The sequence below is a fragment of the Vanessa cardui genome, chromosome 20 (assembly GCF_905220365.1).
Source record: "Vanessa cardui chromosome 20, ilVanCard2.1, whole genome shotgun sequence".
NCBI lineage: Eukaryota > Metazoa > Arthropoda > Insecta > Lepidoptera > Nymphalidae > Vanessa > Vanessa cardui.
The window spans coordinates 12448122-12509069 of record NC_061142.1 but is presented as its reverse complement, the minus strand read 5'-3'; the positions used below and the strand labels follow the sequence as shown (position 1 = coordinate 12509069).

The 60948-nt window shown below is 36.4% G+C and overlaps 4 protein-coding genes across 4 annotated transcripts; 3 read left to right on the top strand and 1 right to left on the bottom strand.

The window, feature by feature from the left end:
* Positions 1-2487: 2487 nt before the first annotated feature.
* On the bottom strand, positions 2488-13024 carry LOC124538565 (nuclear pore complex protein Nup133). Its single transcript, XM_047115655.1, has 22 exons — positions 12810-13024; positions 12613-12731; positions 12171-12367; positions 11706-11895; positions 10815-10930; positions 10496-10679; positions 9756-9872; positions 9536-9679; positions 8887-9043; positions 8726-8813; positions 8184-8374; positions 7608-7762; positions 7330-7457; positions 6726-6953; positions 6527-6651; positions 6218-6381; positions 5822-5955; positions 5094-5327; positions 4474-4662; positions 3920-4030; positions 3735-3846; positions 2488-3315 (listed from the first exon to the last, which is right to left on the bottom strand). Exons 1-22 carry the CDS (start codon positions 12914-12916, stop codon positions 3158-3160), a joined length of 3348 nt encoding a protein of 1115 aa, XP_046971611.1. The 5' UTR covers positions 12917-13024; the 3' UTR covers positions 2488-3157.
* A 966-nt stretch (positions 13025-13990) lies between these two features.
* On the top strand, positions 13991-25265 carry LOC124538497 (structural maintenance of chromosomes protein 2). Its single transcript, XM_047115575.1, has 21 exons — positions 13991-14290; positions 14467-14616; positions 14722-14883; positions 15894-16004; positions 16250-16371; positions 16571-16727; positions 17446-17637; positions 18250-18385; positions 18856-19031; positions 19251-19434; positions 19615-19688; positions 19801-19947; positions 20021-20385; positions 20461-20560; positions 20704-20816; positions 21118-21346; positions 21925-22119; positions 22321-22521; positions 22597-22812; positions 23993-24202; positions 24849-25265. The coding sequence occupies exons 1-21, from the start codon at positions 14123-14125 to the stop codon at positions 24960-24962; spliced, it is 3522 nt and encodes a 1173-aa protein (XP_046971531.1). The 5' UTR covers positions 13991-14122; the 3' UTR covers positions 24963-25265.
* Positions 25266-46750: 21485 nt separating this feature from the next.
* On the top strand, positions 46751-50077 carry LOC124538564. The gene is made up of 4 exons (XM_047115654.1): positions 46751-46776; positions 47064-47234; positions 48564-48658; positions 49441-50077. The coding sequence occupies exons 1-4, from the start codon at positions 46751-46753 to the stop codon at positions 49581-49583; spliced, it is 435 nt and encodes a 144-aa protein (XP_046971610.1). The 3' UTR covers positions 49584-50077.
* A 92-nt stretch (positions 50078-50169) lies between these two features.
* Positions 50170-56300, top strand: LOC124538650. The gene is made up of 5 exons (XM_047115782.1): positions 50170-50266; positions 50743-50803; positions 53550-53738; positions 54938-55110; positions 56120-56300. Exons 1-5 carry the CDS (start codon positions 50233-50235, stop codon positions 56275-56277), a joined length of 615 nt encoding a protein of 204 aa, XP_046971738.1. The 5' UTR covers positions 50170-50232; the 3' UTR covers positions 56278-56300.
* Positions 56301-60948: the final 4648 nt, after the last annotated feature.

Below are 60948 nucleotides of genomic sequence, written 5' to 3'. Positions count from 1 at the left end.
AGAAATTGTATTATTAGATATGAATATGAATGTTATTACTTAAGAAAATTCTTTTTTTGCATTTTAGCAAAATAAAATTTTAAAATATGAAGAAAGAGAAATAAAGGGATTTTATTATTTAATATGCAACTTTCTGTAATAATCTTTAATGTGATACTATAGAATAAGAATTCTGTGGAATACACAGGCATTTTAAGTTCAAGATATCTAGATGATCTTCAATCTCTACTATGCAATTCACATGAGAACTTATGTGCTTTTTAAAGTAATTGGAGGAACACAAACAGTAAAGAAATTAATTACTATAATTTAAATAAACACATGCTTCGTTTTAACTTTAATTTACATACCTGAGTCCTTTTTCCTCATTTCATAAAAGGACTTAACATGTAAAGGAAACTCAATCAAGTTATCATCAGATATAGGTGGTCTAGTAAGCTTCTCAGTTGGCACTGCAGTTTTAAGTAAACGATTTCCTTTGGTATTGAAAAACTCAGGCACAAAATGAGAACCACATAAATACTTTAGCTCATGCAACTTCTCAATCGGCAAATGAATTAAATCTTCATCACCAGTTGCTTTCACCCATAATCGGCATCTGAAAGCAGCATTTATACGTTAAAGTAAGGGTAGCATGCTTCTAAGTTTACTTTTCATAAGTCGGTTCGATTCAAATATACGACAAGATACTTAAGTTCTTCTGTTATAAACTTGTAATATTATAAACATTAAAATGTTAGATGTTTTGATAAATTTAATAATGTGAATAATTAAAATAAATATGGTATTCAACTTACCGATCTGGGTCTAAAGGAAAACTTGAAAAGAGCGTGTTAGACTTGGGTAACTTTCGCACACCACAAATCGCACACTTCCTATAATTGTAATGTCGTATATTCTCCATTACAATACAATTAGTAATCAAATAACACTGTTATTATCAATGAAAATAAAATTTTCAAAATACACCGAACTTCACAAACACGTTGTAAGTTTCGAAATGTCGTATACAAATATGGCTGTTCTTTATTTGTACGAACTACCAACATTCCGATTCCGAATGATTTTTATTTTTGGGTTGGCTAAGGTTACATGCTGTTTTTGATTCCGTTTTTCAACTAAATTTAAACTTTATTACGTATGTAGTAATAAGGTTAAGATTACGTTGCTTCGTAACGTTTTCGATAATTTCTTAGAAAGTGTCGCCGCACTGATGTCTTTAAACAAACTGATGTGACGCGTCGTGGCCGGCGACTACGGTGGCGCTCGGAAAAATGGCGCCAAAGAAAATTTATTATATTATTATTACATTAGTAATATCGAACTATACTATAAATATCTCCAGAAAATTCTACTGGATAACTGGCTATGCTTTGATCAATATATTATAAATTATGTACATAATTAAGAGTAAAATAAAGAAGAAATGAATACAAGCTTAAATGTACCCCGTAATTATTATTGAATAGCTAATTATTATAATTTATTATTAGTTTAGTATTACAAAATTATAGTATGTAACGAATTTTATGTATATAAGATAGCATTTGTTTTTTCTATAAATAGGACTTTAGGAAAATTTTAAGAAATACTTATACTTATCAATGGGTACGAAAAATTGGCTATATCAATAAACGACTATATTTAAACATCGTTTTAATTTAAGGATGTGTATAACATTAAATGTTATAAATTTTACGAAGTCAAACAGTTTTGCCTGCATTTAAAATATATTATATAAAATAGAGTAAGCGTTCTGAATCGACCTGTACCAAGAAAAAGTACCCTTCCAGTCGACCACAATAATTGATTTGCAGTCATTATTTAATCAACGTTAATTAAACTGAAGTCCTGAATTTTCAACGATAATTACAAATTTCTTTAGTTTCTTTCAAAGTTTCACACACGGAAAGTACTTTTTAGATATTTACAATAAAACTTTGAAAAAACATAATTCATTTAAATAATAAACTGCCTGCCTATTTTATTAATATCGTATTATTCAGAATTTTACGCAACATAATAAAATCAAACAAAAAAATTTTAATTAATAATAAGGAAAGAGGAGGCGGGAAACTTACTCGCGTTCGAGTGTGACATTCCATTAGTATAAAAGCGAAAATCAATTTATTTTAAAATATCTTTTTTGATAATTGCAATAAAAAACTATTATACAGTATTGATGATGAATTGCTTTAAGCAAGACCATCTTATCACGGGTAAGTGCCGTAATAAGTACCACTCACAAGCACCAAACAGCAATTTTTGCCCATTCCAGCCAGCCACATGCATTAATGTTTGACGCAATGAATGATATTTCTTACACTGCCAATGTTTACGAGCAGTGGTACGAATACGCCACTTACGAATAGGACCATTTAAGTACTTATACTTATGTTTTGATCTGTAAGAGATAATTGGGGTCATTATTAATATATTTAAATGCTATATAATTCATTAAAAGGATAACTGAAATGAAACAACATGTTACTTTTAATATTTAATAAAACTTACTTAGATAAATGTAACCTTAGTATTAATCACAGTTATTAACAAACTTAAAGCTACATCAGTCTGACTGAACTTATCGAATGGTGAGAAATTATTACCTTAAACTTACACAAGCGATCACACTCGGCGTCGCCTGGCCTTTTCCTGAGCTTACTTTACTTGATTTGTCTTTACAAATTGCATTATACGATCCATTTAAATACCATGCTCTACAGTTGCTTCAATATAAATATACCAATTCACCAATGATAACAAAACGTAAATCTGTACTTTGGGAGATTTTGCACAACATTCAATATGTAAAAATATAACCCTTTATTCGTATTCAAAACCTTATAAAATTTTACGTATAACATTGTCTGGTCGTATAAGGAATATAAAACGTTGTTTGTACTTCTTTATTTAATACAAAAATATATTTTTTTACATGATGATAGATGCTACACTTAATTTTTAGTTACCATTAATAATTCACTGTTATAGTGGAACTGTTTATAGTTGATTTTAATGAGCGTTACTACTGTTTTTATAAATGAGGTTAAGAATGGACATGCCTCCTTGTGTATTATAATTTGAATTGGTTGTTAGATAAAATGCACATGGCTAAATTAGAGTCTGTAATAATGCTGACAACTCGTGTATAAGTCTAGGAGGCGTCAACCACGTCGCCGTTGCGCATGCCCTCGACACACTCGTAGCCGTACTTGATGATGAACTGAATCCGAGGGTCAGACACCAGCTCGGCTAGCTCCGGCGCCGTTAGAATGTCGTCTAGGGGTGGCAGCAAGAGTTCGAGATCACCACCTGAAATATATCGTAGCTATCATTTTTTGAGATCACAAAATATAGAAGCGCTAAGGTAGAGTCGAGATGGCCCAGTGGTTAGAACGCGTGCATCTTAACCGATGATTGCGGGTTCAAACCCAGGCAAGCACCGCTGATTCATGTGCTTAATTTGCCTTTATAATTCATCTCGTGCTCAGCGGTGAAGGAAAACATCGTGAGGAAACCTGCATGTGACAAATTTCATAGAAATTCTGTCGCATGTGTATTCCACCAACCCGCATTGGAACAGCGTGGTGGAATATGTTCCAAACCTTCTTCAAAGGGAGAGGAGGCCTTTAGCCCGGCAGTGGGAATTTACAGGCTGTTACTGTAAGGTAGCGATATGTCATGTTGTGGGTGAAATCTCGCACGAGTTGTCCCGCGTGTGTGTGTCTCACCCATGACGTGCACGAGGTCGACGAGACGGAAAAACATCTTGGAGTGTAGCTCGTCCGTGGCGTCCTCGCGGGCCGCGCTCCAGTCGTCGCGCCGCAGGCACGCGCACCAGATCTGCGGACGACTGACTTTAGAGAGGCGCTACACGACACGCATATTATGTATATTATTCACTTCAAACTCGTACCCTCAGCCGGAGTTCATCTCTGCGCTCCATGTCCTGCACGAAGTCTGTGAGGTCCAGCGCTTTTTTAAAGTCATACTCATTTAAACACTTGCTTTCCGAATCTATATATATCTGTGGAACAATATTGTATAGTTTTATACTTTGAAGGGGTAAAAATATATACAAATGTCTTTAACAATCAGAAAAGACATTGCTGTTAATAAAATTTTCCTTACAAATTCTATTAGTATAGGTACCTAAGCTGAGATGGCCCAGTGGTTAGAACGCGTGCATCTTAACCGATGATTGCGGGTTCAAACCCAGGCAAGCACCACTATATATATGTGCTTAATTGTGTTTATAATTCATCTCATGCTCGGCGGTGAAGGAAAACATCGTGAGGAAACCTGCATGTTTCTAATTTCATCGAAATTCTGCCACATGTGCATTCCACCAACCCGCATTGGAACAGCGTGGTGGAATACGTTCCAAACCCTCTCCTTAATGGAAGAGGAGGCCTTATCTCAGCAGTGGGAAATTTACAGGCTGTTACTTTACTTTACTTTTTTAGGTACCTGCAAAAGTTCCTCGGGGTCGAGCAGCCTGCTGTTCTCGTCGAGTCCGTGGTGCAAGCTCAACACTCGCGGCAGTGCTCTCTGCTGCTCCGCCAGCGCCAGCGTGCTCTCTGCTCTTCGCATCGTGTCACCGGATTGCGCGTCCGGCTCGCTCGCCAGCAGGCACAGTTTCGCTATCGATGCGAAAGTCTGAAATCACAGGCGATTGTTTTATTTCGAGACTAGCATATATATTTCACATCGGCATTGCAAAATTGTACCATTATGAACACCGACAATGCCCGAACACTGTGATCTAAGATGATTTTGTTTCTCTACCGGCTTATAGAATAGGGAAGTGGCGCCCCAGTATAGTTACGAATAAAGCATTTAGTGAGTGTTGTCTTAAATTTTCGCGATTATTACACATTTAAATAAAACTAATTATAACGGATGAATCGCGTATATTAATTATTTTCAAATTATTAAACGGGTTGTCTACCCGTGACCACGAACACTGCAAAGTGCTCGAAACGTCGGGATGTTTAAAAATAATTAATATACGCGATCCAGCGTTATAATTTGTTTTATTTAAATGCATTTAGTGAGTGTTAGCTGTCGGTACAAGTGGGGCGACGCACCGTGGCGCGCTCCAGCGTGGGCGCGGCGGGCGCCAGGTCGGCGTAGAGCGGCGCGGCGCGCGCGGCGGGCTCGGCGCACAGGCGGCGCAGCGCCCGCAGCTGCGCGCGCGCCGGCGCCGCCGCCAGCCACGCGTCGGCGCGCGCGCCGTGCCGCGCGCACACGCCGCGCAGCAGCTGCGCGCGCGCCGCGCCGTCGCGCGACCACAGCCACGCGAACGCCTTCTCCGCTATCCCCTGCGCACGAGAAACTCTTTATCGGGTTTAAGAAATTTATTTAAAGAATTTACATTCACTTAAAACAATAATACAATTATAAAAATTTTGTTGGGTACTTCGACAATTCGTACAGTACACTCGATGCATCGAAACATAGAACTGTTGCAACTGGAAGTGTTAACACACCGAAGTTAAGTTTTATATAATGTTAAAAAATATTTGATATGTAATATATTGTACAGTAATTTATTAACATACTTTCTGTAAATATCTATATTAATTTAAGGTTCCTAAATATAATTTTGGATATATATTTTTATTTATTAAATAATTTAACTTAGAATGTTATGATTACTAGTAATCTTTATTGTACACGTGTCTATTTTATTATTGATGACGTAAGATAAAAGATTACGGAAGTTCCTTGCCTACAAAATATTTATTAATCGTGAGTATATCATGCACTGCGGGGTCAGATTTTTGTTGAGAGAATATATAATCAAGAACCGTACCTCCTCCTTGTACTTGTCGATGTATCCGTAGAGCCGCTCCATATCACCGCGCATCACGCACAGTTCCACCAGCAGATCGAAGTCTTTAAATTTCTCCGCTAAAACGGCGGCGCGCTCTGTCTGGCCCTCGTCGACTGTTTTGAATTAGACATTACTGAATATGGTACAGTGATATAATCTTATATATTGTAATTAAACCTAGTACGATAGTTTAATAAAATAATTTGACATTTTAATAGTATATCGTAAATTAATTTATATAAACATTGTAAAGGTTATTTAAACTGGAATAGGTTAATATTTTTTGTTTAAATTTTAAAAGATGATGGGTTCAGAAATATGTAAGCGATTACAACATTCAGACGCATACCAAATAACTAGGGCAAGAGTACTAACTGTATGGCTGTATGGTGTCGTGGCGGAGCTTCTCGTAGAGATGGTCCGTGCTGGCCGAGTGCGCGAGCGGCGCCGCCTCCGTCAGCAGCAGGTCGGCCAGCGCGCCCGTCGCCTCCAGCAGCTGCGCGCGCAGCGACGCGTCCGGGCACTTGTGGGCGCATTGTCTACGGGCACGAGACAAGTGGCGGGTTATAGTTTAGTTAAGATTAACATATCGAGTTAAAATCGGTCACATTAATTTGTTTGTCCTTAATCCAAACACATATATAATAATAAATATTTAAATTATTAGCGAAACACTGTACTCACGATACAGCGCGGGAGTGTGCGGCGGCGAGCGCGGAAAGCGTGGAGCGCGGGCCGAGCGGCGGAGCGGGGCGCGGGGCCGTGGACATCCACTGAGCGCGGCACGCGTGCATCTCGCCCAGCACCGTCTGCGGGGAGCGGGGCGCGTGAGAGCTGGGCGGCGTGCGGGCGCGGGGCGGGGGGGCGCGGGGTGCGGGCTCACCGTGAGCGTGGTGACGACGCTGAGCGCGTGGTGCGCGGCGGCGCGCGCGTCGTGCGCGGGCGGCGCCAGCGCGCACAGCGCGCGCAGCACGCGCTCGATGCGCGTGACGCGGCGGAACACGACGTCGGCCGGCGACAGCGCGCCGCTGCGCAGCGCCTCCAGCACCTCCGGCTCCTCGCCCTCGTCTCCCTCGCTGCCCTCGCCTCCCTCGTCGGTGTTCGCGGTCACCTGTATCGACGTATATTTTATATATTGGTATAGGTACCTTTGATTAATGTTTTATAAATGTTTATTTCATTTATAAGTATAGTGACCTTTTACTATAAAATATTTTCAAAGACCTTACCTTTCCTGATTAGAATAGAATAAGTATTACTCTAAATGTGTTGATGTCTCTCACATTTTACTCCTATGATTAAATTTGAAATGCCCTCTAAAAGTACTAATACGTTGCTCGTCTAACATTATTAATTTGATAATTTTTTTTTAGAATTTGAATATTTATATGATTGGAGAGTACATTGTACTAAAACAAATACATTAAATAAGTAGATTAGCCAATACATAAGGGAGGCCACTTGTGGCGTAACTCTGAGCGCGCTACCTGGTGCAGCGCGGCGTCGAGCAGCGGCGCGCCGGCGCGGTGCAGGCGCTGCAGCGCGCGCGCGCCCGCCAGCCGCGCCGCCAGCGCGCACAGCTCCCACTGCGTGCTCACACGCGTCTCCGAGCGCCCTGCGCACCGTTAATACTAGCTCTTAACAATGACACTATTCATATTTATTTTTGTTCGAGATACTAATTGATTATTATCACATTAAAAATTGCTGCAATTTAGTATTATCTATAATGGCAAAGTATGGCGGAAGCGCAAGTAACAAGAACCTTTGGTGAGGGTGCTGAGGCGGCGCCACAGTCTGTGCGCGCGCAAGAAGTCCAGGAAGAGCGAGAAGGCGCGCTGCTTGTCCCGCAGCTGCGCCGCGCCGTGCAGCGCGCACGAGCTGCCCAGCGACACGCGCGACGCGCCGCGCAGCTTCCATCTGTACACAGAGGATAAATGTCCTTGGAGTCGGAGTTAGAAGAGATTTTATTAATCTTATAACTCATTTAAATTAATACATTTTTATTCGACTCCTACTTATTTTAATAGATTAGACATATATGTAGTTAACGGCGTTCAGCTTATAAGGGTTTCCAATTATAGACCGGGAGATGATAATGACAAAATATTTGATCATTTGTACCAGTATGGCGGTTCTTCAGGGGTCTAATTACGTAAAGGCAAAAAGGAAAATTATGGTCATACCGCTCGCACCTGCGGCCCAATCGCGTGGAAAAATAAAATTTAATCGAACGCGTCGGAAAAATAACGAGTGTCGAACGAAATATTTTGTCATTATCATCTCCCGGTCTATTAAGGAGTTAGTTTAAATGAATTCGAAATGAGCAAAGAAGCCGCACCTGGGGTCCCCGGCGGGCGCGTCGTCCAGCATGTCGGCGGCCAGCGCCAGCGCCGTGCGGTCGAGCGCGTCGGCGTGCTCGCGCGGGAACAGCTCGGCCAGCGCGCGCGCCGCCGCCGCCGCGTCGCCGCGCACGTGGAACAGGAACGCGCTCTTCAGCTTGCCCACCGCGTCCGTGCTCAGCGCGCTCACCTGCGCAGCCCACGACATGTCCGAAAATCCACAGCAGCGCGATTTCTTAGACATTTTCTGCCTCGCACAACCACTCTGTGGAACCAGCTTTCGCCGGCGGTTTTTCCGAACCGATACGACATGGGAACCTTCAAGAAAAGAGCCTACTCCTTTCTCAAAGGCCGGCAACGCACCTGCAAGCCCCCTGGTGATGCAGATGTCCATGGGCGGTGGTAGTCACTTTCCATCAGGTGAGCCTCCTGCTCGTTTGCCACCTATTCCATATAAAAAAAAAAAAAAAAAAAAAAAAAAAACGCTACAGCCCCGCGCACCGCGCACCACACCGGCTAACGACACAAGCGTCATGCTCACCTCGTGCGGGTCGATCTCGTACAGCGACAGGTTGCCCTCGTACATGTCGGACGGGCACGGCGATCCCATCGGGCTGTCGCATATCGATCTAGAATACAATTCAATATTAATTTAAAGTCTCAATATAAAGGCAAGTGCAGGCAGTATAGTGCGGCACAGACGGCGGGCGGTGCGGCAGCGCGGGGTCGGCGAGGCGCAGCAGCAGCACGCCGTGCTTGCGGCTGAACAGCAGCGGCGCGCCGCCGCACAGCGCCGCGCCCAGCACGCGGTCGCCCTCGCCGGCCAGGTCCACGTACTCGCTCTTGTCGCTCGCCGACGCTGACGAATTTTATTACAAATCAAGATATTCGTTCAATTTGCCGTATGTTAGTCCTTCCCATAATTCGACCCTTATTAACTCAATAATATAGTACTAATAGAGTTGTATATGTATTTTTTCTAAAAAAAAAAAAATCTTAAATTAATGACTTCGTTAAAATATGTTTTGTCAAAAATCCATTTTTTCAGTCTTTTCCAAAATCAAGCCCAAGATTCATCTGAGTGATTCCACATAGATTCAAATTTGAGCATCTACACTCAGATGAAAAATTCATACTCTATATATAGTTTTGTATCTAGATACATAAAAAATCTAACTTTTATCACGAGTCCGACGTCACCTATGTTTCATAAAAATACTGTGTGTTTTTTGATGATATAATTTTTTTCAATGTTTACTCATGTTTTTAATTTCGCTAAGGCAGTTAAAGCCTTAGGAATCAGTATTAATCTCGAACATCAGGTCCGCGCGGGCATGGAGCGGGTACTCACGCGAGACGGCGGCGACGTAGGCGGGCGCGTAGAGCAGCGGGCGCGCCGGCAGCGGCAGACAGCGCGGCGCCTCGTCGTCGCGCGGCACGCGCAGCGCGCACAGCGACACCACGCGCGCGCCGCCGCCCTCCAGCGACACGTGCGCTGCGGACACCGACACACTGTTACTGATAAACTCATGCAAACGTTAAACGCAAGTCTCTCGTGCGCGTGCGCGTACCGAGGGCGTAGCGCACGTCGGGCGAGCGCGCCACGTTGGCGGCGGCCAGCAGCAGCAGCACGCCGCGCCCGTGCGCGTGCACGTCCAGCGCCATGATCTCCAAGCTATTCAGGTCGCCTGCGGGCCACAAGTGCTATGTTATTAACAACGCTCATGCTACTTCCATTTATTTAATGTTATTTCCCTTCGTATCAAACTCAAACTCAAATATCTTTATTCAATATAGAAGCATTACACTTTCTTATTGATGGTCAATTGAAACATTACCACCGGTTCGGAAAGAAAATACCCTGACCTGAGAAGAACCGGCGAAAGAAACTCAGCGGGGTTTTTTTTTTTTTTTTGTTTGTCTTATGTATTATATAAATAAACAATCTAATATGAGATGAAATAGCCAGGAGGCGATCGTTTCATTCCCAAGGTGTGCTATCGATCATAAAATATATCTATACAAACCAGTTTCAGTAAAGTTAATGAAAGAAAATCGAATTTTCTTAAATTTCTAATAGAAATATAGTATTTGTTATTCTCTATTTATAATTTCTATAGTAAATATAAATGATTTTAGAAAAAAAATAATGTTATTAATAAATCATCTTCAATTTCTAATAGAAATATAGAATTTGTTATTCTATATTTATAATTTCTATAATAAATATAAATATTAAAAAAAAAAATAATGTTATTAATAAATCATGCTGTTTTTTGTTTCTCTTTAATAATTTGTATGGTATGTGTACCCTGTGGAGCGAGGTGCGCTCTGGCGAAGGCTTCCGACAGGGGCCGGCGCAAGTGGTGCTCATGGACCTCGGCGCCGCACCACAGCTGCAGCAGCGGCCCGCCCGCCACCAGCACCACACACTCCGAGTTCTCCGTGCCCTCCACACTCTCCCAGCCCGGTAACACCACCACGCCCACTAGTTTCTAGGACCAATGGAAGTGGCACGATTAAACATGAGAAAATATAAACCATTCGTGAAAAAATAAATAACAGCATTTCATTTTCTTGAAAGTTTTTGGTGCACAAAGAAATAAAATAATTTTATCCGCAAAATTTACCGTATCAGCGTGTGCAGGCATGGAACCAAAGAAAAGCAGGGAAACACGCCGCCCAATACCACCCAGCCAGCCACTGGGCGGGCGCATTGTTTGACACACTACACCTGGACGACCCTCTATGAACATATTTATTATTTTACACAAATTACACATTTTTAGACTGTCTATATTATCTCTAATTTCCTAATATAACATATACATATACATATAACATATTAGATATATGTTATATTAGGAAATTAGAGATTGAAATCAAAAGAGACTTCACTCAAAAAGAGTCTAAGATAACTTTTTAATTGTTGTTTTATTAACCTAGTACAGAAGATGAACTTGAATCATACTATAGGGATATAATCGACAATTATTTCGAAAGTCACTTTGGATGTTGGTTAATAAAAGTATGTTAATGATGATAATAAGAGAATTTGGCAAATTAAAAATATTTAGTGATATATGACCTTGATTTTATTTCATTATGTACATGTTTGTGTTCAATATAACAATCCTACATGTGCCCCAAATATTGCACTTTCTAAAGTTTTTATAAAGACCTGTACTGAATAGTCTTAAAATGATAATTCAAACATGCTTGTGCACATTTAACAGATATTTGGATTTTATAAAATCTTAATTTTAAAATTTTGTAATATTCCTACCTAGTATTTAAGTTAATTGAAGATTTATATTACTTTAAGTTATATTAAAAGAGAGATAGAACTTACAGTCTCACAGACTGAGGGATGGTATACAAACATATACAAAAAGGTATTATTAAAAAAAATCGAAATTATAGTGGTCTCAGTCAAACTTTTAAGTATAAATTGTGTAGTTCAATTAGCAGAGCAATTTTATTTTCATATGGAAAATATAAATTGTGTTCACTGTTTTTACCTTTGCAAGTAGTTATCTTAACCAGTGTGCAAGTTGTGGTAGCCAATAGTAGTCCATCTTTGGCTTCAGTAAGGCGGTCGCACTCCTGCCCAGCCAACTCACAGGAAACATCAGAGTATGCGCCTTCCGTACCTACTGATGACCAGTACCTCACTACACCTTCAGGGGAGACACCGATGCATGAAGGCATCTAAAATTTAAAAGCAGTACATGGAAGGAGTAATTTTATAAATGTATGAATTAATATTACTCTCTATGGTCAGTTATCAATAGCTAAATATGGAGCTAGCCACAAATTTGAAGGAAACGTAGCATAATATTTATACACTACTTTGTCTTAAATACTTGTGTAAGCCAAACATAACATGGTTTGACAATGGTATGCTTGGAATGGAATGGAACTGTGCACATTACAATTAAGTGAATTATTTATTTTGGGAATTCTTTGAAGTTAATGTTAGTCACCTGTGCATCTTCCTCGTAGAACAGCATAACTAAGTCAGCCTTATGTGCTAAATCTGTTTGGGGCAATGTTAACTCTCTGGCAGCTGTAGGAGCTGAAGGTGCAGCTGCCGCTTCCCTTGGCCAGGCTAGCACTTTGCGACCAGCCACCACCCAGCACCATCCACAAGGAGCCATGCGAACACTGACATCTCCACTTGCTTTAAAAAAAGTTAAAAATCTTATGATTATTGTGTATGCAATTTAAATATTACAGCTTGAAACTGTTATCGTTCTAATTGCCATTTTATTTAGATTCATATTTTTTAATACTTTGACCTGCATCAAGATCTGATCAATAAATACTGCTTGCTCAACTTTTAAAACGTGTACATAAGTTTACTTCAGATAAACTCTATTATGTTCAAAAACTTCTATAATAAATTACTAAAAATAAAATACTGACCAAATGTGAGTGTTTCTGTCACCATAACAGGTAAAGGCATGCCAAAAGTTTCAATAGTAATAAGAGGTGTTTTGTAAATGACATCGCCGGCTGGTTGTTCGACTGATTGCATAAAATTGCTGTAATTCAAATTAAAATAAATTAAAACACTTAGATTATTCAATTTTAAAGAAAGGTAGGTTATGTTTATAACATACTTTTGGTTCTTTTTAGACGAAGCTAGTCCTATTGGCCTTCTTCCTGCAATAGATTTTACACGAGGAGAGAAAGGACTTCTCATTCCACCAGTGCTACTAAACTCCATATTTAAATAAAATTATTGTATTAATTTATGAAATTTAATTAACCGTCGCCGCTATATTTTGGCCACTTCAAACCTGACAGTTTAACGCTTTGCAGCCGTCATGATAAAACTGACATACTAGTGATAGTCATAGATAATATTGGGCGCCAATTTCTAACCAAAATACTAAATAACAAAATAAAGTTGTCTTATGTTGGTGGTGATAACTGTTAATATTTTATTGTATTATTTAAATTAAAAAGAAAATGAACAATATTTTAATAATAGTATATTTAGAAGACTTCTTTATCGTACACCTGGCTATAACAAATAAAAAAAAAACCACATTAGTGCACGAAACAATAATGTTGTAGTAAACAGATATGTTATTAACGCGCAAAAAGTAAAGACTAGAAAACGTCCTAATTTGGACGTTTGCCTTTAGTTGTTTTACGTAGTAATACGTCATAATACATCATAATTACGTAGTAATAAGTTTTGCGTAATTAAAACATCTAGTTATCCCTTTTACTTATTGTTTTTATCAAGCTATCTTTTTTACTTTTAACAAAATGTAAAAATAAACTAAAACGAACGGTCCCCGGCGCGGCACACTTTTTTCTGTTGTTTAGTATGGTTATAACATATCTGTTTATTAGAATATCATTGGCACGAAAGGTCGATATAGGCGCGATTTGTAATTTGTTGAAAAAAATTCTTTGTATTCTATTTCGGACTCAGTTTATTTTAATATGTATAATTGGTGATTAATTTATGTAAAGATCAATTCGAAGTTAAACCTACTTTTGGTTTGTTAAGTATTTTAAAATATATGTATTTTACTTCTGTACGCTAAATATAAAAAATGACTACAAAAAAATTATAATTAAAATCTATATCTATTTACTATTTTCTTTTTTTTTTAAACTTGTATTAAGAAATCTATAATAGGTCACTTTTCACTGTAATACTTAAACTTTTAAAATAATTTTATCCCTGAGTCATTAAAATTATTCATTAAATTTACAATATTTTATAAGGTCTGTAACTTCGCCGGATATTATTTGACATTTGATTGTTGACAAATTGTCAAACTTTAAACAAAATATCGCAACGGTTCCCGCTTACATGAAGGCAAATTACAAGTCTTCAGTTATATTATTAACTATCACAACTTTCATTTGTGATTAGTAGATTCTTAAGATTAATGCGTTCACTAATATCAAAATGTTTATTAAGTCAATAGTGTTAGATGGGTTCAAATCATACGGAAACAGAGTTGAAATTACGGGTTTCGACCCAGAATTCAACGCTATCACAGGTCTAAACGGGACTGGAAAGTCAAATATTTTGGATTCGATATGTTTTGTCCTAGGAATTACCAATCTTTCCAACGTGAGTATTATTTTATTACATACCCAAGAGGTTTCCCGCCAATTTCAGGAGAATGAATATGTGAATGGAAACTTCTTGTTATTTTTGCAATCATCTATTTTTTTGAGTCAAACATAATAAGAAGTATTTATAATCATCTGTTTGAAAAATACAAATCAGTAATATTATTTTTATAGGTAAGAGCTGGAAGTCTTCAGGAGCTTATTTACAAACATGGCCAAGCTGGAATCACTAAAGCAACAGTGAGCATCACATTTGACAACCGTGACAAAAGGCAATGTCCTATTGGTTATGAGAACCATGATGAAATCACCGTTACCAGACAGGTTAGAAATTATTTAAAATATATGTACATATGTATTGTAAGAAGATAATAAAAATATAATAGAAATTTAAATAAATAAGTGAAATGAGATGAATGATGATTGCAGGTAGTGATGGGCGGTAAGAACAAGTACCTAATCAATGGAATTAATGTACAAAACAAGCGAGTGAGTGATTTGTTTTGCTCGGTTCAGCTCAATGTGAACAATCCCCATTTCCTTATCATGCAAGGACGTATCACCAAAGTGCTGAATATGAAGCCGCCTGAGGTATGCATTTTTTATTTATACTGATAAAATAATTTAGATTTTAAAATGTTACTAAAAAAATTTATGAATGGTCATTGTCTCCCTTTTATGATGAATATTAAAATATTTGAAAATGATATCTGCGACCATGCTAAGTTTAAAGTTTGTATTAGTGATAGCATTAAAAATATATATACATATAATGAAGAAGTATTTTTAATGATCTCAATTGCTTCAACAGATAAATCATCTTTCTTTTTTGATCAATTAGTTATATATTCAGAGATGCCAAAATTTTATTTCAAAAATAATCTCACAAATCTTTGAATATTTAATTTGTTTTTGTTTCCTTTCCCTTTGTGTAGAGTGCAAACCTTTGAGTAAATCTGTTTTTTTAACGGATGAATGATATATTGAAGGTGATCAATACATAATATATCCACTAAAAATATACCCATACAATGATGTGAATATATAAATATACCTATACAAAAGATGTAAATTTTCACAAATTCTGTAAAATTTTCATCTTTAAGATTTTTTTTGTTCATGTTAAAGTTGTATTAGCCAAAGCAAGGTGAGGTTAATCTATTTAGATATGAATACCTACTTAAAAAGTATTGTAATATGTATATAAATATTATTTTTAAGTTTTTATTTTTATGATATATTTTCATATATATTTTTATGCTATGTATGATATGTCTGTAAAATATGTTCAATAGAATCCTTAATATTTTCAATACCTAAAACAAATAATTAAAATACTTTCAATAGTTTTTTCTCTCTTTCTTTAGGTTAAGAACTAGGCCCTACGAAGGTTATGTGGCATGTTTTGTTAATGTAATATATAACTTGGGTTGCCAACTTCAATATTTAAATATGTGTAACTATTGATATCATAAAGTTATAAAATATTTAGTACTGAAAAAGTTTGTTGAAAGTTTATTGAATATTATTTTAATATACATAATTTAAATTCATAACACATCAAATTGTTTATAAATAGTCGCTATATTTCTTTGCTATAGATCCTATCAATGGTGGAAGAAGCAGCGGGGACAAGAATGTATGAAGCTAAAAAGCAAGCCGCCCAGAAGACTATTGAAAAGAAAGATGCTAAGTTACGGGAATTAAATGATGTAAGAAATTTCACTTTATTATATACAAAACATTGACTTAAGGATATTTATCAATCATTCATATTTGTTGTAGTGGAGGTTGTTGACAACACATCAACAGTGTTGCCAGCTGTTTTTTATGTCAGATTAAATTTGTTATATATATTTTTGATACTTTAGTTTTAGTAAAATATAGAATAAATAAATTTTAAGTTAAATAATAAAAAAAAATTATGCATATTTTTTAATTATTATAATGTTTACAGATAATCAGAGAAGACATAGCTCCTAAGCTTCAGAAGTTACAGGATGAAAGAGCACAGTTCCAAGAATACCAGAAGGTTGTCAGAGAGCTGGAAAACCTTACGAGGCTTTATGTGGCTTGGAAGTTAGTTTTGATTTATATTGCACTGTTTAATAATTATACATTAAACAATAAGGTTTTCCAGTAAATAAAACACTTGATTATGTACAATCATTTTTGTTTATAGATGCACTTCATAAGTTATTATATATATTTCGGAGATTACAGGAGTATTTACTTACAATTAATTTAATTATTCAACCATTATTTACTATTAATACAGATATGTAAAAGCTGAAGAGAGTGCGAAGGAGGCCGTGGACAAAGTCACAGAAGTGCAAGATGAGATCAAGGCTAAGAAAGAGAACATTAAGAACAACGAGAAGCAAGCAAAGGAACTGGAGAAGCAAGTCTCTGAACTTAATAAAAAATTAGACGAGGTATCTCATTTCGGAATATTTGTTACTGCCTTTTAATTTTATATAACTTTGTATATATCCAATGATATTTGCGGGTACATTTTTTTGACGTTCTCTGTGGTCGAGTGGTGTGTACACCGGTTTTCATAAGTACGCCACTCCGAGGTTCCGGGTTCGACTCCCGGCCGAGTCGGTGTAGATTATCAATTAGATTTTTTGTTGTCTTGGGTCTGGGTGTTTGTGGTACCGTCGTTACTCCTGATTTTCCATAACACAAGTGCTTTAGTTACTTACATTGGATCAGAGTAATGTATGTGATGGGGTCTCATATTTATTAAAAAAAAAAAAATATCCCTGGGAACTAAGGAGTTGTGTTCATTGAGCACACATATATTCCAAAAGGGCAACACTTGTATTGCTGTTGGTCGGTATAATATTTCCCTGGTGGCCCCTTCTTCGAGTGGCCCACTCATCAGTTATTCTACCGCCAAATAACAGTAGTCAGTATTGTTGTGTTCCGGTTTGAAGGGTGAGTGAGCCAGTGTAACTACAGGCACAAGGGACATAACATCTTAGTTCCCAAGGTTAGTGGCGCAGTGACGATGTAAGGAATAGTTAATATTTCTCACAGCGTCATTGTCTATGGGTGATGGTGGCCACTTACCATCAGGTGGCCCATATGCTCGTCCGCCAACCTATACCATAAAAAAAAAAAATCTAATATATGGGGCTTCGGCAGGAGAGCGGCAGCGCGCTGGCGGCGCTGGAGGCGGAGGCGCGCGCGGCGGAGCGCGAGGAGGCGGCGCGCGGCGCGGCGCTGCGGGCCGCCGCCGACGCGCTGCGCTCGCACGCCGCCAAGGCGCGCCTGCTGCAGCGCGCCGCCGCAGACGACGCCGCCGCGCTGCAGCACAGGCGCGCCGAGCGCGACCAGGTGCCCCGCCCCTGCCTTACACCATACACCTCGCACTACTCTACAGTACAAGCTGTTTGTTTGTACTGTGGTTTTTGTTCATGAGTTAGTCGACGGAGCTAAAAAGTACTGTTTTAATTAATTATTTTATTGTGAAGAATTTCTTGAAGAAAAATTAAGATCTACAAATTCATTAAAAAAAAATTATAACTTATTTTTACTATATGCTACTCCACTTGATTTCCTAAATAATATTTTTAGAACCGGAAGTAGGTTAACCTCTAAAAACAATTATCTTTAATTTATAATAACAATCAATCTACCACAAAAGAAAAACATTTAGTCTACAACACAAATAACCATCAATAATCACATTACACTGTATTAATTATAATTGCAATTCTCAATGTGTCAACTACAAATCTCCCGCCTTTTTTTTTTTTAAATAGGGATGTTGTATGACTTGACGCTGATGTCGCTTGTTTATTCCAACAATATATTTTATTTTAGTTCGAAGCCAGTTTTTTTGCAACTCCATAATAAATCTCATAGATTTTAGATTTGGACTGAGACGTACGACATTCGAATTAGTAGTGTAGAATATAATGTGTGTGTGTGTGTGCGTGTCGGCAGACGTCGAGCGCGTTCGAGGCGCTGCGCGGCGCCAGCGAGGCGAGCGCGGCGCGGCTGGCGGCGGCGCAGCAGCGCTTCCTGTCCGTGAGCTCGGGCCGCGAGGGCGCCGCAGACTCGCTGCAGGACCAGCTCATGGGTACGAGGCGCGAGGACACTCTCGGTTTATTCGCATCATTTTGAATTAAATTAGTTTAGTCGCTGCTAGTCGCTATTGGAGTCGAGATGGCCCAGTGGTTAGAACGCGTGCATCTTAACCGATGATTGCGGGTTCAAACCCAGGCAAGCACCGCTGATTCATCTGCTTAATTTGTCTTTATAATTGATCACGTGCTCAGCGGTGAAGGAAAACATCGTGAGGAAACCTGCATGTGACAAATTTCACAGAAATTCTGTCGCATGTGTATTCCACCAACCCACATTGGAACAGCGTGGTGGAATATGTTCCAAACCTTCTCCTCAAAGGGAAAGGAGGCCTTTAGCCCAGCAGTGGGAATTTACAGGCTTTTGTTATTGTTGTATTCACTATTTGCATTGATGTGAAAAAAATTAAGCCAAAAAAAAATTGGGAACCCCCTCAATTGTACTCAAAAACTGTCTGCCTCCCAGCGGCCAAACAGGCGGCGTCTGAGGCGTCGACTCGTATATCGCAGAGTATGATGGAGAAGAAGCACGCAGAGGAAAGACTGAAGGCCCTTGAGAAGGAGTTCCAGTCCAGCAGCTCGCAGTACCAAAAAGACCGAGAAAGTATTGATAAGCATCAGGCGGAAGTTAATAAGTTGGAAGTAAGTTAGTCAATTATTGTATTAATTTTAATGAATAGTTTACGTTTAATGAAGACTTCTCTTAATTTAATCTACTATGTTTCAAATACATGTGCTTTGTGTGGAATATTTGATTTTTATATAGCTCGTTTTGAAACTTGCTGTGTAAAAACCTGTGTTCTAAGATATGTACCGTGTAATTGGCGAGTTATACTATAATCTTACATTTGTACTCCGCAGGCCGAATTGTCGGGTATGAATTTCAGCGAAGACCGAAGCAGGGAGCTAAAGGAGTCCATCCGCTCGCTGCAGGCCGGCGTGCGCGGCCGCCGCGACCGCGCCGACCAGCTGGCCGCCACGCTGCAGCGCTGCGACTTCCACTACACGCCGCCGCAGCGGGACTTCGACCGCGCGCGCGTCTGCGGTGAGTGACGCACGCACCCGTCCGTATTGATTAGTTTATTGTTTCACACACCTGTTCTCGATATACATGTGAGACTAATGACACATGTGCACGCACTCAAGCACACGCGTGCGTATTAGAAGTTATAAGAACAATCCCAAATGTCGGAGAAGTTTGGTGACAGTAGCGCGCACCTTGCAGGCACGGTGTGCCGGCTCATCCGCGTGCGCGACGCGCTGCACTGCACGGCGCTCGAGACCACGGCCGGCGGGAGGGTGAGTGATTTTTTTATTTATAATAAAACATAGATAAGTAATGGTAAGCGAGTATGTAATTTCGACAAATTACCTAATAATACAAGTTTACAAGCGACACCCATTCCCGCAGCTGTACAATGTGGTGGTGGACACGGAGCAGACGAGCAAGCTGCTGCTGCAGCGCGGGCAGCTGCGCACGCGCACCACCATCATACCGCTCAACAAGATCTCCGCCAGCGTCGTGCCGCCCGACGTCGTGGCGCTCGCGCAGGACATCGTGAGTGCCGCGGGGCGGGAGTGCGTGCGGTTGGCTAGAGTGGCTAGTGACGCGAGCGTCGGCGTGTGCGCAGGGCGGCGGCGCGGACGCCGTGCAGCTGGCGCTGGCGCTGGTGGCGTTCGACGAGGCGGTGCGGCCGGCCGTGGCGTGGGTGTTCGGCTCCACGCTGGTGTGCGGCGCGCTGGCGGCGGCGCGCCAGGTCACGTTCCACCCGCGCGTGCGCCGCCGCTGCGTCACGCTGGACGGCGACGTGTTCGACCCCGCCGGCACGCTGTCGGGCGGCGCGCGCCACCAGGGCGGCTCCGTGCTCGTGCAGCTGGCGCAGCTGCGGGAGCTGGAGGACGAGCTGCGCGCCGCCGAGGCGCAGCTGGCGCAGAGCTCCAAGGAGTACAGCGCGCTGCAGCACGCCGCCGAAAAGTACACGGCCCTGCAGCAGAGGTGAGCGGTCGCTTCGAAACTTAGCAGTCGACGACAGTGAAGTTTCGGATCCATACAGTGACGGTCGTGCCGCAGGCTGGAGATGTCGCGGCACGCGCTGCGCGTGGCCAGCGAGCGCGTGGCGGGCACGGCGCACGCGCAGCTGCACGAGGAGATCCAGGCGCTGCGGCAGCGGGTGAGAGCACCTTCCATTTGTATTTTGTGATTGTTTTAAGGAAGACGAATTAGTCTCGTCAAAATTGGTCAATTTTGTCCAAAGATAATAAGACTGTTGTGATTTGCAAGACTCAAACTATTAGAGTTTTGTTTAATTTATAGGTCGCAGAATTGACGGCAGCCGTGGAACAAGACAAACGGACGCAAAATGAAACTGCAGCAAAAGCGAGAGAGCTGGAAGCCAAAGTGAAGGATATCAAGGGACACAGGGAAAGGTTGGTGGTTTTAGGATTGATGTAACATTACCAACACAATTTAACTGTTTATTTCAATAACAAAAATAATAACAACACAATTAGACTAACCTTAAATAAAAATATACTAGTTTCCCACTTTTCTTTTGCTCCTGCATTTTTCTCCCAAATATATTTTATTAAACGTACAAATATTTTATCAACGTCCGCTGATCGCTTCATGGAAAGAGCATACTCTACTGGCTCCTAGTATATTAATAAATGAACACCAAAGACGTCTCTTTTATGATGTAGCACCGTACGATCTAATATATAAATGTAGGGAGTTCAAGAAAGCGGAGGAGGAACTAAATAAGGCCAAGAAGGAGGCGGAGGAGAGCAGTCGCTCGTGGAAGCAGCGCGAGCAGGAGTTCGAGACGCTGCGCCTCGAGGTGGACGAGCTGGAGCGCGCCGTGGCCGCCAGCGCCGAGCAGCTCCGCGACGCCGGCGCCGCCAGCGAGCGCCTGCGCGCCGCCAGCGACGACGCCACCGCGCACCACGCCGCCGCCGCCGTGAGCACACCTGCTGCTTCCTCGCTTTATTATATACTAGCGGTCGCCCGCGGCTTCGCCCGCGTAGATAACGGTTCATAATCAGTCTTCTAATATCCCTACTGCTGAGGCACGGTCACATTTGAAGAATTACTGCAACCGGCGCTTGGATCTATTGTGATAAACCTCAAATTCGTGATCACAACACCTCAGTCAGACCAACATCAGCCACGAATCTGATGAGGTTCTTAGGGTCGGAGGCCATTATGCCCTCTAAGGACCGGAGTTAGAACATTTTATAGTTCTATCTTTTATAGTTTAGGCATCATACGCAAAAAATCAACTTTTTTGGTAGATTTTTTCCTTTTTTGTCCGAAAAACCCAAAATATCTTACGAAACCCTATTTTTTTTTAAAATAAAATTTAGCCTATGTTATGCGGGATTAATTTAGCTTTCGAATGGTAAAAGAATTTTTAAAATCGGTCCAGTAGTTTTTGAGCCTATTCATTACAACCAAACAAACAAAGTTTTCCTCTTTATAATATTAGTGTAGATATGCCTTTTTATTGCAAACCTCCTCAAGTAACACTCGTTACAGGCTGTCGTCAAAGAATTACAGTCGAAAATAAAGAAGCAGAAGGCGGAAATCGCGAGTCGAAACGGAGACATAGCTCGGCTGCTGCAGAAAAAGGATCAGCTCGGGGCGAGCAACAACGATCTGGAGCTTAAGATCAAGGAGTTGGATTACAAGATCAAGGAGCTGCAGAATGAAGCGACCGAGTGGGAAAAGAAGGTGAGCCGTCGCCTTCGAAGAGAGTATAATTGTAATCTGTTTGAACTTCGATATCATTAAATGTTTGTGCACCTAACTTCTCGGTGTGAGGGTCGGTGTAAAAGTAAAGTTTTAACTACACTAATAATAATGGTCTTTGTCAACCTCGAACGAATAATATGTTTCCACGCTTGATAACGAGATGATCTCGGAACGTTCCAGATCAAGGCCCTGGAGACGGAGAACCCGTGGATCCCGTCGGAGCGGCAGTACTTCGGGCTGGCGGGCGGCGCGTACGACTTCGAGTCGCGCTCGGCCGGCGTGGCGGGCGCGCGCGTGGCGCAGCTGCGCGAGCGCCGCGACCGCCTGGCGCGCGGCCTCAACGCGCGCGCGCACACGCTGCTCGGCAAGGAGGAGGAGCAGGTGCGTCCCCCCCGCACCCCTCCCCCCGCGCTCCCCCGCGCCCGCGACGGCTAGTCACAGTCTGTGTGTCTGCAGTACCAGGACGTCATGCGCAAGAAGAAGATAGTCGAGGCCGACCGAGCTAAGCTCGTGCAGGTGATGGCTGAGCTCGACGAGAAGAAGCGGCGCACGCTGGCGTCGGCCTGCGAGCAGGTCAACCGGGACTTCGGCTCGATCTTCAGCACGCTGCTGCCGGGCGCCCAGGCCAGGCTCACTCCGCCGCCCGGGTTCACGGTGCTGGATGGTCTGGAGGTGAGATGGTGACTTATCCGTTATAAATCAATATTTAATTAATTTCTGTATTTTACAGTTTCACGTTAAAAATTTACTTCTATTTAAAATCAGTACAATCGACAAATTTCCAGTTTTTTAAATAAAACTAATTATTACGGATGAATCGCGTATATTAATTAATTTTAAACATCCCGACGTTTCGAGCACTTTGCAGTGTTCGTGGTCACGGGTAGACTAAGATGACATTTGTCTATTTGCCAACGATTTCTCAATTGATATCTTGAGTAACGTTCCGGTTGCACGCAGAAGGCACTAACTGTATCTTTAGGTCTTCCAGTCTGTTGGATTTGGGATTTTAAATTTTTAATAAGTGGATCCCAGGTGTTAGTAAGTCTCCAACCATCTTCTCTATTGAAGTTCGGATGTTTTTGAATTTCAATAGCCTCGCGTATCATTCTAGGAATGAATCTGTGTTCTCTAGCGAGGATCTGTGATTTATCAAATCGGATAAAATGGTTAGGTTTATCCAGAGCATGTTCACAGACTGCAGACCTTGAAGAACGCCTATTTTTGACATCTCCTATATGTTCCTTGACCCTGGTACCGATACTTCTCTTTGTTTGGCCTATGTAAGATAAAGCACACTCACATTCGAGTTTATATACTCCTGCAGTTTGTAAAGGGATATTACTCTTGATAGGTCTCAAGAACTGGCTCACTTTCTTATGAGGCTTGTAAACGGCTTTAATCGAAGCTCGCTTCAAGATGTTGCCAATCCTGTCTGTAACTCCTTTCACATATGGTAGAAATGCAGGTTGTCGCTCAACTGTGGGTGGCTTGGTATGGCTTCTGCGATGCTGGCGAGGCACGGGCAGCTTGTTCTGGTGGAGTGCAAGCTTGACCTGACGTAGCTCGTCCTCTAGGTGTTCAGCATCGCAGAGATGGTGGGCTCTCTGAAACAAAGATTTGCCAACGGTAGCTAACTGACTAGGGTGGTGGTGCGAGTCACCATTGAGGTATTTGCTCGAAACGTCGGGATGTTTAAAAATAATTAATATACGCGATTCATCCGTTATAATTAGTTTTATTTAAATGTGTAATAATCGCGAAAATTTAAGACAACATTCCAGTTTTTTGTAAAACGGTCCTTCAAGCCGGATATTAAAAATAGAACCTAAATTCGTCTTAACTTTCCAAGGTGAAAGTGGGCTTCAACAACACGTGGAAGGAGTCGCTGGGCGAGCTGTCGGGCGGGCAGCGCTCGCTGGTGGCGCTGTCGCTGGTGCTGGCCATGCTGCTGTTCAAGCCGGCGCCGCTGTACGTGCTCGACGAGGTCGACGCCGCGCTCGACCTCTCGCACACGCAGAACATCGGGCACATGCTGCGCGAACACTTCCGACACTCGCAGGTGACTTACATTCACATAGTGTTCAAATCAAATCAAATCAATTTTATTCAAGTAAACTTCACAATGAAGCGTTTTTGAATTTCGTTTTCTTAAATTTTCGCGATTATTACACATTTAAATAAAACAAGTTATACCGGATTTGAATCGCGTATATTAATCATTTTTGGCGTCCCGACGTTTCGAGCACTTTACAGCGTTCGTACGCACCACGCATAATATACGCGATTCAAATCCGGTATAACTTGTTTTATTTAGACTCTTATTCAATTATTAATTGTATATTTTAAGATTATGAAATATTAACAACAACAACAACTGCAGCCTGTAAATTCCTACTGCTGGGCTAAAGGCCTCCTCTCCCTTTGAAGAAGGTTTGGAACATATTCCACCACGCTGTTCCAATGCGGGTAGGTGGAAAACACATGTGACAGAAATTCTATGAAATTTGTCACATGCAGGTTTCCTCACGATGTTTTCCTTCACCGCCGAGCACGAGATGAATTATAAAGACAAATTAAGCACATGAATCAGCGGTGCTTGCCTGGGTTTGAACCCGCAATCATCGCTTAAGATGCAAGCGTTCCAACCACTGGGCCATCTCGGCTCAGCTCGGCTCATATTAATACGTAAATGAATTATCTTCCAGTTCATAATCGTGTCGCTGAAGGACGGCATGTTCAACAACGCGAACGTTCTGTTCCGGACTCGCTTCGTGGACGGCATGTCCTCAGTTCAGAGAACCGTCAACCAAAGGAGATAGAGGCTCCGACCGGACTGCAACCTAAACCAGTACAAAACTTAACACAAAAATACGAATTCGTGTGTAAATAGATAATCTCGCGTATGAATAATATAACATTACCATATTGTTAGGAGATACATCAAAATGATCCAATGCTTTTAATTTGTTATCAAATATAATAACAAAACTAATTTGTCCCATCGTTTTGAAGAATTACAGTCGCCTTTATAATTATAAATATTAATAAATGAATATTTCAGTGATATTGAAATGAAACTGCTGGGTGCAGTTTCTAGCTCAAATTTGTGTATGAAAGAAAGCATTTCTAACGCAATGAATTATTCGTGTCAAGTATTATATTAGACACAGGCAGTTTAATAAAAAAAAAAGTATTTCTTTTGCAGACCATACTTAGATCTTTACGAGTCTTGCATAAGATTTTTATAATATTTTTATATGAGAAGTGTTTATTGAAATTCAAGAAGGATTCTATTGATATGCAGAATATACGACTAATGAAGCACAGTACATATTATTATTAATTGATAAGGGCCCCAATGCCGTAGCGTTAGGTTATTCGTAAGATTACTTTATATTTTCAAGCCTTAACGTGGTATTTTACTTTTAATTTGTCCAGCTGTGGAGTTTAGCTTAAACCCATTAGTGTAGAAAATAATATTCTGGTTATTTTGATATATGATGAATGAAATGAGATTTCAAAATTCAGAGCGTTTTTCAATAGGTAATGTTTTCGTTTTGAGTATTTTTGTAATAATATTTCTGAGGTTGATATTGTAAATAAGAATTTCATGATTAATAAAGTATTTTTACGTACTTATATTTTTGTTATTGTTTTAATTATTTTGGTACCTATCACAGCGGAAACAAGCTCCAAACCTCATGTCCTTAAAAGTCATAAGACGGCGCCCTGAACACAATAATCAAATCAAAATAAACTTTATTCAAGTAGGCTTTCCAAGCATTTTTGAATCGTCATTTTAAAATTAAGTGAAGCTACCACCGGTTCAGACAGTGGATTCTACCGAGAAGAAACGGCAAGAAACTCAGTAGTTACTCTTTTTCAACATTTAAAAAATACGAAGTCATGTTAGTTAATACAATTATTTAAATTAATATATCCTGCTAGGAAGTCAACAGGTATTAACTCCACGCTTTTTTATCATCTATAAAATCTTGTATTTTGTATGTATATAGAGTAAAATTATTAATTCGTTTTATATTTCGACGCAACCACTCCCACCCGCTCAAAATCTAAATTAAAAATAGTCATGTTAGATATTGTAAATTATATATAATGTATGTAATTTATCCTGCCTGGATGTCCACAAGTATTAATTCCACGCTTTTTATCGCCTGCATAATCTTGTACTGAATAATATACCTTCTTTACCAATGTATTTTTTACGAATGATTTAAATTTATAAAACGGCAATCTTAAAAATGTCTGTCGATTTCTATCATAGAAACGCATAGTATGACTACAATTATAAGGGTTTATGTATAAAATTTAGATTGGAGAATTAACAAAAATAGATGCTTGTTATTTTCAAGCTGGAAAAAGTTTGGACACTAATATTTACGGATAAAAGTATTGGAGTCATTTATAACTTAAAATTTTAAATTCAAAATACAAAAATATCTTATAAGATATTTTAAATGCAAAATACAAGATGGCGTTGTGTCAAATCGTAGATACATACAACGCGATGGCAAGATTCGCTAACCTACTTACTTTAATTTACTAGCTGTACACAGAAAATCAGTTATGGTCTCATTTTAACTTGAGCCTTAGATCTGCATTAAATTAAAGAGGACTCTTGATTTGACTTCTTAACCGGTTAGAGAGCAGTACAGAGGCTGTATAAAAAAATAAAAAAACATAAACAATATAAAGACATTTTTGATCGATAAACTTCAATTCTAACTGTAGGTACTCTAGGTATGTATACTATTTCACATAAAATTTTATTTAAAAATTATTGTACAGGCAAAACAATTAAAAAATTTATAAACATAAAATACTATATAAATAATATTCGTAATCGAATGTCCACCAGCGTCCTTTCTGGTGATTTTATTTCGATTGATTTAAAATCATTTTCTTCTATTTATACATTTTTGGAAAACTAAGAAAACGGTTATGTTTTTAAAAAAATCTGCAGGCCAAGTTTCATCATGATTTTTTAGTTTTAAAGGCAAATTGAGGAAAAAAGAACTAAAAAATATTGAACTAATTTCGTTTTCCGTCTCGCATTTTTAAATTTGGACCGATAATTATTGTTTAAATATAGACAAATCTCCAGTTTTTAATCGTTTTTCTAAAACAAAAGAAAAAAATAGATTTTAATTGATACTTTTTTTAAAATAAAGTTTTGAAGTTGCATTTTTGACAACTTTTGAAAAAAAAAACTAAAAAACGTGATAACTCAAAAATGGTTCACTTTTGCACTATAAATAGGGGGGTTAAAATTATTGCAAATAGTCACCCCTATCACCTCATAACGGATATACGTCGAGTTACCAATAAACCTGTATATGCATATGTTGATTACGTGTACACCCGTAGTCAAAATTGTTTGTGGTCCCGTATAATTGATAATTTTTGTATAACTTTGTACCCATTCAATATTTTCTATCTTCTACCGCTAAACAGCAAAACATAATTTTCTTGTGTTCCGGTTTGAAGGGATGTTTGAATGTAACAGGCACAATGAAAATGTTTAGCTCCTAAGGTTGGTGGTGCATTAGCGATATAAGAGTTGGTTAATATTTCTAACATTGCCAAAGTCTAGAAGGTCACCAAATACCATCAGGTTGCCCAGTGATCATTTAACAAAATGAAAATAAATGTAAAGCTTTCTCCGGTAACCCTTCGGTTTAGTGTTTCTATTATATTCTGTGCTAAGTAATGAATATAAAGTAACCGGTCCCGACGCGTGTTCTCATTAGCGATGTCAATCCTTCCGCTATTATAGTATTCTTCCGGTATTTGCCGCATAAGTTTACGCCTGGCTTCCGGAATTAAAATGTGCAATTACTAGGTACTTTTTAATGCATTAATTAGTTAATAAGGTATTCTCTTTAGCTTGCATGCAGTTTTTTTTAAAAGGTATTTGTCTTCACTGTTTATTAAAGGGCCATTAATTCATTACGTAAGATTCAGAGTGGGAGGGAGTCGCCAATGTGTGTCTTAAGATTTCTTACAAGGTGTTGGGAAGGAGTTTCTATAGTTCTTCATCATCATCAGCTCGTTTCGGTCCACTGCTGGCTTTCACGCCAGTGTGGGCTTTCTCCGGTTACTCACATCCAGCTCCTGCCTGCCGTCTTGCGTAAATCGTCACTCTACCGTGCCTGAGGACGTCCTACACGACGTTTGCCGAAACGCGGTCTCCACTCTAGAGCGCGTTTCCCCCAAGGGTTGTCGGTTCTATGACAAATATGGCCAGCCCACTGCCACTTCAGCTTCCTAATCCGGTGGGCTATGTCGATGACTTTGGTTCTCTGGCGGATCGCCTCATTTCTCATGCGAGCAGAGAAACGCCCAGCATAGCCCTTTTCATAGCACGCTGAGCGACTTTAAGCTGGTGGACCACCCTTGTCGTGAGTGTCCACATTTCGGCTCCGTATGTCATGATGGGTAGGACGCACTGGTTGAAGACTCTCGTCTTAAGGCACGAAAGTTCTTATATAAGATAAAAAAATGGGCAGATTTTTTTTTAGGTATTTTAAAAAAAGTTCGGAACACCGTGCGGTTGCCCAGGTTCACTTGAATGCTTAGCTTTAGAACATATGAAATTACCAGTAAACATTTAACAAAAATGTTCCTTTAAAAATAAACATTAAAATATATTACTGTTTTCCTTCAGATTATTATTTAATTAATATTAAACTGGGGTGGAGAGAGTCAGCCTGTTCTTATATTTCTTATAATAGGCATATGCATATGGGGGTTAAAATTATTGCATATAGTCACTCCTATCACCTCCTAACGGATATACGTCGAATTACCAATAACCCTGTATATAACGGCACTGGAGCGCCATTATCATCTTTGTCTCTTAATATAGGATTTTCTTTATATGCAAGCTACATAACAAACAAGACAATTAACAGTATGTCATGGAACTAAAATGCTTACATGCCACCCTTATCAACTACAGTTGTTGACAATCTTAATTTTTTGTGAAGACATCATAATCACTATCGAAATATAACACAAACTATTTGTACCTAAGTCACGAGCGTCGTTATTGCCATGCAATGCACGAAGGCTGTTATAAAACTTTCACGTTGGTATAAATCAAGAAAATACTGCATACATAAAGCGTAGTATCATTCATTGTCCGTTAAAAATTCTATTAGAGGCGCACAAGTTTTCCAGCAAGTCGCTCACCTGGCTCGAGGGAAATAAAACTTTACTACATATTTCGACTGAAATAACTCCCAGAATTGATCCAGACGTCGGAAGTAACGCTATGTTTTATTGAGAACAGTAAGCTTTTGCATTAGTTCCAAGATTTCATTCAGACTCCCGGAGGTACTATTCTGTATAATAGCTTATCTGGTCGAACTAAATGTTCAGCTCTCTTGATCGTCGGCTGTTCAAGTTTTGTTTCTTAGTAGCTATTAGCATAAAAGTAGTAAGTACCAAATGTTAATAAATCTTGTTATTAATATTCTTAAATTAAAAAAGAAATAAGTACGAATAAATATCTTAATTCGAAAGAGGTTCATATTTTGTTTAGGGTAAATAAATTTATTTGCATGATACATCTTATCTAAATAATTGAATCTCTTTTTCCCTTGTTATTATCGAATTTATAGATTTCATTCCATTTTTTAATACTTTGTAGAAAAAAACCTAAGAGCGCTGTGTATCAAAAGGCACTACAATAATCATTACGTGACTCCTACACTCACGATCCAAAATAGCACTACTGTAATACCAATTGACAGTTATTATGTGATAATTCAATATGACACAAAGTTCCAATATTGCGAACACTACATTTTTACTGTCGAGACCATAGATACCATATTACATATAGATCTGTCTGCATTCATATAGATATATTACGGTGAACAAAATGGTACTACGATTTTTAGTTTAGAAGCCTAATCTGTGTTTAAACGCGGGCTCCTCACATGTACTCAATTTTATTCGAGCAAGTTTCTTCCATGATATCCATCACTTACCAAACACAAGATGAAATATTATAAATACAAAAGAAACACATAAAAACCCATCGGTACCTATTTGGTAATAATATAATAATAGAATTATCTCGAAAACTATATAGTTTCGACAATGTTCTACGAACATTTGGTATTATTTAATTACCTTACCTCGGAAAGCACATTAAGTATTAAATAATTCTAAAGCCGTTAAATCTGCTCCTAATCTTTCTTCGGTCATGATCAGATTATGAGAGCGATCAGTGAGGTAATAGAGAGCGCCGACACATTAAGGTACCTGCTATAAAATGCCCTAACCTTTAAGATTGGTAGCTGTGGCCGGAAATTGGTGAAGTGTTTTCGGAGTAAGGGTGACTATAGTTTCTAATAATGATGATTTAGGAATCATTATACAGTTTTACATGAAATTTATTTTTCATGTTTATATTAACATCATTACATAGTATAAAACAAAGTCGCTCACCGCTGCCTGTCCCTTTGTATGCTTGGATCTTTAAAATTAAGCAACGGATTTCGTTGCCGTTTTTCTTAATAGATACCTAGTGTTATTCGAGAGGAAGGTTTATGTATATAATACGTGGACAATATAGAGAAGAAACAACTAATATTCTGTAGTAAATTTGAATTTTGAGTTGAATTTGCATTGCTGATATTGCACCCGTGCAGAGTCTGAGCGGGTATAAAAATATATTAATAGTTAATATTTAAAGCGTATTAGTTTATACTTTTATTTAAAGCGTACTAGCACATTTTTTGTTGTCAATATAGAATTACTATAACTTCCACCTTAAAATAAAAGTAAGTTAATATTATGGTCGTATATCACTCATTTCCGTAATAGGCACTGAAATGATCCATAAATATTTGGCAGAGCTCTTCAGAATAGCTTCACAATCATTTTTTCACCAATATGGAGGACGTGCCCTTGCTTCGAGCAATAAATCGTTTATTACTTTCAACTCAGCTTTTTATTTGATTTATACATTAAATATATTATACCTAAAGTTAAATAGGTAATGTTTTCAGCATATCATCCTTAATTGATTAATGTAAACACGATGATCGAGTTTTGCATTTTATGTTCAAAAATTGATCGCGTTTTCTAATTTATATGCAGACCAATAAAAATGTTAATTTAACTATACGCAGACAAAGCTTAGATAAAATAAATAGATTTTTTTATATATAAATTTAAATTAGGCAATCATCGTGGGCTAAACAGACCTCACAGCCAACCACCGGAGGGAATAGTTATAGATAACATATAAAATGTAATCAAAAACTGTTTTAAGTGCATAATATAGCAGAGGTATAAGAAATCTCAATGATTAAGATCTAACGTTTGTTTATCATTGCTATTGGAATAGAGTACGCCTACTGCCCACAGCGAACGAGAATTAGCACGACGTTCTCAGAAGTGTTACAAACATAAATGAAAATCAACAACACAACAACAACAAGAACAGCCTGTAAATTCCCACTGCTGGGCTAAAGACCTCCTCTCCTTTTGAGGAGGTTTGGAACATATTCCACCACGCTGTTCCAAGCGGGTTGGTGGAATGCACATGTGGCAGAATTACTATGAAATTTGTCACATGCAGGTTTCCTCACTATGTTTTCCTTCACCGCTGAGCACGAGATGAATTATAACGACAAATTAAGCACATGAAACAGCGGTGATTGCCTGGGTTTTAACCCGCAAACATCGGTTAAGATGCACGCGTTTAACCACTGGGCCATCTCGACTCTTCTTGTTCTTCGAATGAAAATCAAATGAATTTGAAAATAAAGTGTTGGTAGTATTTTCAAGACTTTTTTTTAATTGAAGCGTTTGACTCGTCTCAATTATGTCATACGAAGTCACACTTTGTAGCACTCTCTCGACTATTCTGCGACACTATTTATCGCAATCAATTCGAGTTATGACCTTTGACCAAATACGAGTTTCTTTTCTCGAAAAATATCTGGTTTTACGCTATCGATAATATAATTTATAAAAAATAATCGTTTAAAAAAACAATTGCCGTAGTTTTTTACATGTAACTAAAAACAATATGTCAAATGTGGATCTTAACAAATGATCATGACATGGATATTTGATAGTAGCCCGACGTTTCACCAAAATCTGGCAATACTGCATCTCACTTAGGTAATAGCAATACTTATACGAATATTAAAAATAAGATAAGTATCTATTAATCATTTTTAAAATTAGCAGAGACTATTAAATTTGAAATTAACATTTGTCTTATTGTTGGCATAACATACAGCTACTATCGAAACGGATTCATTTTGGCGCAGTAACATTAAACTATGCTTCATAAAAGTTGAATAATGATAAAATACGCGTAAACTAGGGTATCCAATTGTCTTGACATTTAAAAAAATGTCCTGACTTTTAAGGTGAGACAGATATATCAGGAAAAACATTTGAAGCTTTTTCACTTCACTGCTTTGAAGCGGGTGTTGGAATATAAGGCAGATTTTCATCTGCATACTATATGAGTCATACACACAAGTTAAGCAAACGGAAAATCAAAGTCACACCAGGTTAGTTCATTATTTAATGGTTAAGATAAACGCGTCCTACCTTGTATATTTATTTATGCAACATATAAGATATGAATGAAACATAATTATCGGATTTTTTATCTCTTAATTGCTTTACAAAATATGTGATGTATATTTTAACACTGAGTATGTTAAATATTTACTACTTTGATTTTTTTTTACTTATTTGGATTGTCATTCAGTTATTATTAGCCAGTTTATAAAAACGTGTTAAAAAAAAACGCGATAAGATCTCGCGTTTTGTAATATCAATAACAAAATGTAATGGTATTTTTTTATCAAAACAAGAGATAAAATAATGCTGATCATTGTTTTTTATAGAAAATATTTTATAAACAAATAAAATATTATTGTTAGTATTTAATATTGTTCTGGCATTTGCTATGGTAACAATCCAGAAGATATGGCTCTGTTATCATATTGGGTCTAAAATAATATTGTCAAGCATTTCTATGTTCTTTTCGCGCGTTTTAAATCAAGTGTCAGAATGGCATGGCAACACTGTGTAGGGTGACATAAATTTTCAAAATGTACGGAACATTTTATTCAAGTCAAATGTCGCGGAGGCTACTGTGTGCAATTTGTCCGGTGAACGCTTGCACAAAGGATGGTGGAATTTGAAAGGGCAGAGGAAAAATTATATCACATGTAATATATTGCGACGTGAAATTACTGTTTGTTTAGTTACGAGCCCAAGTTTTTTGTATCTTTGATTCACAGTCAAGAACGGCCATGTTTACACTGCTTCTCATAATTTTAACATAACACGAACATACGAAATATTTTTAGGAGGCTAATCTGCTAGGCTAGGCTAAGCTGTAATACCATATAAATTCAAAATGATAATCAGGTATCTATCTTATATTATGTATCTATCCAAACCATTTAAAAATAATACAATTATATATTATAGGGAACCCTTCGATTAAATAAACGAGGTGTCACTTACTAACAGGTTTCAAAATGAAGGGTAATTAAATCAATTATTAAATATTCGTTTTATGACCACAGCTTGGACCGCATATGAGTGGTGTACTAAATCCAATCTATTTGGACATTTTCAACTTCTTTATATATAAAGGCGATCACAACGAAACTAAAAAAAAAAAAAAACGTTACGAATAGTCTTATTTAATGTGTTTAAAATATTATTAAGCTAACAATTTAAATGAAATAAAAAAATACGAACCGAACACAGGCATATGACCTGACGTCTTAAATTGGTTGTAGATATATATCCCCTATATCTATATATCCTTTTGAAAATTAGTCGGTAAAATCTATCGAATAAGTAGGGCTACCATGCACAATTGTATAGGGTATACGAAATCACTAAAATTGTAGAATGCGAGAGGAAAGATGGTACGCGTCAACAATACTTGCTCTACGCATTATGATTCTACATGTATATGCAACCAGGCAAATATTTTCATATATATATTTGTATGTATATTGCCCTGGTATCAGTCAGAATGGCAACCGTATATTGTAGACACATAACGAGAAATGTACTTTCAACATAAACGAATAGCTGATATATACGAGTATCGTGTATTGAGCAACGTACGACTGGTTCTCATTGTGTGTTCGTATATATATACATAAGTTACAGATATGCATGTGGAGTGTATTCAAGCATGACTCGAATGACTTGTTATCGGTTCCCGGAAATGCTAAGTAGAGCTACTCTGTAACAACAAACTCGGAACTCACCGCTGAGCACGATCGTGAAATGTCTAACATTTAAGTTACACGAATACTCAATGAATATGTGATGTTGGTCCTTCGAGCCGGATATTAATAATACATAGATAAAAATGTATGATATGCGATATATAAGCGTCATACAAGTCCTCTCACCGAGCTTTGACTTAGAAGGATGCCGTATGACTCCTAATATTTACACTGTCCTCTAACATCAACTAGAGTCTCTTAGTCAACCTCCTAGACTATCATTACATAGTATAAAACAAAGTCGCTTTCTCTGTCCCTATATGCTTTTATATGCTTAAATATTTAAAACTACGAAACGGATTTTGATGCGGTTATTTTAATAGATAGGAGTGATTCGAGAGGAAGGTTTTAGCGTATAATACATGGATAATATAGTAATGAAACACTTATAATTTTTGAAGTTTCTAATGTTATGTTGTAAATAAACAATTAGTGTTAATTTTGCACCTGAGCAAAGCCGGGGCGGGTTAGTACTAGCATAAACTTTTGTACAGGAATGAGACAAGCGCTCAGCCTCGTTCTGAGTTTGCTCATCTGTCTCTCTGCACACGGTCGTAACTTTGTGTCGTGGGTTTGCTCACGTGTCGGGATTATTGCCCAAGTATTAAGATTTATCATTGACGCTACCTGTCATTGCCGGTTAACTATTAAATTAATACGTTTATTTAAATGTAAACAGACACTATTTGATTTACATAGTAGCTTGAAGATAACAATCATTACTATTAATATTATAAATAAGAGGTGGTATTACATAAGTTTAATTACTCGCCACATCATTAGCTGTTATAATTGTCATGTACGTATAGCCCACATTCTCGGGCCTGTAGCGTGGTGGATGAAGCTCCTACTCTTATTAAAAAAAGATTTCATTTTTTTAGACATTAAATCCATTTCCAAATATCGAAATGTAAGTAATGAATATCTCTCATGTAGTAAATAATATTATAAGCCTATTTCTAAACGTGCTTTTATATTGGTTCAGTAGTATTTACCGATTGGCGATTGGCAAACCAAATCACTTCATTTTTCAATTTTAATACGCTAATTTTAGATTTTTAATAAACTCGAGCCTAATTTAACCTATACACAAAAAAAAAATTGAAATAAAGTATTTATTTTTATCTATCAGATATTTGATTTAATATTCACGTCTAAAGTAAGCAAAATACCTATTTTTATAAATAATAAGTGATTACAATTATATCGATCGTGTATTCACGTTTTGTATATTAATAACATAACGGAGGATAATTTTGGTTTAAGAGTATATATTAGATAAATTAGACACATGAAGGTTCCGAGCACGAGAGGAATTATAAACACAAATTAAGCACATGAATATTCAGTGGTGCTGCCCTGGGTTTGAACCTGTAATCATCAGTTAAGATGCACGCGTCCTAACCACAGGCTCTTACTCGAGTCTCTCTTTGGAAAAATAACTGCTTATTCTTATACGTATATGAAGTAATCATAAGCCTAAAGTATTTATTATTATTCATTTAAAGTAATTATTGTTGATGTCACTATAAAGTTAGATACACATTAGTCTGTTATGTGCAAAAAATAATTGTAACTTCTGATTAATAAGACTTTAATAATAAATACCAGTCCTAGTATAAGTCCAATTATATTTGATCTCAAAAGCGTTTGATGGAGTGTACTAAATATGAGAGAAATAATTACATTTGTAGAGTTGTTATATCTCGTATAATTACAGCAGATATTCGTACATCTCACGCGAAGCGAATTTGTATTTAGTCTGCATCGTACCTCTATGCAAATATGTGCAGCCTTTAATTAATTTGTTTAAAATTTTAAATATTAAGAGGAAGTTTAAAGTTTCTTCACCAGGGGCTAGAATACCAGTTTGACCAGTAGGATGTTAATGGTTTTGGCCCTTTTAATTTTTTTTTTTAAATATTTGTGGGACAGTTATATCTTATTAATGTATTTTTTTATATATGTATGTATGTATGATGGAACTTTTCAAGTCCTGAGCTGTAATGCTGCTGGATGTTTTTTTTTGAGTTATTATTTATCACCATTGCAACATAGTAACGTTTCAGAGATTAACCGGGACAAAGACAAAAAATTGTAAAAAATATTTGTTTATATACGTACCGCGTATGCATTACTTCGCATTGCATATCCATTTAGCAAAAAGCGGTTATTCTAACATAACAAACAGATACTCCAATTTTATTATATATGTAAAGATTAATAGTTCCATACGAAAATCTATTAATATGATTTCGATACGGCGGCCAATCTCAAAGGGAGCTAGGCAACTAGGTAGGCCATATAGTTCACAATTAGTGTCCGGGCAGACACAGGTTCACTATTCCCCAAAGCTCATAATCCGATCCGAAGAGTTCAGACGCAGTAACAGCGGATTTCTGACGAACGACCGTGTGCATACTACTAAAACTCAGATTTCAATTGCCTAACATTTTTTCCACAGTAAAACCCAATAACCCCTTATCAAAATCACTCGGTGTATGAGCTTTAGACCAATTAGGTAATCAAATATTTATTTAATAAAATATTGTGTGGAGTTAATCTAAGTGTCACTAGCGTAATGTTTTACGGGTCGCCTATCCAAAAGATTTAAATTTACTTGAAAAGAAGTCTTTTAATTTTTATTTAATACTAGCTGTGCCCGCGTCCTTACACGCGTGTGAATTTTAGGAAAAAAAATATTGTAGCGTAAGTCACTCCCTATTATATCAGTTATCTGCCTGTGAAAGTCCCGTCAAAATCGGTCCAGCCGTGCCGGAGATTGGCCGGAACAAACAGACAGACAGACAGACGGACAGACCGACAAAAATGTAAAAAACCGCATATACATAGTATACATACGTACATATGCATTGCGTAAAAAAGGGCTATTTTAATATTACCAACAGACACTTTGATTTTAATATGCATGTGTATAGATAAGATTTATTAAATAATTAATCGGCAATATAAAAAAATATCTTCTAATTTTTATTATAAAAGTATTAACTTTACATCTAATACATAAAAAGGTAATTTTGTATACATAGGGCGTGTCCACACGAATAAGAATCATATTTCTGAACGACAACGTAATATATTAGGTCTGCTTATCAGTGGAGTGGCGACGATGGACCCGACCATTTTTCTGGATCTTCACCCTTATTTATCTTACAAGACCTTACGTACTAATAGAAAATGAAGGCAGTATTATCTGCTACTTTTATTCATAAGCTATATATTTATGCCAAATAATATTATAACGTCTACTTATAGCTAAAACTTCTATTATTTTAAAATAAATTATTTATTTAAAATAAATACAAGTAAAACGTACGCCATCTGTCGATTTAGGAATATTATAATTTATATAAAAATAATTTTTACATTTATTAATGAAGATTATTTTATAGATTATTTTATGATGACGTAACAATATGAAACTAAGCATTTAATAAAAACGACCAATTAATATAATAAAATATACAGCAAGCGCTATAAGTGTGCTTAATTAATATATTGAACTAGCCCTACAGTTTAAGTGAAATAATAAAAAAAGAAGGAAGAATTACTAACTAAATTTAGGTGATATAAAGCAGCCCTTGGTAGTAGAGCTTTATGCGAGATGGTCTATGTATGTTCCACCCACTCATCAGATATTGTATTGCTAACCAATAGTATTGTTGTGTTTTAGTTGGAAGGGTGAGTGCAACAAGCACAAGGGACATAACATCTCAGTTCTCAAGGTTGTAAGCGCATGGGCGTTGTGGTTAATGGTTAATGTTTCCTATAGCGTCATTGTTTGTGGTCGGTGACCACTTACCATCGGGTAGCCAACTTGCTCGTCTAATCAACTTTTTCTAAATTTATTCTTGGGACGACCTTTCTATCAAAATCGGTTCACAGTGGGCGAACATAATTATCGCGTTACTTGCGCAGACAGAATCATCCGAAACCAGCCACATTTATAAATCTGGCTAAAAACCGTATACATATTAACCCCATTTCACGAGACTTATTTATTCACTGGGAAATTTAAATAGGATGTTTTTAGATGTCTTTTTGAAAGAGATATTTGCATATGCTGTGTTTTTTTAAAACCTTATTTACATAGTTTTGTATTTGAATTAACAATATGTTTCAAATCCGACCCGTTTTTATGCTTGTTTTTCTATTTTCAGAATTATATTTCAGTTGTGTTCACTATTCACATTTTGTTATTCTTAAATAACTAGCTTATCTTCTTAAATGATAAGCTAAAATCTTATCAAGAAATACAGAGATTTTTTTTATAAATTTAAATTAAATGGAAATTGATTTGGTGGTAAAGCTTTGTGACAGTCTGGGTAATCAATCAATCAATCAGCCCATTCTCGTCCACTGCTGGACATAGGCCTCTCCAATTGCACGCCACTGTGCTACTCGCATCCAGCTCCTGCCAGCTGTCTTGCTGTCTGGGTAAATACCATCAGATTATTTTCTGCAAAACAACAACTCAAAGTAATGAATTGTTGTCAAAGACAGTTTGTCGTTAAGCTTGTACGCTTCTACTATATAACTAATCACCATGCCTGCTAATTGTCATTGGGGCAAGAACAAAGCGCCCCTATCACAACTGCCCCCCCCCCAAATACAGTTCAAGTTGTGAAAGGGGACTGGTAAATGGAATTACGAATGTTAATAAAAAATAAATATTATTTTAATAATAAAAAAATGTCGAAAAGGGGTTTATCTTTTTATTTTAGGCATTATATCGGCCTTAAAGATATATACTTACTTACTATTTTTATATTTAATATATACTTACTTAAAATTTTTATTTTAATAAGCAATAAGTCGACTTAATCTGTCCTCTTTTCACGTGATAGGTATTCTATTTTTAATTGGTTGTAATGAGTTTGATTTTTTATGTTCGTACTGTGTGTGCGAATTTTGCCTCCATCTGATGCAAAATATAATAATAACAAGTTGGAGGCTTGATAAAGTTTTCATTAAATCATGTGAAGCTATTTTTAGTATAAAAAGGTCGTTCGTATTAACCCTGTATTGTGTGTAGCGAAAATGCATTCACAAAAATTTTAATTATAATTATTCTGAAATAAAATGAAATCAATAATTATTATGTCCGTAGTATTTTATATTGAAATAAAATAGTCCATTCGGTAATTTATATAATATTGAACCTGCTAAAGTCAGGATGTAGGAAAGTAATTTCCAAAATTTATTTTTGAGTTTGCGCTTTTTATAAGGCAGGTAAAAGGTATGATACGATTAAGCTTATGAACATTATTTTTGGACGTCTTACAATGTTGAGATAAATTTCTTCTTCGTCGTTTGGTCGTGTACCCAGCAAGGTCGTCTTCATCAGAGTAGTGTTAAGAGGTGCTTAGTAGTTCCATTCCTTTGGTGGAGCCTTGGCAGTAATGTGAGGTGACATTAATCTGTTCATTTCATGAGTACGTGGATGTACTTAACCATAAATTAGTCTTTTTCGATTCTAAATTTGAATTTTATCAAATGTGTTATGAAATTCAAATTCCAAATTTAAATAATAATAGTGATTGAACAATTGTCAACGTCACGATTGTTCCATTGGTCCGTTGAAGATGAGATTGAGCAGTGCTATTCTGTAAGAAGTCAGTTCACGTCATTCTTGAAATGTTCGCAACTGAACAAATTGACAAACGGTCTACGTATGAAATTTTCGGATAGCGTCGAATTTGCCGTCCCATCGGATTATGGGTGTGATGGAATAAAGTTTGCGCCTGTGTGTGTTGGTGTATCTACTATATTATATATCCTGGACAGCAGTTTCCTTTGAGAATGATATTTGTCGTAATCAATCTGAATGACATCATAGCCTATTGGCTAACACTTTATGACGTTTCCCGATCGTGTTCGGCGGTGAGTTTCGAGTGTATCTCACAGAATAGCTCGCAGACCGAATTAATTTCCCAGCAAGAGGTGTCGTTTTATCAAATTATCTCGCAGCAGTTACTCAGTGCCAACAGCTTATTATTTAAATTAAATAAACTTCAGAGCTGAATTATTTTCTGGGTAGACAACGCGACAGTATTTGATTAAAACAATTCATATTTATTTCGTAAAAATCCACCGGTTTTCTTTAAATTTTATATTTGTTGATTTTCTTAACTTCACTTAATATTTACATTACAGTAATTATTATCATTTAATAGCATTGAAATTTATCATACGATTGTTCGGTATTTAATTCAACAAGATAACCCAATATAATTGTAAGTATCTCATTTAAATAAATATTTATCACAGATGTCAATAAGAGAATCGAATTTCGAAGACATTTATCACTATCGAATATTCACACACACACATAATACCATTAGGTCCTAAAAACAAATGAAGGCAAACGTCAAAAATCGAACACGAATAATTGCAAACAAATTTAAATAGAAATAAACTAAAAAAGATCTTACTAAATGAAACAAAATTAATTTCCAATTTAATATATGACTCAAAACTATAAACTATAAAATTGATTTCATAATCATGTAGCATGTAGATGTCGAAACAGACTCAAGTTATCATAGTTATCATCGTGTATTTATTTTAACAAAATCTCATTAAATTATGTGAATATAAATTTGAGGGAAAATTTAATTAAGGAATGCCTCAATTAATTTGGATTATCGCGTATTTTATTTGTAAGTTTAAATTAAATACAACAAAATATTTATTAATATTTTAGTATTTAATTGATTTTAATATGATTTTCGTTCTGGTTGGCTTCACTTTATGATTAATTAATATTATGTTAATAGCATATTGCATAACGCATCCCGTCGGTGTAGTGGCTAGCTTATTAACCCCATCTCATTCGTGGGTTCGTTCTTAGGTCATGGATTTATCTGTTGAGAAATTCTATGTAGCTGTCTGCTGTGTAATAGTTTGCTATATGTTAATGTGTTAGAAAGTGCTCATAGTGTTGGTTCCGCGCGTGATAATTCAACTCTTATTGACTTCCTACAGGAAGTCATCAGGTAACGAGTAAGGTTTTACTTGTGTTTATACACTTATGTAATGTTCTATGTAATTTTTAATCTGTGATTGGCTATATTGGGTATTATTATTACGTCATTCAACATTCGGGATTTTTTTTTCATTACTAATATATTATGAAGATTTAAGATGGTACAGTGGTACATGGAACACTATTATCATCATCATTATTTCATAGTGTAAAACAAGTTTACCGCTTACCGCTATCTGTCCCTATGTATGTTTAGATTTTAATGCGGTTTATATAAATAAATAGATTGATCTATTGAATTATGTAGTATTTTTAGTACCCGCGTTGCTCCCTTGCGAAGCCGAGTCTGGTTGCTAGTATATTATATATATCGTATAGTAATATGGTTCTGATGAAGATACAACAACAACAACAAAAGCCTGTAAATTCCCACTGCTGGGCTAAAGGCCTCCTCTCCCTTTGAGGAGAAGGTTTGGAACATATTCCACCACGCTGTTCCAATGCGGGTTGGTGGAATGCACATATGGCAGAATTTCTATGAAATTTGTCACATGCAGGTTTCCTCACGATGTTTTCCTTCACCGCTGAGCACGAGACGAAGATAGCGAGTTCCAATTCAAGAGGATTTCAGTGTTAATCAGTTGTCTTTATCTCGAAGTCAGAATCGTCGGTTAAGATTCAAACCTTGTTATCACTGTACCAACACGGGTCTTTAATTTTAAATTATTTTATGGTAATAACATAAGCAGGGTCGTTCATATTGCTTATTGCATATTAAATAGAATTGGAGGTAAGTTTAAATTCGAATAAAAACACTCTAAACAAGTTTCTCGAATGATCATTATATTTGAAGTGAAGTAAAATGCGTCACAATTAATATATATGTAAATAAATACCGAATTAACAGTATTCGTTTTGTACTTATGTATGCACATACGTCTAGCAAGAATGATTGATGGGTGAAAACTACGCGCTGTCGGTCTTTTACTGGAATGAAACAGTGGCACTATTCGGTGAAAACTCATTTTATTTCTCACCCGTAAAATATTAAAAACTTATTACGATAAGATATATTGACGTGTATGTATATATGCTTTGACGATAAATGGGCCGGCCACCTAATGGTAAGTGGTCGCCACTGCCCACGGACATTGGTGCAGTAATAAATATTTTCCGTTACTAAGCCACTTGCAGTTTGACTAGCTCTGATGAACAGCTGATGAGTGAGTGCTACCTAACCAGACCTTGCACAAAAGTCTACCACAAAGCAATGTTATAATTATTATAAACAATGTTAGTATGAAAGTATGTATGTAGTGCGTGCTTTGCTTGAAATTAAATACCGTTAAAAGTGAAGATATTTGCATTTTTGTATAATTTTATTAAAATTAAACCAACTTCATGATTAGAAACAGCTAGTTTAAATAAAAAAAATATGAAACTACTAGAACGATTTAAATGTAACTTACACTGTTCGCTAAGTTGAAGTGTATCTAACTTAGATTAAAAACGGTCATCTCTATACGACTTTTAGTTTTGAAATTCATGGACAATCATACACTTACGGAATTACAAGTGCTCGGAAGCTTAAATAGATCATCATACTCAAATATACTCCAATTTTAACAATTTTACATAAAAGTAAAAAAAGTAAAGTAACAGCCTGTGCATTTCCCACTGCTGAGATAAGGCCTCCTCTTCCAGTAAGGAGAGGGTTTGGAACATATTCCACCACGCTGTTCCAATGCGGGTTGGTGGAATGCACATGTGGCAGAATTGCGATGAAATTAGACACATGCAGGTTTCCTCACGATGTTTTCCTTCACCGCCGAGCACGAGATGAATTATAAACACAAATTAAGCACATATATATAGTGGTGCTTGCCTGGGTTTGAACCCGCAATCATCGGTTAAGATGCACGCGTTCTAACCACTGGGCCATCTCAGCAGCAATTTTACATACATACATACATACATGTCGAACTAATAACTTACTTTTTTTAAACCGGTTAAAAATATTGATAATCTATTTTAGGATCCATTTTAGGCAAAACTGTATCAATTGTCAATTTCCATAATCAGGAATGCTACTCAGTATTTTACTAGAAAAAACTACCAACAATTGTACTGACTTAACATGATGAATCTATGCAATATCGTCTTGGTTAGACCTCAACCGTCGAGCCAATTATATTTTCCATCGTAATTTCCCGAAGAGATCCCATTCGTTCAGTTCGCCGACTTGAGAGAAACTTATTGCATATTTCATTTGAATTCCATCTAATACAAACGACAATCGCCTGTCGTTTTTATTGTTGACTCGAGCACGCCACATTCCGGCAAACTACGCCACAAATGGCACGCCATTAATCGTTCGAGCCCGGGCACATTGAACGACTTCGGTGTTTAAACAATGCTGTTGGTTGTGACTTTTGATATATGAATTCTCGGTAAAAACTAACCATTGCTCGTTTGCCATTTCATAGTTAGATAGTTTATTTTGAGTGTACTTCAGAAAAGTCCTTACCTTAAGACAAGATGGATTTTCTTCTAAGGCAGATTTCTATGACCTATTAATAACTGCCTAAATGATTTTTTAACTTTTCATTAATAAAATATCTGCTATCTTATGCCAATTGTTTGATGGCCTGCATTTTATGGACAACAACATATTGATCAACAAATGTAAGATTCGCTCCTCAATTTAAAAAAAAAATCTCGCGAATTATGCTTACAGTATATCCTTGTGTCCTTGAGATGTCTGATGTACGAACAAGTACAAATTAGACAATATTTGTCAATAGGCGGGAATAATTCAACGTGGAAGACCGCGTCGTCGCCGTGAATCAAATCTAACTTTGTTTTTCGAAAATATGTCGTTTTTTTATTTTAAATAGATATATATGGATAGTTTGATGTACTCCGTGGTCGAGTAGTGTACATCGGGATTCCCACCCGAGTCGATATAGAAAAAGTTCATTAATTTTCCATTTTGTCTTGGGTCTCGGTGTTTGTGGTACCGTCTTTACTTTTGATTTTCCATAAAACAAGTGCTTTAGCTACTTACATTGGGATCACAGTAATGTATGTGATATTGTCTTATATTTATTATTTCTTTATTATATGTATTTCGATAATGAGTAATTTCGTACAACATTTAATTCAAACGATTACACTCAGTAAGAAAACTGTGGGGCTATAAATTGTCAACAGCTACATCCATACCATTGATCACAATTACAGAGTTCCATAAACAATAATTAAGTAGTTGGTAGTGCTTTTATGCGTGTGTAGCCCTATTCCAACGTATAGTATTCTCAAACTAATATTACTTTTATTAAGAACTGATTCATTAGTTACTCTTATAAATAACAAAGTTAGTATTTGATGACATACATTTTTACACAGACAAATCTTATCTATCTTTCATATGAACAAAAATGTATGTTTACTTTTATTTTGTTATATTTGTGTGTTAAGCTCAACCGAGTTGAGCCGGGATGGGTTCAAACCCAAGCAAGCACCACTAAATATATGTGCTTAATTTGTGTTTATAATTCATCTCTTGCTCGGCGGTGAAGAAAATGATCGTAAGAAAACCTGAATGTGTCTAATTTCATAGAAATTCTATCACATGTGTATTCCACCAACGCGCATTGAAACAGCGTGATGGAATACGTTCCGAACCTTCTCCTCAAAGGAAAATTACAGGCTGTTGTTGTGTGTAAAGTTGTTCGTTCAGCTATCTTTATATGTTTGATTTCGGTATAAGCGTTGTACGTAGATGCCTATTTTTTCCGAGCGAATTGGGAAAGGTCTTATTTTTAAATAAATAAGTTATACATTTCTATGGTTGAGTTGATTTTATTATAGTTGGAATAGATGTTTTTATGAAAGTAGGTTAGGTAGGTAGGTAATCGTTTTGCATGTATATTAGAGTTATCATTTCTTTTATAGTAGACTAAACTGTCAGAAAAACATCACGTAAGAAACTTTTATGGCTTTACTTTTTCTATTCTAAATGATTTTTTAAGTATTTTTATTCAGACGATTTTTTTTTATTAGTTTTTTTTTTATATTTATTTATTCTGTTGGATTAGTTATTTAATAAGTAATATACATTGTAAAACCATCTTCGTTTCGACCGAGTATCCCACGACAGATTTTTTTTCTATATGTATAGGTATGTTTTTCTTTGACTGTACTCTGATAAGCGGTGACCTCTGCCTGACTTATTTAGATATTAATAATGTGTTTCTTATGTTATTTAGGTAGGACAGGCAGATGGACCACCTGATGGTAAGTGCCCACCACCGCCTATAGACATGCCACTGTCAGAAATATTAACCATTCCTTCATCACATCAATGTACCAGCGTGGAAGCTGATATGTTATCTGTATGTCCCTTGTGCTTGTGGTTATACTGTCACACTAACCCTTTAAGCCAAAACAAAATGGCCTACCACCATGTCAGTAGGTGGTACCTAGACGGGCATGCACGAACCCTTGGACCAAGATGAACATTCAATTTTAAAAGCAAAGTTAATGCAAGTAAAATATCAGATTACAAAACGATTATAAAACATTTGAATTAAATATTTATAGGTATGAAATTAAAGTTAATATTCATTTTTAGTGAAGCAGCTTACGGTGCCCTCGATGGTTGCCCACTCTCTTAAGTCGGATTGTGTGTTTGGGCCGTCCAATGATATAGTATTCAGAAGGTGATTATTATTTCTCCTCGAGCACTCTTATATTTTAGTTCAACATCCATTATATAACTAGAGGACTTATATCTTCTGTTTTATACAAAAACTTAGGATCAAGTGATCGCTGACATACAACTGAATGTGGCCAATTACGTCACGGTTTTCAAAGTTTGATCGTGAGTAAGAAAATATCACAATACAACGTTACTGAACCAACAAAATGCTTTTTCAAAGTTGTCGAAAATGATTTATGAGGCAATTTTGTGTCAAAATATTATAAGTTAAATAAGGTGAGATTTGATTGCCTCGTATAGACTAAGACATCATTTAACATACAACCATTAAATTATTCAGTAATTTTTAATTATGAAGTAGCCTTAAGACGGGGCTCAATCAAATAAAGCAGTGAAGGCTACAAGTTAATTTATTATATATATTTATTTTAATTATAAGAGATATATAAATAAAATATAGTACATATTTACTATTTGTATCGGTAACATTTAAAAAAATAATTAAGAATTTTATTGTAATTTGACTAAACTGGATGCGCAGTTCCTGTCTAGATGGGTATAGCCGGAGAAAGACCACAGTGGCGTGCACGTGGTATGTCCAGCTGTGGACAAACTCAGGTTGACAGTGATGATGATTATGATGATTAAACATAAAAATAAACTGAACATATATGACATTAAAATTTTCTCTTTGGCTCTCTCGCTATTTTGGATCTCTATTGTGGAGTCTCAGCCCATTGGAAGCCTCCTTTGGAAGGCAGTTCGTCCTCTGTACATCAGCCAATTGCATACAATATAAAGAATGTCGGGTTTTGATAGTTGAATATAAACATAGAAATTATAATTTCCCGTTTGATTTGTTTAGGAAAAATTATATAATAGGAATAGGACCGAAAAAAGGTCCAAATTACAACCCACATCCCGGCTACGAACCGTACTGGCCAGGCGGCGATTGGGTCTTTGACACATTTGACGTCACCACTGAGACGCCAGAAGGTTCCATATGTGGAGAACCCTGTCCGGAATTGTTTATCGAGTAAGTATTTATAGTTGTTATATAATATAACATTGTATATTATACATGTTATGCCTGATTTGTATTGAAATGTCTCATTGTTTGCTAATTTTTTATCATATAAAAAATTAACAGTTGTTTATGGCATATGGATTAGATATACATGGTCTTGGGAACTGATGAAAAATATGATAGTTCTCTACTGAACAATATTGAAGATTCTGTTTGACGGTAGACCATAATTTTGATAGAATATAAACACGATGTACCTAGCCTTACTACTTTAAACTAGGCTTGGACTAGAACCTTTTTGAAGTGGGCTACTTACGGGGTAGTCCATATGTCATTCTGATTATCTCTTTTCAATAATAAATAAGTATTTATCCCAAACAGAAAAACTAAATATATTTGCAACTGGCAATCACTGGCAAACAAAATTTTATTCCTTTTAAAACTAATTAGATCAAGAAATAAGAAACATGTAAATTGAACAATATGCAGTAAGTTGTGGTATTGCATTGTTTCGTAATGAGAAACGATTTAAATGTATTCGGATTGTACGAAAGCTGCAACATATTCCATTGTTGATCAAATAACTATACAAACGTAATTTCTGTAATTTCGTACAAAACGTAACAATTTTCGTTTCCATTTCCATTCGAAAATCCGATTTTCTGTGTATAATTTTAATTGCAATTAGGATTGTAAACATCACATACCAAAATAATTACGATGGTAATTTGTCGGAAGCTTTGTATTTGCCGTCCTCAAGAGTTGTCCGATCAAGTACTTATTCATTTTGATATTAAATTTGATGTTTAATATTCCATAGTCATTGGACACGTGTAATATCGTGTTATATTACAATAGGCTATTTGACGGGTTTTTATAATCCATTTTACATTATTGAGTAGGTTAAGGAATCCAGAATAAAGTGTTATTCTTTTTTATTTATAGTTCATATTTGCCGAAAAATATCATATGAAATATTCCATGTTTAAATAGGTGCGAAAAAGCTACTTGGACAATATGGCACTGCAATAGGATCGGTGACGTCACTTGCCTGTATTTTAATCTGTAGTACATATAGCAGACAATCAAGGTTAACAAGCAAGTGACAAAAATTAAAAAAAATGCTTTTTTATTTATGGATTTTTGAATAAATAAAGTATTTTTTTCAATTTTAGTTAAGAAATAATCATTTTAAACTCATACTATGTAGTGTTTACAATAATTGACACTTTGGTTTTTGCATTGTCAAATAGCCTATTTATTGTAATTAAATGTTTGCATGTACTGATTTTTATATTTTATTGTGATTGTTGTTGTGTTTTTGTGTCCCACTAATAGATTTGGAGAAGTTTGCGGTAAAAATATAAACTACACGTACAAATCATTCGCGAACTATTGCGAGCTTCTCAATGAGGATTGTTCTGGAAAATTGAGTAAGTAGTAATGTATGTCCAATATACTAAAATATAGTCTTGGTTGAATATTAAAAAGTAAAAATTATCTATTAGGTAGAAGTTCATTTCACATTTAATTTCATTTTAATTAAGAAGTTTTCATGTAATCATTTCATTGTTCTTATATTTTCTTCTGACTTAATGATATATAACAATATATTCCGCACTTTCGTAATATAATATGATGGCAATCCGAAATCACGATGATAGATAAGAGGAAGGCTTAATCGCTGTTCGCTCGTTACGTTACGGCTGGAAAACCCAACACCTTAGGCACTTATGGTCACCCTTTTCTACTTTTCCAGCATCGAGGTTTTCTGATGATATATTACAAATGCCATTTATATTTTTAAATACGATAAATATTTGGCTTTCATAACTTACTTTGCTTTCATAACTGCTTAATGCATATTTCGGCCTTGTTTACGAGAAACTGTGTTCCATATTCATTTTAATAATAGTGGTACACTTCCATAACAGTCTCAGTACGTTGAGTTTCACCCATTCAATGATGTCGTTGTGTGCTAATAGATATACATACATACATACATACATACATACATACATTTTGTTCTCAATCTTCGTGTTCCTGTAGTTACTTAAATTTTTATCTACCTTACCTTAATTTACATGCCAGTTTAGTTATAAGTCGCAGCCAAAAAAAACAGCTTTTTATTTTATAAAAGTCTTTTGAAATTTGAATGTAAGCTTATTTCCTGATGTCGTTTGATGGTATAATTAATGTATTTTAATGTTTACAGAATGGATGGTCGTGTACAGAGGTAAATGCCAAGAGAATTTGAAGACGTATCCAGCAACTGTAGACTTGTTGGTGACCAGAGCTGAAGAATATTTAAGTAATTTTTACGAGGCAAACCCAACACTAGGACGTCTGAAAGGATAACTAAAGATAGTCACAATAAAATTCTACGAAAATATATCTTTTGTATACAAGGTGTAATCCTCTGAAAATATCTGATTCTACGAGGCTTTATCATCTCCGGGATTTGTAGCCATAGCACCGTCGAGGGTATCGCTACCTAATTTTCTTATTCATATCGTATGGGGCTATACGATATTGAAAGGGCTATAAAAGCGTGACACCGATATATGACATGGGTGACATATATATGTATATGGCAGGATACATGCAATCCACAATTACATTGATTATTATCATTGCATTTGTTGTTGTTGTTGTTGATTGCAATCCGGCATACTTTTCAGTCCGGCCTGATTTGACCGGATTTCCGTCGATTCACCGGATGACCGGATCCGTTTTTCCAGATTGCAATCCCTAATCGCATCTAAAGCTATTTAGTTTACTTAATTGTTATTTGTGACGATTATAATAGGTGTACATTGGCATGTAGAAAGTAATTTGTGATGCAATTTGTATTATAAGACATATCGACTTTTCAATTAAAAAATCTGCAAACATTTTATGACGAAAATGTTATTAAATAAAACTGAGAGGCTAATCGAAACCAATGGTTATTTTAATTTCAATTTCAACTTATTGCTGACGATAAAATTAATTAGTTTTCGTTGTGATGTCAAATCAGTTTCGATATAAATTGATTTTATGTAAGTTATGTTTTTTTATTTTAAAATACTTTAGAATATAGTATAATAGAATAGGTATTTAGTTGTGATACGTGATTGTTAAACATATCGACTAGAAGCTCTCTTGGCGTGGGCTACGTTTTAGACCTTTATTCTACTATGTAGGGCAGCTAAGTCACACACATAAAACAAAAAAGGCTTATCATTAAAACAAAACAATATGATATTCAAAAGATACAGCTTAAAAGAAAGTACACCTTTCCAGCTAAATTTACTTAGCTACGGCCACACCTGTTAATCCAAGCGAAACGACTGCAACAAAATACTTTGTAGTCGCTTCGATGCACTGGTGTGGCATTTACTTTAGTTCATTCTATCGGACGCTCTTGTTTCACTTATTTGCTCAGGTGTGTTCGATTACATATTATGAGTGTTCACTCTTATTTAAAAAAATCTTTTATAATTATTTCCAGTTCAAATATGAATGTATGTTTCAGTACAACATGTGTTCATCGTACCGGTGCTTCGTTCCCAGCTACCTAAAGATTTCGATGCATTGTAATTATTTTAAATAATTAATTCGCTAAATAAAGTTCGTTACACACTCCTTTCGAGTAGGAATTTTTGAAGCTTGGTCCAAGTGTGCTCAATTATGCTAGTCTCCTGGAGAAACTGGAGAAAACTTTACCGAATAGCTGTTTGTAACATTAAATAATAGTGGCAATTATATTTGAAGAATGAGTGTTCATAGACATCTCTAACCTATACATATAATAAAATTGGAGTGTCTATTTAAAATTAATATTAAAATAGCCCTTCTTTACTCAATGCATATGAATACAGACACGGTACATATACTATAATAACATTTTTTACAATTTTTGTCTGTCTTCCTGTCTCTTTGTTCCGGCTTATCTTTGGAAAGGCAGGACCGAATTTGACGGGACTTTCACTGGCAGATAACTGATATAATAACACGTAACTTAGGCTAATGATATTTTTTTTTTGTAAAATTCAAACGCTTGTACGGTCGCGGGCACAGCTATTAGGTAATATATTAGAATTGTTACTACACGGTTTATACGGTTCAATCACGAGAATTTTAACCAATGTTGCTGACAGAAAGACAAAATTTTCATGTGCTGAATTAGCATTTAGAATTCAAATAGTGAAGAATTTTTATGAGTTGTACGAAATGAAGATTTGTATGAGTTGCATTACTTGGCTAAGGTTGTTTCTCATGTCGAAGAATTGGGGCAAATTCTTCCACGCTGCTCAGATGCGAACACACATATGGCCCATTTTGACGGACATATTCAGGTTTCCTTACACGAGCACGCATATATTATGTATGTTGAGTTTAATTTGTAACCAGACAAAAAAAATTCTTTTCATTTCAGTTTTAATTCGACATTAAATAAGCTAGTGCAATTCCATATAAAACAAATGAAATATAATTTAATTTATCATCAGAAATTGAACACGATAATTCTGTGCTATCACTTATTCAGAGTTTAAATCAGCAGACAGTTAATATTCACGTCTGGCAGACAGTTGCATATCTGTATGTAATATTAAAATGTAATTACTACAGAGCAAGAATAAGCGTGTGATGTAGGTGGCATCTTGTCACTTCAAAGTGTAAGTTCAGGCTCCAGAGGAAAGGTGCATTCTGGGAGCTTAGGTAAGGGAGGTGTGATTAGATTAGTGACTTTATGCACACTCTTTTGTTGCTCTTAGCACTATTATATTATATACGAGCGACTCGATACAATGATATGACATCACAGTGGAAACTTCCAAAATTATCAGTGTTTCTTTACTAAATTTCCTCATGTATTATGTTCAAAATCTTTTTAAAAAAAACCGCATCAACATCCGTTGCGTAGTTTTAAAGTATTAAGCATAAATAGGGATATAGGGACAGAGAAAGCGACTTTGTTTTATACTATGTAGTGATTGTACAAAACGTGTGCATTTGGCAAGTCCACAAGAAAAAGGAACAAGGAAGGTCGGCTTCACGAAATTCACTTTCAAATTTAGGGATGAGTTTCGAATTTGTTTTTACAGAATAACATGAGTTATTTCGGAGAGAAATGCGATACGCGAACATGTAGAGCTCAACTTTAATTTTGTGTTTTTTTTTTTATGAGTGCGACGCTGGAACAGACTGTCGCTAAATTATTTTGTTTTTAATTTTCCAACTTTTATTCCTAAAAACCTAGCAATAATATGGACAGAGATTTTTATAATTATACAATTATTGTCGTATGTTATGAGTAATTGTCGTATATATTACCTATTGGTAGATAGATATTCAGATCCGTATTTGTACGAAGTAATATTGATCGAACTGCAACTAGATCGTTGATTTAGTCGAAAAAGAAAACGGTTCATCGGCAACGACTGAATTTCGGTTATAAAAATAACAACAACAGCCTGTAAATTCCCACTGCTGGGCTAAAGGCCTCCTCACCCTTTAAGGAGAAGGTTTGGAACATATTCCACAATGCCATTCCAATGAGGGTTGGTGGAATACACATGTGGCTCAATTTCTATGAAATTTTTCACATGCAGGTCTCCTCACGATGTTTTCCTTCACCGCTGAGCACGAGGTGAATTATAAAGACAAATTATGCACATGAATCAGGGTGCTTGCCTGGGTTTGAACCCGCAATCAATCGGTTAAGATGCACGCGTTCTAACCACTAGGCCATCTCTGCTCAGTTGCTCAGTTTCGGTTCGATTGCGATAAATTGAAAAATTGTTTACAGAATACGCTCCCAGGTTATTAATAATGACTGGCTGTGGCCGCTTCTTCTTCGGCGCTTAATAACTTTAATTTAACAAAAAAGTTATTGCTGTAGCCGAAGTTACTCCATATCACATCAGCTTTCTGCCAGTGGAGGTCCCGCAAAAATCGGTCTAGAGATTTGACAGAACATACAGACAGATAACAAATATAAAAAAATGTATTTCGGTATATGTACCGTGTAAACATTTACACGTATTTAGTAAGTAGGGGTTATTTTAATATTTCAAACAGACACACCAATATTACATCATGTGGCTTAAGCCTTGCCAATTGATTTGACAACATAACTTAGAAGAAATTAAATGACACTCCAAAGCTATAGAATTATTTAATTGTTGTTGAAATAACTTACAGCAGTTATATTACTTTCTTTTTTAAAGGGGCCATTTACAGCACAGCGTCATAAAAAAGTTTATTACGTTCAATTTTTGGTACATTAATATACGTGACATACAATGTCTATAATAAATATTGCCTTGTGCCTTGTAGGAAGCTACAATATAGTATATTGGGGAACTACAAACAAAAATATGGTTACGTTTACAATCCAACATATGGCTATGAGCCCTACTGGGAGGACGGGGACTGGGTGTTCACGGTGAAAGAATTACCTCCAGGGGTTACTACTACATCCGTACCATTGGTTTGTGGCGAGGAGTGCAGTTATTTGTATACGGGGTAAGTTAGTAGTAGCTAAGTATCTTTGCTCGTTTACCCCGGCTATGGAAGTAGTATTGAAATAAAACTAGTTATAACGGATTTGAATCGCGTATATTAATTATTTTTATCATCCCGACGTCTACCCGTGACCACGGACGCTGTAAAGTGCTCGAAACGTCGGGATGATAAAATAATTAATATACGCGATTTAAATCCGTTAAAACTAGTTTTATTTCAATGTGTAATAATCGCGAAAATCTAAGACAACATTATATGGAAGTAGTATAAATCGCTCTCTATGTCAACCTATAAGCTAACATTACATAAAATGCAATTTAGACTAAAGGCTATCTTAGAACCTCTAATAATTTTAAATCATCGGTTAGACAACCGAGGCAAAAACGATCTAGTCAAAATTAAAGAATAAGTTACAAAGTGTAATACAATCAAATAATAATTAGGTACATAATCAAATGAAACTTTACAATAAACAATAAGCTTAATAACGCCGCCGTCCTATGTTTACGTTTATTTGGTACGACTTAAATTTTAATAAAATTACTTGGTCTATGTCTGGGTAGGTACCACCCACTCATCAGTTATTTTACCACCAAATAACAGTAATCAGTATTGTTGTGTTCCGGTTTGGAGGGTGAGTGAGCCAGTGTAGCTACAGGCACAAGGGACATAACATCTTAGTTCCCAAGGTTGGTGGCACATAAAAAAAAATCACATGTTCTTTATATATTGTGTTACTTCGCTTGGTCTGTCCCGTGGTATTTTTCTTTGTGCTTTATCGGTGAATTCGCCTTTTGCCCAACGATATACATTGTCAAAGATTTATCTATATCACCAATCAGGCAACCTGAGATATTACGTCCCTTTTATTGTATTTAGCGTGGCATATTTAACATTTAAACAAAAACAATACAATTTACTTTGTGTTGAGAGGACGTATATACAAAGTGCCATTTGTATTGCCATAGATAAATTATTCCTCATGTAAAACCAAACAAAAGTCACTATATATTATACGTCGAATATATTAATTTGTGAATATGAAATGAAAATTTTTCTCTTGAATTACTTTATCTATTAAAAAAAACCCTCATCAATATAAAGATTTAAACATACAAAGGAATATAGGGACAGAGAAAGCGACTTTGTTTTATACATTGTATTGATATGTTATGTTCATAGCATTCTTTCGTCCACAGTATTGGTAAAGTATGCGGTCGTAAAGCGGACCACTTGGGAGTCGATGGCTGCCATAAAGGATGGATTTATGGTTGTGATGGCGATACTATGGACGATCAGACACAAGGCTATAGGACCTTCGATACTTATTGCAAGTTTCTGGATGCGCAGTGTCGAGAAGAATTTCGTTCAAGTACTTGCAATATAATTTTTTTCTAGTCATACGATACGCATATGTTTCTTATGTTTAAGTATCTGTAGGTTGTTGTTGAGAAACCGTTCCAATTTACGTATAAGTGAAAGTGTAAACCAAAAATCTGTAGAATATGTTCTCCTGTGGGGCCAAGATCTACTCTCCTCAAAAACAATTACAGCTTATGCTTATGCCAATGAGTGGCGGGTACGAATAAAAATCTGACTGTGTTTCTTAGTCACATACAGGTTTCAAACCAATGTTTTTATAATGGCCAAAGTGATCTTTATATTAAGTTAAGGACATGAAAAATTAGTTAAGTTTGCCCAAATAGCAACCTACAGTCCTAACTTAAGTTTCCCAGGGAACTACTAAAACTACTGGGCCATTTCGGTTCTTAGTATTATCCAGGCGTATATATTAACCTGACCTTATATTAAAAACACGTCATAATTATGAGCGACTAGTTCCCGCCTTCGGCTTCTCAAGTTTAGGGCTGAGAGCTTGTGTTAATTACGCCTTTTCTGTATCCATGATAATTTGCATGCAAAATTTAATGTTGGTTTTATTGCCAAGGCGGGAAATCGTTTCGGATAAACAAAGTAACTTTAACTTCCGGTAAATTCTTATTTATGATTTTTTTGAGGCGAGACGGCCCAGTAGTTAGAACGCGTGCATTTTAAGCGATGATTGCGGGTTCAATCAGGCAAGCACCACTAAATATTCAAGTTCTAATTTGTGTTTATAATTCATCTCGTGCTCGGCGGTAAAGGAAAACATCGTGAAGAAACAAATATCTCAAATTTCTTAGAAATTCTGCCACGTGTGTATTCCACCAGCCCGCATTGGAATCGCGTGGTGGAATATGTTCCAAACCTTCTCCTAAAAGGGAGAGGAGGCCTTAGCCCAGCAACGGGAAATTTACAGGCTGTTGTTGTTGTTGATATTTTTTACATTTCTGTCTACGGAACAAAATCGATGATGAGCAAAAACCTTTTCTTTTTTTCAGGTTGGATTTTTGTACACGAAGGGCCGTGTGTCGTTCCTCAGGATCTCTTATTCAAGCCGGTGCGTAATTACTATGAGCCTGTGCAGAGAATGAAAAAATACTTTACCGCTTTGGTAGAAGTGTTCCAAAATAAAACGTTACCACCTCTTGATATATAATAACGAATCCTGCTAAAATTTAAATTATGGTAGAATAAAAGTACAAATTAAATTTTGATTTAAAGAACACTGATGTTTCATTAATTTCTATGCAGTCAATTTTAAAGATTTGATCTTGTGCTTTGTTAATTGATTTTAGCGCAAACTGTACTCTTTTGAAATTAAAAGACACTGTTTCTACGTTTCTACGACACCGGCTCCAAATGTAACAATTATTATAACTACATCATATAATCATAAATCGACTCTTAAGTAGTCTAATATTTTTTATTTCATTTTACTTAGTAGGACTAAAAATATTTTGAATACGCACTATTTTTTTTTTAATATGGATATATTAAGCAAGCCGTTTATATGAGTCAGAGCTGTTTAAATGAAGTAAATGAAGTTAGGGTGTAACTTCTATGTAAACAGAATAAAACTATTTCGAGGAAAATTAAAAAAAAAAACTTGCGAGTTCCTCAAAATATACTCGAAAATGTGGCTTTACATAAAAAAATGTAATAGGGAAAAAACTAAAAATATAGTCACCGTCTCAGCTTGATTGTTAAGCTAGTCAGTTACAGTCCATAAACTACAAGGTACCACCCTCAAAAGAGGTGTAATCGACTTTAGTAAATAAACCTTTGCAAAAAAACTAATATACATATATCGTATATCATCAGAAATTTTGCCACATATCGCACCCTCGCTGTGAGCCGTTAAGGAGTTCTATTGATTATCATATTAAACTGTGACAAATACTCAAACATAACCACTTTTCGGAAGGTGACTCAAATATCCAAATACAACAACAGCCTGTAAATTCCCACTGCTGGGCTAAAGGCCTCCTCTCCCTTTAAGGAGAAGGTTTGGAACATATTCCTATATCCAAATAACCTAATCCAAATAAAAGATTCGGTGAAGTATCGCTAACGTGCTCCTCAGAATTGAAGAGTTCCGTGACTTTGGATTCCATCCTCAGAACCTAAAGACACATTCACCAAAGTACCCTTGAAGTATATGTCCTGTCCAATAGAAAAAGATTGGTTGGTGTGATTTTGAGTTATTCACCTATTTATCGCGCACATGCGTACAGCAAATTTAAGACTAGGCTTTTCATATGGATACCATCATCAGAACTGGATAAAATTAAAATGGGACCACACGGGAAGAGGAAGAGCTTTCAAGGAAGGAAGCATGCAGGTTTCCTTATGATATTTTCCTTCACCGGCTAGCTCGAAATGAATTATAAGCCCATGAAAATTAAGTTTTGCTTGCCTGGGTTTGAATTCGCTATCATCGACTCTTGTCTCGACTCTTGTAACTACAGGCGCATAACATTTTAGTTCCGAAGAATGGGAGCACATTGGCGATGTAAGGAATGGTTTCTTATTGCGCTCACATCTATGAGCCGTAGTGAGAATCTACTACCAGGCGACCCATTTGCTCGTCCGCCAACCTATAACATTAATAGGCAGAAATAATATTGTAGATTTTTTGTCAAATTTCAAAAATTAATAAAAACTAAATATATTTTATTCAAGTAGGCTTTTACAAGCACTTTTGACTACCTGGAAGTCAACAAGTATTAACTTTACGCTTTTTTATCGCCTGCATAATCTTGTACTGAATAATATACCTTCTTTACCTTTTTTTTAAAATAATTTAAATTTATGAAACGGCAAAGTCTGTGGATTTTTTTTATATATTGTCATGGTCGATATCTGAAAATGAGTTTACGGTGCACAATAATGGAAGAGCACGATCGCTCAGGATTCGTTAATTTTATTATCGAACCAGTTGTTGAAACTGATTACCGCTAACGAAACGAAACGCATTGATACACAGAACTGCGGGATATTTAAAAACTATATATTTATGGAGTTAGGCCATTGATAATAATTAAATTTCACTTCAGTTAGGGGCTGTATTTATTGCATATCTGGGCTAAGGCCTCCTCTCCCTATTAATAAATACGCCAGTAGAATGTATATTTATTTATTATTGGTTTTATTTTTATGAAATATTATTGCTCTGAAGTTGTTAACTTAAAATAAAATCAAACAAATCAAATTTTCAATAATTTTTAATTGTTGTTCCACGCTCGACTTTCTTTTCAACCGACTTCCAAAAGGAGGAGGTTATCAATTCGTCTGTATTTTTTTTTTTTTTTTTTATGTTTGTTAGCTCATAACTTTTCACTGGGTGGACCGATTTTGATAATTTTTTTTTGTTTGAAAGGTAGTGCTTCCCGTGGGGTCCCATTTTTTTTATTTTTTTTCCGATGATGGTATCCATGTGAAAACGACATAAGTCTTAAATTTGCATTATGGATATGCGCGACAAATAGGTGAATAACTGTACCAATACCAATATATAACCAATTTTGATAATTCTTTTTTTATTATAAAATATATACTTCAAGGGTAATTTGGTGAAAGTTTGGTAAGGTTCTGAGCACAGGATCCACGACAAAGTAACGGAACGGAAGGGATCGGAACAATTCTGAGGAGCACGTTAGCGATACTCGGTCGAATCTTTTATTTATAGGTTATTTGGATATTTGAGTCACCTTCCGTAATGTGGTTATGTTTATGTAATTATCATAGTCGAATATTATAATCAACTAGCTACCCACCCCGGCTTCGCACGGGTGCAATACTGATACTAAATATACTACAGAATTTGTTTATATACGACATCACATCGCAAACTTCTAAAATTATCAGTGTTTCTTTACTATATTGTTCATGTATTATATACACAAACCTTCCCCTTGAATCACACTATCTTTTAAAAAAAACCGCATCAAAATCCGTTGCTTAGATTTAAAGATATAGGGACAGAGGAAGTGACTTTGTTTTATACTATGTAGTGATGGAACACCGGCTCCAAATATACCAATAACTATAACTACATGATATAATCGTTAATCGACTTTTAAGTAGTCTAATATTTTTCATTTCATTTAACTTAGGAAGACTCTAAAAAATATGTTGAATACGCAAATATTTTTATTACTTTTTCGTGCATATTCATTTGTTTTAAAATAGTGTTTTGTTTGAAATCGGTTTTTCTTTTTGTTAAAATTTTATTTATATTAATAATACGTTAGCGCGGGAAAACATCTTGTATTATTTTATACAGCCATACCAATGACGTTCTAAAATCGATTACACTACAAAAATATGAATTTATTAAATATATAATTATAATGTAAATGTATTAGCATAAAGAAGTATTTCGAACGCTATACACCAGGCTTTTCAAACGCGGGTGGCAGAATTTCATTGATATTATACACATGTAGGTTGTGACTTTATGTTGACAGTCAACAACAACAAAAACAACAACAGCCTGTAAATTCCCACAGCTGGGCTAAAGGCCTCCTCTCCCTTTGAGGAGAAGGTTTGGAACATATTCCACCACGCTGTTTCAATGCGAGTTGGTGGAATACACATGTGGCAGAATTGCTATAAAATTTGTCACATGCAGGTTTCCTCACGATGTTTTCCTTCACCGCCGAGTACGAGATGAATTATAAAGACAAATTAAGCACATGAATCAGCGGTGCTTGCCTGGGTTTAAACCCGCAATGGTCGGTTAAGATGCACGCGTTCTAACCACTGGGCCATCTCGACTCTTTTGACAGTCGAATACTATTAATAAGTAATTGTAAATAAAATATTTCATGAAATTGGTACTTGAATTCCATTTACCTTTAATTTGCATTATCAATATATCGACACGAATAATATTAAACATCCTAGAGTTTGTGACGATGGATGTATGCAGGTTTGTTATTCTTTCACTAAAAAACTACTGAACGAATTTGGATGAAAATGGACAGTAATATTGATTAAACATCAGGATAATACATAGCTATATATATATATAAATAGTAGCTTATCTACCATTTATAAAAAAATGATGTAATTTAATGATTATATAACGATACATATATAAGTACAGGTGGGCTGGATACTATATACAGTCTTGCAAGAAAGCCTTACAAATTGTTGTTAGTTTAATACTCTTATGACTTAATAGGATAATAACAACGTCATAAGTTTGAATTAATTCCATTATATTTAATTACGACACGAATCCGTAATTAGAGATCACTAAAGCACATATTCTATCCGCATTACATTCAATCAGAGAACAAAAGTGTGTTGGGCTAATGTGCACATTCGAATAATCGGGGACTTTTGTTGGACGGAAAAAGGGAGTAATCGTCTGTCATTTATTTTCTTTATCTAACCTTTCATGATTGAGTATATCAGCCTTTTGGAATTCAGCGTGCATTCTTCTAATATGATGCCCTAGTAACCGTCATTATCTGCGTACATTCAGCTACACGAGTGCCATGAAATATAAGGAGCTGTAACTCAAACGAAGAATATGACCACGTTTTGGGAGCCTGTGGAAATATTTTTATGGACTGACCGCGTGATTATTATTTTAATTAATATCAATGAATCATTTTGAAAGATTCATTCATATATAATTTATACGTCTGTATTTAAGGTTAAAACTTTTATCAGGAGTCCTTACGGAGCTAAGTCATTGTCTTGGTCAAACTCGCGCTTATCACACCGCTTAGCGACTCCTGTACCGTTTCTTAATGGTGTCTATTAATATATATATATATTTTTTATTTATTCTCACTCATGGCTTTATTACATT

Excerpts from the sequence above, each read along its gene's own strand:
- LOC124538565 (XM_047115655.1), bottom strand. The coding sequence starts at position 12,916 with ATGGAGTTTAGTAGCACTGGTGGAATGAGAAGTCCTTTCTCTCCTCGT. Across the intron at positions 9,873-10,495 it reads AGCGCACCTCGCTCCACAGG|GCGACCTGAATAGCTTGGAG; the intron begins GTACACATACCA and ends TGTGGCCCGCAG. Across the intron at positions 9,680-9,755 it reads CGACGTGCGCTACGCCCTCG|CGCACGTGTCGCTGGAGGGC; the intron begins GTACGCGCACGC and ends CGGTGTCCGCAG.
- LOC124538497 (XM_047115575.1), top strand. The coding sequence starts at position 14,123 with ATGTTTATTAAGTCAATAGTGTTAGATGGGTTCAAATCATACGGAAAC. Across the intron at positions 16,728-17,445 it reads TTAATAAAAAATTAGACGAG|GAGAGCGGCAGCGCGCTGGC; the intron begins GTATCTCATTTC and ends GGGCTTCGGCAG. Across the intron at positions 20,817-21,117 it reads ATCAAGGGACACAGGGAAAG|GGAGTTCAAGAAAGCGGAGG; the intron begins GTTGGTGGTTTT and ends ATATAAATGTAG.
- LOC124538564 (XM_047115654.1), top strand. The coding sequence starts at position 46,751 with ATGGGTATAGCCGGAGAAAGACCACA. Across the intron at positions 47,235-48,563 it reads TGTCCGGAATTGTTTATCGA|ATTTGGAGAAGTTTGCGGTA; the intron begins GTAAGTATTTAT and ends TCCCACTAATAG. Across the intron at positions 48,659-49,440 it reads GGATTGTTCTGGAAAATTGA|AATGGATGGTCGTGTACAGA; the intron begins GTAAGTAGTAAT and ends TAATGTTTACAG.
- LOC124538650 (XM_047115782.1), top strand. The coding sequence starts at position 50,233 with ATGTCAAATCAGTTTCGATATAAATTGATTTTAT. Across the intron at positions 50,804-53,549 it reads CCTAAAGATTTCGATGCATT|GAAGCTACAATATAGTATAT; the intron begins GTAATTATTTTA and ends TGTGCCTTGTAG. Across the intron at positions 53,739-54,937 it reads TGCAGTTATTTGTATACGGG|TATTGGTAAAGTATGCGGTC; the intron begins GTAAGTTAGTAG and ends TTTCGTCCACAG.